At 39.8% G+C, this 72089-nt stretch overlaps 1 protein-coding gene across 1 annotated transcript; it reads right to left on the bottom strand.

Annotated features, from left to right (window-relative positions):
- Positions 1–20561: 20561 nt before the first annotated feature.
- LOC124256463 (organic cation transporter protein-like) lies at positions 20562–41024 on the bottom strand. The gene is made up of 10 exons (XM_046690453.1): positions 40806–41024; positions 39734–39968; positions 37136–37239; positions 36538–36692; positions 24138–24303; positions 23229–23444; positions 22696–22922; positions 22196–22377; positions 21806–21957; positions 20562–21104 (listed from the first exon to the last, which is right to left on the bottom strand). Exons 1-10 carry the CDS (start codon positions 40949–40951, stop codon positions 21014–21016), a joined length of 1674 nt encoding a protein of 557 aa, XP_046546409.1. The 5' UTR covers positions 40952–41024; the 3' UTR covers positions 20562–21013.
- Positions 41025–72089: the final 31065 nt, after the last annotated feature.

Here is a 72089-nt window from a genome sequence, read left to right as displayed (position 1 = left end):
GTTTTTAGAGTCTGATACCAATTTCCAGAGGAAGAGAAATGAACGCCAAGATATTTATTTGAGGAAACTATCTCTTAAGGGGTTCCATTATAAAAAAAAAAATCATAGTTCCTAAGTCTACCAGCTTTTCTAAAAACAATTATTTTAGTCTTATCAAGGTTTATTTTAAGTTTCCATTTGCTGCAATAAGTACTTAACTTATCAGTTCTCCTCTGCAGCCCTAGAACTGTACCATCAAATAGAACAATGTCGTCAGCAAACAACAGAATAAACAATTCAATACAATTTAAATCGATACATCTCTGACTATAAGCAGACACATATTATATACTAGGTCATTAGTTATAGTTAGTGAAAACAACAGACAGTGAAGTGACCATCAGGACAGCATTATATTTCATCCAACGTGGACATCTAATTTTACATTACCAATAGGTCAAACAGAGAAGAAACTGATACGGATAACACAACATATAATGCAGTACATGCCGCTGATTATACAGTTATTATTTAGTTGACTTTTCAAAGCGTTCATTATTGACTTCATTACAATTGCTAGTATTGTGCTATATAAATGACTTTGCATCTTCGCCATAGTCTTACATAGATAACTATGATGTCTGATGTGTTTTAGACAAAATATTATACCATTTCATATATTTGCATAACAAGTGGTGTTATAGAACGCGAAAATATTATTTCCCGCAATTTAAATGATATTTCCACAACGTTACCTTTGCGTCAGATTTGAAACCGAACCAGAGTTTCACGAACAAATGTACAAACAAATGGTAAAGGTATCTGCAGCAGCAAGTCAATGATTAAGTCGGCTTAATTCTGTGGATTATGGAATGTTGACAACCTTTGTCAAGCCAGAAAATGAGACAAAATCATTTAATAGAACAAGTAATATACTTCCACCTGAGAAAATATAAGATATGTTGCAAACTCTGGCACCTTATTTGGAACACTTACAACTACAACTGAATGTTATCATTTGGGACATCGGTCAACCAGTATCATTACACCAAGCAATTTGAAAATGGATTTGAAAAAGATGAAAGGTCACTTACCAGCTCGTTTCTGGTTATCAGGTAATCATTTAATCTTAGTGATTCCGGTTATCAGGTAATCATTTAACTCTAAAAACGCATCTCAGTTCACGATATACTCAGCATGATTCCATGTTTAAAGTTTTGATTTCTTGAAACTGGTCAGTATAAATGGGGAACGACTCTAACAACATTGTAAACTTGCATTGAAACTAGACTATGTCAAGTGTCAAACAGAGGTATACTGGAATACGTATTCAGAGGAAGGAGGTGACGGAAACTATTCATGGTAACTATCTCACCACTTTAGGGAAAGTTGAATTGAATATCGCATGTGCGGCCTCTGCTGATCATCTTACTCTGCTACCTTACCATCAAGAATGTTGCGTGAAGCATGTAATCATTTTTGCCAAATCATACCTCAAATAAATGTGGTCGCCGTTCCAAAGAAACTGAAAAATATTGACCAACTTTGAAGGGATCAGTTGATTAATCAGGACCGAAAAGCCAACGTTGAGGACGGCACCTCCAGAGATAGAGTACCCCTGCACACCTCGTGATGAACCCTGGTCCACAGGCAGTGCAGACACTGGAAAACGCAAACACATCATCTTTAGCCATCCGACGCATATACACGACTCCCCTTGAACGCCAAGGTTAGGTGATAAAACTGGAAAACGCAAACACATCATCTTTAGCCATCCGACGCATATACACGACTCCCCTTGAACGCCAAGGCTAGGTGATAAAACCTAACTTAGTCTTGGATGGACGAAAACGAACCACACGAAATGAAGTGAGGATTGATTATATGTTGTGGTTCCCATCCTGCGCCTGACCTTAAAAAAGACCAATGCTCCACTGAAGCATATTAGAAAAGCAAGATTTATGGATGTTAACTTGGATTGCAACTGATGAAGGAGAAGGCATACACTCCGAAACGTGGTGTTATTAACAATAAAGAAGTTGACCTCCATAATCTTGTTTTTCTTATGCGTACCACTTCTAAATACCCTTCACAGATTTGAGGCAGTTTAATACACCGTGGGGTGTGAAGGAGAAAGTGTATTCTTGGGAACACAAATGTGACTGTGTCACAGTGACGTTAACGTTGGACGTGGATATGTGATTGTCTGTGTAACACATAGTGCTATTTACTGTTGTGATGGACAGTATCGTCGTGAACTATTACTGCTGTATACCATATATGCTTAAACCAGCGATTCAGAAAACAATATTTAGATATTATTAGGTTGGGTGCATTAGGTTGCCTTATGTCATTAAATGTTTTCTCTGTACCTCGGAAGACGCTTCGCACATTTTCCCCTGCTCACCTAATATGCCTTTATAAATTGTTACTTTAAATATTTTGTTAAGCTCACACGTTTCAGACTCGTGAAGATCCGGGTCGGAATTAGTCTTCAGCAACCCATGCTTATCGTACGAGGCCGCTAACGGGATCGGATGGTCACACTTGCTGACTTGGTTGACGCACCTCATCGTATCGATGCATATGATGTTGATCACTGGATTATCTGGTCCAGACTTGATTATTTACATACAACTGGAATATTGCTGAGCGCGGCGTTAAACAAAAAAAAAGGTCCGTTTCTAGTCACCTTGTCAATCTCCTAAAGTACTTACCTCATCCCTAACGACACCGGGCCTCTGTGGTGTTATTGACACATCATATTCCAGCTCAACCGCCAATGTGCCCACGATACTTGTGGTCCGATGTTGCCGTTAATATCCATTTTTCTTGCACTGAGTCTTTTAGAATCCAACATAAGCAGTGCACATGACATCAAGTGCATCTATCATATTTGTATCCAGATTTGAATCTCAAGAGACGATCTTGAGTGGGTTAAAATTTACCGCAAAATGTATCAGCAATATTTCAGCTATATACGATGAGACCATATTCACACATATTCACAGGTCCATTGTAAATACAAAGTAAGTACATACAAAGTAAGATCTGAAAGCATTTTTATATACACATTCTAACATTTGAATACTATGTACATTATAACACACAGAAAAACAGGCTTTAAACAAAAATGAAATATTTGAAATAAAATATTAGTTCGATCACAGAGACAAATTACTCCAAGTAATTTATTATGGGATGCCAGCTCACACGGGTAAACAAGTCAGGGTTACCGCTTGATCGTAAGAAACCATGGCAAACGTAAAGTCCTAGTTATCAAGCGAATTATGTTAGAGAGTGGAGCATTCATCACAAGATATGGTGAGTAATGGTTACACAAATTTTGCCATTTTTGTTGACATTGTTCTACTTAATAAAACATGACCATCTTTGAGATCTATTGCCCATAATATATTGAATCATGTTCCAAACCTTGCACTTGGAACTTGGCGGTGCGACAACAATTAAGTTTGGATATATATATGCCTTGCCCTGACGCTTACCAGTTTAATAGTTTTCATGTAGGATTTCTGAGGAAATAGTTCTCTGCTGTCTTCCTATTTTTCCAGCATGTTTACAATCATTATTAAAACACAGTTTTCGTGTGTGCGGGATTGATAATGATTTAGGAATGGTTTACTCTACAATCAAATTTAAGACTTCGGATCATAAATGTTTAGGGACAGGAATATTCCTGAACTTGTCAGGATTTAGTTTTTCAGGAGTGAAGTGGTTGCTCCCACGAAGATCATCATGGACAAGCTTTCAAAGACATTCAGCATATTAGAATCTATAAGTGAAAAACAAGAGCAGGTTATGTTGCACTGGCAGGGTGTAGAAATGTACCAAGATCCATTCTTGAAGATACAAAAAGCAATGTTGGACATAAAATCGTCAATGATTTTTCCCTTATCATTTGTATCAGTACTACAACGTCATGATATACAAGCAATGCATTCCCCACTGCTTCCCATACATGGCTCATACAAAGCATCACGGTTAACTCATCAGATGACACCAATATAACATTGTTCTATAACACATTAAAAACATTATTGTTAAGGTTGTGCAAATGTTTGGTACAAAATCATTTGAAAACATTTTAAACTTCCCCAGCTAGGTTTCCATGTAGAACTCCTTTTCACGCTTTATCTTTGCATCATATTTGTAATGTACCTCGTATATGCATCCTGCTGGTGACGGAACATTTAATGCCTCATCTTTTAAACTTGGTTCATAATTCAATTTGATACTAAGAAATCCGTGTACCTTAGCACAAAAAGAACAGTGAAATTTCATTGCTTTGTACTGAAACACATTTTGTATCCCAGTTACATTAACCCTAAAAGCTGATTGTGATATGAGGATGTTATGTCATAGCAGTTACACTGGACGTTTATCGTTTTGTACAGTTTAATGGAAGAGTAGCCAGGATATGTCACGATAACGTCTGTCTATACTCAACTCATGTACAAAAGACAGTCGGTATGAAACCATATCCGTAACCGGTGTCCTAAACGGTAATACCAAAATTTAATAGTAAACGGTTTTCACGAACAGTATATGGTCTAATTTATAATCCGATTCACACACTACACACATGTCTCTTGTGTGATTGCAATGACATCAGTATTTCTGCAGATAATGCTGTTATTTCTTATGTATCCACGAGATCAACATGTACATCTAAGTGATCAAGCTGCAGGACATATTATGCTTTGGTCTAAAACGGACCACCAGTATGTTGGCGGGGATCTGGGCATGTCCTAATGCGTGATTTTGACAGAAACTCTACATTTTGCGTAGGAACAGTTACACAATTCACTTGATCTATATGCACATACACTAAGCATATGATCAGGCAGACATGTTCACACGAAAACCATTCTAAATTCAAGCCCATACTTATGAATTCGGATTGATCAATATGCGTCAAGTTACTCTATCGCAATATGCTTCTGCAATATACACCCAACCTGTTGCACATTTTCCAAGTTGATACATTATTATGTTTTACAGATTAAAACTAGTATGCAGCAGAGAGCGTTCGGGTGATCCTAGTCAGGATGGTAAGCCTGATCATCAGCTCAGTGCCTTGCCCCTTCTACATGTAGTCCAGACAGCAAATGGGACTTCTCCCAGGTAACGCTACCAGGTCGACCCCATCAAAAACTTTCGGGAGACTCCTCAATGCTGCAACCTTCTGCATTACCCAGATTGTCAGAAGGGCTGTGCTCCCGGTGGAGAACCCAGGAACTCTCCTGATATGCACCAAGTGATCAGAGATGCCAAACCAAGGGCACCGAGCACAGTGGAGAGACTGACGAAAGTGTTTGGGATGCAAGCGAAACATTTCAAAGGTGAGGTCCGCATATTTAGCATTCTTTTCCTGAATGTTGCCAATCACGTTGCTGTCAAAATGGACAGAAAATTCAATGATATAAATATATTCATTGGCTTTACAAAAAAGAACACGATCAGGTTTGTTGGCTGGAATTCTTCTGATTCTGGGCCTATTCCACAGAAATTTGAAACAAGCTTTTTCCATGAAGCCCTGGACATGTTCAGGGTCGTACAATGGATGGACCTCAGAGTCAAAGCCACAGGCATGGCGGAGACGGTAGTAAAAGCAACCAGCCATGTCATCATGTCGTTTAAAATATGTTGTTTGTGCCAACTAAGGGCATTCACTGACAAGGTGTTGGACAGTCTCTGTAAATTCATTGCAATGAATCACATTTTGGCGATTTCGAGTGGGAAGTGACTGGTCCTGAGCAGCAAAAAGAAAGTCCCCAGTTTGACTGTAAAGACAAACCGACTTCATCCAGACGAAGGATTCGGTTGGATTGTTATTCTGTTCCACACACTGGGCAGACTTGGTGAACGACTTCACCTGATTTACTCCCATAGTTGTACCGTCCAGCAGGTACATCGACATCAACAAAATCAGCCTAAAATTTCAGATTCTGTCCAACAACCTTGGCACGCTTAAAATAGCTGTGGAAGTCCTTGCTTTCATCTCAGCACAGTGCATTACATAATTACATTACATCTACAGTCTCTCCAAGAATCACATTTTCGTTTTCGCAGTTGCGAGTGGGAAGTGACTGGTCCTGAGTACAAAAAGAATTAACTCTTCAATTTTACGATCAGCAGACTTCATCCAGGCAAAGGATTCGCTCAGATAGCATTTGGACGTTGGCCCAAAGTTGGCAATGTTGGCAAAACCATTGCCAGCGTTGGGCCAACGTCTGAATGCTAGCTATCTGGGCGGTTGGATTGATATTCTATTCAAATACTGCTTTATTTATATTCATTTTGTATTGCTTGTATCCTCTTCTTGTTATTTTTAACTACTGACATATCATCTCTGTAATCACACATACGACGTTTTCGACCAAAAGAAACAAATCTCCGATTAGAAAGTGAAAATAGCTGACTTACCCTTGGGAATGAAACTGTGTGGTCACTTGCTATCAGACAACGCATTGGTTGTATTACCAACTGACGCGTCAAAGTGAATGTTCAACGAATATGCATATTGCGCACACGCGCAATGAGTCTTATTGCGAAAAAAGAGAGCAGTTTAGCAGCAGCTGTTTTCTCCATCTCTTACATTTACACTTATTACTTTCCATAAATATAACACAAAACGGTAGCGTTATGAATATCATCGTCAACTGTAGGAACAGTATGCAATTGGGACAGGTCTCACTTGAAGCTTTAATGGCTTATCACCAAACAATAGTTCTTTTAATGAATGTAAAATATGACTATTATATGAGCTTCCACATAATTAGTGTTGCTTAATGACTAGTCATGAATATATAGAAAATACTCCATGAAACACATACAGCATCCAGTGTTCATAATGATCATAATAAATTAAATATTGTACAAACATATCTTTCAGTCAGGAAGAAAAGAGTAAGTGGGTGAGTTCAGTTTAACGCTGATTTTAGCAATATACCAGGAATATGACTTCGGAAGAAGCAATATCACTTCACACAATGCACCCATGTAGGGAATCGAACCCAGGTGTTGCACAACCTGACTTAAATAGAGGTATGGTTAGTGCAGAGTTCCAGGCATCTGGAAATATTCCAGACTCTAATACTGAGTTAAATAGTGGTTTGAGGAAAGCAAGTAACGTCGATTGTCCAATCTTAAAAAATTCTGGGAGGAATTCCATCTTCGCCAGGGGATTTACCAGTTTTCAGTTTCCTAATAGCCTCAGTGATTTCAAGTTCAGAAATATTATCAGACAACAATTGATCTATACCTGAGGAGTTCACACACTCATCACAATAATGGTTAGTTATAAAATCAGAAACATGTTGATCAAAGTCGTCATCTGTTTGAAGTTTAGATGGGTTTAAGAGATCCTTAAAATATAACTGTAGAGTATCTGGTGTTATTGGACATCCTTTGTTTTTATTCCGTAGAGAGCTTTTTAAACTGTTCCAAAATGTTTTACAGTCACCATACTTAGCAGCTCGACACAGATCGTCTGCTAAACGTTTTTCCAAATTGTCCTTTTTCATAGCACATATTTTTCTAAATTGAGCCTTATATTCCACATACTTATCTAGGTTTTTCTTACACTCACATCTTCGGAATAAATTCAAGCTTCTGTATTTCTCTTTTTTTAAGTTCTGCACATTCACTATCAAACCATAATGGTTGTTTTCTAGTATTCTTCATTTCTGACACACAAAACCCCCCGGCTGCACATGCACATGTAATAAGAAAATCATTCAGTTTTACTACAGCAAGATTTATATCAGTCTGTAACATAGCAAGAAAGTCGTCCAGTGCACTAGGTGATCGCAGAAGTTCTTTGTAAGTAGATGAAGCTGTTTCTGGTAACCTATATCTGGGAACAATAGTTAGATTTATACTACTTTTGGGTGCTGAAACGTCATTGAATACTGTCGACAGAGTACACAATACCGGCATATGGTCAGATTCAACACGGTCACATATTTTTAGATCCACAACCTTATGAAATAATTGACTAGAGACTAGGAAATAATCTACTATGCTTGTTCCCATATGAGAAATAAAAGTGAGTTTACTGGGTGTGTCAGACTCAGTACGTCCATTTACAATATGTACATTAAATAATTTACATAGGTCCAATAACTGTGTTCCGTATACGTTTATATCGGAATCATAGGATTCTCTGGGTACACTAAAAGAGTCAGTTTTATAATCATCTGGTAGAGGTAGGTATTCTGGGTTGTCATCAGTAATGAAGTCGTCCATATTACTTGTCCGAGCGTTGAAGTCGCCACTAAGTATAAATAGAGAAGCGTCACTAAAATCGTTATAAATTCTGGTGAGTTTTTTCTCAACGAAGTCAATACCGTTTTCCTCTGCACCATTATAGAATGGTGATTTGTCAGGGTGTACATATACAAATCCAAGGAAAGTATGTTCAACAGTAGAATCATTGAGAACTTTTAGGAACACACAGTTTTGCCACTTGTCATAGACTCTTATACATGATGATGCGAACTGTTTTTTAACACACACAACAATGAATGTCTACCATAATTTGATAGGTTAATAGGATCACAGATAAAACATTTATAATCAGTAAACAGTGCATGTATATCAATAGCATCAATACACCAAGTCTCGATGAGACAAAATATGTCAAATTATTTACAAAAGGTTTGAAAGTCTGGGAATGTTAGCTTTGAAAGTAAACCATGAACGTTCCATGTACAAATTTGTGTAAATGTGTTCTGTCTGCACGATCCATCATGTTTTACAGAGTAGTTGGGGCCTTGGCCATAATCCTATGTTGGAGATTCTGCAGAGTTGTTAGCTGACGTTTTTCGGTTCTCCCAATGTTTACGCTGTCCAATTTGTTTAATGTCGTTCTTGTTTTCTTCGTATACATATACTGCACCATCTATTATAAGTTTATCATAGTTCATATATGCAATACAGCCATCTTCTCTTGCAGTTTTCATGAACGGGAACAGTTTGGAGCGTATATTCCTCACCCTCTCCGTGAAATCCTCCGACACCCTAAATAGAGCATTACCTTTCAGGGTCTTCTTGGCGGTCTCGAGGATTTTACTCCTCTCCTTGAACAGAGTGAATCTCACAATCAACGGTCGCTTCCCAGTCTTCGAGTGAAGCCTGTGGGCTCGTTCTATTCCAACGGTATCAGCTGATTTATATGAAAGCTCATCTTGAAAAAATTGTCGAACTTTAACTTCTGTTTCATCCCAAGTTTCACCTCTTTTGTCGTCTAGTCCATGTATTAATAAATTGTTGCGTCTTGACTGTGCCTCCATGTTGTCCACCTTTTTGTCCATAGCCTGTATCTGTGTCTTGAGATTTGCGTTCTCATCTTCGAGCGACGACAGTTTGTTATTGTAGTCAATTGTAAACAACTCCAGCTTCCGGTCAAGGGAGGTAAGTTGCGCCTGGATAGCCGACAGCGTTTTAGCGAGGTCGCCGAGTGTTAGTGCATCATCAGTTACCACCTCTCCTGGTATATTTTTCGTCGACAGCAGTGTTTGGATCTGAGTAGAGTCTGTGGCCTTTTTAGGCGGACCTGGATTTGTTTCATCATCTCCTGCTATCGCCAGCAACGTAAAAGACAGAATAGCGAGTCTCAGGCAAAGACGTATACCACCCGGCGTCCTTATAACGCGATTTAACAGGGTGCCCCGTCTCACTCGGGGAGAAAATGTTCCAATTCTCGCTCTCCATGTTTCAATGGATATAGACATGGTGCTCCCAAGGAAGTACACTACCTTATGCACAACAGGGATTTGGTTTTCGAATAGAGTGCTACTTAGTTCACCTCGTTTTCAGCATTTAATCCGAGAGCGATTTCATGCGTGCCGCCATCATTGTCCTGCCGCCATCATTGTCCTAAATGTTTCAGGGAAAATATTTACATCAATACTAGATAAACGCCTCCGTCTGTGGATAGACTTGAATGATATTTTAACAGAAGCACAAGCTGGTTTCAGGCCCGGATATGCTACTACAGATAATATATTTACCCTTCAGACTTTATGTTCCAAATATCTTTCTAAGCCTAAGGGGCGATTCTTCTGTGCTTTTATAGATTTTAAAAAGGCCTTCGACTATGTTGATAGAGCCAAACTTCTATATTTGTTGCTTAAGTCAGGTTGCCATGGTAAATTATACAATCTACTTCATAATATGTATTCATCTGTAAAATCTTGTGTAAAGACTGGTAATTGTAAAACTGATATGTTCTCAACAAGTTCTGGAGTACGTCAAGGTTGCATTTTAAGCCCAGTTCTTTTCATCTTTTTTATAAATGAACTTGTTGCAGAAATATATAAATCCTGTAAACATCGTGTGTTTATATCTCAAGACATTGATGATATTATGATGTTACTTTTTGCTGATGATGTAAATATGTTTTCCCTTACAGTTAATGGTTTACAGCAACAACTTAATGTTTTGCATAAATGTTGTATTACTTGGGGTTTGAGTGTTAATATTGAGAAAACTAATATTATTGTGTTTAGAAATGGAGGTGTGCTAAAAAAGGATGAGGTATGGTATTATGGTAATACAAGGCTGAAATGTGTTTCGTATTATAAATATTTGGGTTTAATATTCTCATCCAGACTAAATTGGTCAACAGCCTGTAAACATTTATCTGTTCAAGCATCAAAGGCTATGCAATCTGTATATCAGTTATTCAAAAATAATTCTTTTATTTCTTTCAAAACGGCCTGTACCATCTTTGATTGTAAGATTTTACCGATTCTTTTATATGGGTCCGAAATCTGGGGAACTAAATACTTTCATTGTATAGAAAAGGTTCATGCATCATATTTTAAATGCTTCCTAAATTTGGGAAAGTATGCTTCAAATAAGGCTGTATTAGGGGAAACTGGGCGTTGCAATATATTTGTACTCACCAGATTACGAGTAATAAAATTTTGGTTGAAATTATTAAAAATGGATTCTTATAGGTACCCAAGGCAAAGTTATATGTTCCTAAAGCTACAAGATGATATTGGCAAGCTTAATTGGGCATCAGAGGTTAGACAGCTACTTTTTTCGACTGGATTTTCTCATGTGTGGATTTCACAAATGGTTGGAAATGAATGTAATTTTTTATATGTTTTTAAGCAACGTCTTCAGGACATTTTCTTCCAAGAATGGTCTATGTCTATAAATAATTCAAGTTTCATAGAACACTATTCTTCTCATAAATCTCTGTTAGAACCGGAGTTTTATATTATGAACCTACAAGACAAATCGTTAATACGGGCGTTGTGTAAATTTAGAATTGGCTTTCATGATTTTAGAATTCACTATTTACGCAAACCCAATAGAGCTTTTAGTGATGTAAATGAATCCATCTGTAAAAATTGTAATACAGGTAATATTGAAAGTGAATTTCATGTATTATTTGTGTGTACCAAATATTTAGATTTAAGAAGTAGGTATTTATCATTTGTACAAACACCTGTAAGAGATGAACAAACATTGTCCAGTCTGTTAAATTCTAAAAATATTGATATTATCAAATCTATTGCAATTTATTTAAAACATGTCTTTAATGCAAGAAATGCCACCACAACCAACACGTGCATATAATTGTAGCAAGTGTATTTGTACTATAGGCCTTTAGGCCCGAAAAACTGAATAAAAATGAATCTGAATCTGAATCTGAACCCAGGTGTTTGGTGTGACGAGTGATCGCTTTAACCACTATGCTACACCACCGCCCCAGGAAGAAAAGAAAAAGCACGAAAAGGTAAACTGTTGTGTCTTTATTGCGTTTTTATACAGGTATTCATACAGTATTAGTTTCCTCGTCATCAATACAAATCTTTTATAGTCACGACATGTCTGAAATGAAGGCTTTAAATTTTTACTCACTCACTCACTCACAAGCTTACTCAAACTTACTTACGGTATCTCCTGTGGATAGGATTGTTGTATTTACGACATTGATTAATAATGATGGCACTAGTTACTCACTCCATGCATCAAAGCATTCGTCCATCCCGGGTGAAGGGAAAAGAATCATATTACGTCGTATCTTCCAGCTTCTGGAAAGGTCGTTTATATTCAAAACAAATCAATCAAAACTTATGACACTGTCCAGTTTCTTTAAAAAAGCATATAGTGAAATTATTATATAACATATATTGATGAAACTTTGCACTTGTCCCCATGGTTCCTAGTATGGTGATCTACCTTCAGTTGTTGGCGATCTACAGCCCGTGTTTTATATTGTATTGTCTTCTGTAATTAAAATCTTTTTAGTTTGACAGGTTTTACTCTCCAAAATGTTTTCATTTTTTATTGTATAAATTGTTTTCATCACGATATGGCTGAGATATTGCCAATGTGACGTTAAATATTAACTCACTCACTCACTCACTTTGCACTTGTGATTGAAAAATGAACATATTCAGGAGGGACATTCTTGCTTGACTGTGATTCTTTAATCACAAGGGATAAAAATATCATCACCAAATATTCATGATAATATCTGCAATTGCCAATACGACATAATGACGGACAGGTAGTTAGTGAATGAGTTACGTTATAGGCCGCACTCAGCAATATTCCAGTAACATGGTAGAGTTCTGTAAGTAATGGAGTCTGGACCAGACAATCCAGTGATCAACAGCATGAACATCGATCTACGTAATTGGGATACGATGACAAGTGTCAACCAAGTCAGCAAGCCTGACCACCCTATCCCGTTAGTCGCCTGTTACAAGCATAGGTTACTGAAAATCAATTCTATCCCGGATCTTCACGGGTTTAAGAGAAGTAGGTATAACCGATGATTTAAAGTGATGTAATACATGTTTTACCTTCTTGAGTTGTCTACTTCATTTGCATTAGATCAGATGCATTAGAATGTAAGATGCAATATCACAAGCTTATAATGAAGTTATGAGAACAGAAGTGGTATAACAGATTTGTTGAATGCTGCTTTCGTCTCTACCCCTGCGTTGCTAGTGATTCAAACAGTGGAGAACAAAGGACGATGTCGTACTGCAGTGACTGAGTGAGAGAGTGAGTTTAGTTTTACGCCGCACTCAGCAATATTCCAGCTATATGACGGTGGTCTATAAATAATCGAGTCTTGACCAGACAATCCAGTCATCAACAGCATGAACATCGATCTAGGGGATACGATGACATGTTTCAACCCAGTCAGCGAGCCTGTCCACCCGATCCCGTTAGTCGAGTCTTACGACAAGCATGGGTTACTGAAGGTCACGTCTAACCCGGATCTTCACGAGTCATGTCGTACTGCAAGTTCATCATGCAATTCAAGAATTGCAGTTATTACCTGGATGTTCACATGAGATGTCTTTGATAGTTTGAAGGCATGAGAGAGAATAAAAAAATATTATATATTATTTGAATTCAGTGTCTATTGAAATATTGCAAAGGTGTTAAGAAAACAGTCTCTTCTTTGTGACCCCCTGATCCCAATGATGATCAAATAGGGTAGATCAAATTCATTTTAATCCTTTGAATGCAATCATTCTTATAACAAAATCTATGCTTTACAGTTGTACTATTAGGAAAATCAAACCAAAATTCAAACCTTTACATCAAGAAATATAAAGATACTACCAAGCAACAAAATTTACAGCATTCTTAAACTGTAAACAAGCAAGCTTACATGCCTTTTGGTCGTCTCTACACATGCTTTTCAGCAACCCAGTGTAATGTCTTAATATGACAGTTAAATGATCACAGCCCCGTGTACAACTATGACGCCTTTGGTCGTCTCTACATATGCATTCAGCAACCCTGTGTAATGTCTTTAATATGACATTGAAATGAATTACAGTCCTGTGTACATCTATGACGCCTTTGGTCGTCTCTACACGTGTTTTCCTTCACATATGCTTTTCAGCAATCCTGTGTAATGTCTTAGATATGACATTTAAATGAACCACAATCCTGTGTACATCGATGACACCTTTGATCGATTCTACATATGTTTTTCAGCAATCCAGTGTAATGTCTTAGATATGACATTTAAACGAGCCACAATCCTGTGTACATCTATATGCACATATATATGTACGTGTATGTATTGTTGTTATAAAATGGATGGAAATGTAACCAAAAAGAGGAAATAACAAAAATATAAAAATAATTCATTTTAATAGTATGCAGTATGCAGTTTTACCACGGCAATAAACACTAATGCAATCCACCAAAAGTGATCAATTAATCGAATCATTTAAAATTTTAAGTACACTATGCATCTTGGTACTATATAATGTGACAGACAAACGACTGGCATGTTTGACAACATGACCCCGGTGACATATAGAACTGCTGGATGTGCAATTGTGTGATATTTGAAAACTTGGAGATATACTGGGGCAATTGTCTTCGCTTTCCGAAGTCGTGTTTATCTTAAACAAGTATTTCAAGGTCATATGCTTTTTCAAGTGAGTGAGTGAGTGAGTGAGTTTAGGTTTACGCCGCACTCAACAATATTCCAGCTATATGGCGGCGGTCTTTTTTAAGAGGAACCCACTGCATGTTATTTAGGTACTGGAACTATATCTTCAGGTCATTCGAGTGGAAATCATCCAAGCTATCCAACAGTGTTTATAAACATGATTCGTTAATTCGTTTAAGAGTTGATAATGAATAAATGTCATTCTATACACGAATCAGAAGCTTGTCCGAGGACGATATGAAGCTTATGGATTGGAAAATAATCCTTCATATTGTCTGAATTGAAAATTGAAAATTTTAGTTTTGTCTTTTTTTACTGACAGTGTTCATTTTGCTGCTTTCTATAATTTTGGAGTTACATAAATTAGAGGAGGAAAAATCCCCGTCATTTTTGATTATATTCACAACCTTGCGGGAATTGTTTGTGGATATATAATTTTGTCAATACCGACATTTACTTTGTTTAAATGTACACAGTGGTTTAGCATTTACACTGCTTAATGTGAGGTGAGGTGAGGTGAAATTGGGTTTAACGGGTTTAACTTCATACCAAAAGACGTTAAAATATGGTACTTGTTGGTCCCTGCCTGGCGCTCGGCATTAATGGGTAAAACAAGGACTGGTCGGCTCGGAGTCAGTATAATGTGTCTGAGTGGGATATTCATGCTTCACTGCGGCATGGTATCTCAGTGGGCTAGCACTATAAAACCAGCTAGTACACACATACACATACACAAGCATGCATGTCGTCATATGAACGAAATATTCTCAAGCACGACGTTAAACCCAATTTCACCTCACCTCATAATTCAATTTAATACTGTGAAATCCAGCTATCTTAGGAGAAAAACAACTGTGAAATTTCATTGATTTGTACTGAAACACGTTTTGTATCCTAGTTACATTAACCCTAATGGCTGTCTTTGATATTAGGATTTTAGGTCATAGCAGTTACACTGGACGCTTATCGTAATATACAGTTTAATGGAAGAAGAACCAGAACATGTCAAGATAACTTATGAGTAGAAAAGGTAGTCGGTATGAAATCATATCCTTAACAGGTGCCCTAAACATTAATAAAAAGAAGTGTGCTGCTATGGCAGCACTCAACAAATCTGTGACACAACTTCTGATCGCATACTCTGATTAGAAAGCTGTTATTAGATCTTATATCCGTGATGTAATGCAAAAGAAGTGTTACACTCGAGTAGGCATCAATATATTAAACCAAGTATCGGTTACACCTATTTGGGTTGTCAGTCCCGATTTGAAGAGGTCATTCGAAAACGAAGCCGTATTGGCCATACCAGATACCCTTATATACCTATTATACAGTTCTGGAGAATTCCAGTAGAAACCACGCCTCAACACAATCATTTAGAATTTGCTGGAATCCCCTCATAGGTTACAACACCCTTCCTTGGCTAGTCAATCTACGTGAAAAATGACCTAACCCCAAACTAATTGCAACAGAAATTGTTTATGTGTTTTTGTCACTATTGGGGTGTCCTTTATGTCATACAAAAAATCGGACGCAGGGAAAATTCTGGAAATGTCATTTTCAAGGTCAAAGGTCGAGATATCAGTCACACAACGATTTGCACGTCACAAACCTAGGAACACAAAGACAGGGGTGACATTTGATGTTTTATTTGCACATAATGCAAATTGGAAAAGTTCAAATGATCACTATGTTTGACAATTAGGAAACCTAACTGTCTATATTTTGAAAAATAACATAACATAACGCTTTTTTGGGACAATTTTATCTTTTCTTAAAGCAACATTCACTTTGTTTCAGATCGTTTCCACATAGGCAGCGAACATAGCTTGTCACAAAGAAATATTGTCTGTGCTACATCTTGGCATTACAATAAATTCAAAATATGTAATGTATGTTTTCAAACAAATGAAAGGTGAGTATCAGACAGCACTGCCTCGTGTTCAGCACTACGTCATGAGAAATTGTGATTGAAACTTTAGCACATAACGATTAACTACACTACGCATACAACTGAACACGTCAAGCTCTCCTTCCCACCTGGCTGTGATGCAGTATGGAAATTATATCATAGATGTTTTTGTTCATTAGGATGCTTCCTAATGCTTGTAATTGTTTTGGAACTGTTAGTTCAATTTGTGGATACTAATACTGATCACTACTTAATTTGAATAAGTGGCTTGACATGAGTTGGAGCAACTGGTTCCTTTGCATTCACTGCACACAATGGAACAATCTAAACCATGTTTTCGACAAGTGCACTTTGTGGTATCACATTTTGTTTTGCACTTGCATCGTATGATCTTCATCAGTGTTTCCGGAGCAGGAGCAATGTCAGTTTTAATTGGCAGAAGTCTGCCATGTGACAGCACCCAACCCCAACTACATGGGTCTAATTTGGTATCACTTTTTGTGGTCCACGCCTGAACTTGCAGATATGTTCTCAAGCTATGGAACTTGGTGGCAGCGGATGTTGGAGGCAAGGTGTGTACTTGGAGAAAGGTTTTACACATCAAAACACAGCTTGAGAACTTTTCTGATCTTAATGTGTTCAGTTTCGTTTGATCATTTCCACCATACAAGGCTGAAACAAGATGTTCCCAGCCTTGATGACATCTTCTGTGGTGCTTGTTTCGCGAAGAAAGACTTTGGCTGAAGATATTAGGTGGTCGCATCTGGAGATCTTTTTCATTGCCGCTCCTTTCCCAATTCCAAACAAGAAGACAAAGTCATCAATATCCCCCGCAACGGCAAAATACTCTTTATGAATATGTCTACTAATTATGATTATGTCAATGTTTTGGAGTGTATACAGCAAAGTGGAAGGAGAGTATTGAAAGGTTTAAGATCTGCTCAAGAAAGGAGCAATACCACCAAATTCAGTTGAAGCCTAACTTGTTGCCATGGAAAATGCAACAAGATGACATCTTCATAGTCACAGCCTAAGTCATGTTTCCATGAAAACCACAAAAAATACAATTCATATCTGGATCTAAACCCCAAAAGGCACGTCTAGAGATCATGCTTGATATGTGTACCAAGTTTGATGAATCTTGTATCTATAATTCAGGAGATCTGCTCCAGACAAGATGACACCCTCATAGCCACAGCCTAAGTCACGTGTCCATTGAAACCACGAAAAATACAATTCATATCTGGGTCTAACCCCTAAAGGGCACATCTAGCGATTATGCTTGATATGTGTACCAAGTCTGATGAAGCTAGCATGTATAGGTAAGGAGATCTGCTCTGGACAAGATGACATCCTCATAGTCACAGCCTAAGTCATGTTTCCATGGAAACCGCAAAAATTTAAAATTCCCATATGGGTGTTACCCCCACAATACACATCTCGGGATAATGGTTGATATGCGTACCAAGTTTGGTTAAGATATCAACAATAGTTTAGGAGATATGCTTCGGACAAAGTGTGACGGACGGACGGAACTCGTTTCTATATGCCCCTCAACTTCGTTGTTGCGGGGGATAACAAATGAGACGTCGTGTCGCAGCCACTGATTGCATGGATGACAGGCAAGACATTGCAGGTATCTGTACCTAATACACTCTGGGTTTAATATGTTGTTCATTCCCACATTACCAATGAATCTTTCCCTGAGGTGGACATCGACCAGCTAAACGTCGACGTGTTACAGGAGTGAACACTCAGATTTACCAGCTTGGACTTGAATATATGATGTGCAAGAGGGACATCGCTTCCAATTTGTTAGCTTGTGGATCATTGCTCAGTTGAAAATGTGTGACTTGTGATATGACTTGTGATATGACTTAATATGCATATGTAAAGCCATGGATATGAATAATGTAAATGTATCGTAAAATACTCTTTCGTTTGCGGTTCTTTTCCATCATGGTATTCAGAGCTCCGTCAAAGCATCATGCCTCCGTAATTAGTCCAACACTGTTGGTAATTAAGCTGATTGGATTAACAGAGGCCAGTGAGGGAACACTTGAGTGTTCAGGAGCCACTCTGGGAAGGGTCGTTAAGAAGGCGTGATAACTCAGGGGCCACTGTGGGAAGGGCCACTCGGTTCACTCCCAAAAGACAGACCTCCCAAAAGACAGACCACCCATAAGACAGACTCAATGTGTCGTTGAGAACGAGAATTGTACTGGGTGTTTATCAAGAGCCCTCCGGTTACGACATCGTCTAAATCTCCTAGTTTATTACCACCGCGGACTTACACTCGTCCCGGTGTCGTTAGACTGAACACGATCGATTCGAACGTACGTGTGGGCGCTGCTGGGCGCGCAGTGGCAAACGCGTTCCGGCATCGTGGGTCAAGGGATGGCCCACGATGCGCAGAAACAGTTCGTGTCGAACGTTGAGGACGCCATCGCCAGACCGGTGGATTTACCGAGTGCCATCCGGCGTTACCAGGACACGTTGGAATACGCCTGGTCGAAAGTCGACTACGTGTTCGGCGTGGTACTGTACATGGCTCCGAGCGACTTGCGACTAAGGATCCACAAAGTGGTGGGCTACAACAACGAAATCGTCATCGCGACCGCCGATCAGACACTGGGCGTCAATCCCGATGTCAACGTGAGTCGAGTCCCACCACCCACGCATACCGGCGAAACGGGGATCGTGATGCCACCCCAGAGCCGCCCCGCGTTCGACCACCACCACCACCACGCCCCATATCGGCGGTCGAACATCAGCAACACCTCGATCGTAAAACGGCGCTCGTGGTTGGTGGAATCGCGGTCGGGGTGTGCCTCATTTGGTTAAAACTTCTCAATGAGTACACTAATAAGTTGAGCAATACAGTCTACCCCTATTTAATTAATGAGCTGTCCCAGAGTCACTACAGGGTATAGTAAGTAAGTAACAACACACTCCTATCACCTGTGCCCTTCTCAAAACATAATTATTATTATCATTAATCCTCATATTTAACAGAACAGAATAGAATCGAAATTTTATTCTAAAAAATCACATATAGTGACACAGAGAACATACAGCATATTGATACATATTAAAACATTGAACAAAGCCCAGTTTTGATAAATTTGGCAACTTTAGATTTAAGTGGTGAATAATCACATTTCAATAGATAAACCATTTTTTCAATAGTAGGATGTTTACAAAAATATTGGGGAAGAAATTGATTTCTGAGGGCATTTAGTGCTGGACAGTATAATAAAAAGTGAAGTTTTATCACAGACATCTATCACACTATAACATAATTCACACTATGTTTCCATTCTTTACAATACTAGTCAAACACATTCAAAGGTTTTTGCAATCCATCACTTGTCTCAGCTAATATGACAGTGTCGTCAGCGTAAAGTCATATCAACAATTTAGTAAATATACCAAGATGGTCCTCAAAAAGCTTATTTACATGTTCGAGGTCAGTTACATCATGTTCATAAAGAAAACCCTCAAGATCACACAAGTAGAAATAACTGGAGAATATTTTTTTTTTTATAATATTCACAAGTAAATGTGATCTGGCAAATATATGTTAATGTACATATATGTTGATGCAATATGTCTTAATTTAAAAATCATAATTCCTTACATGAATTGATAACACTATAGTTAATACCTAACCTTGTCTTTATTTATCTGGGCACATATCATTATTATCAAGGGTACAGCTTAATTAAGCATTATGCAACCAACCATAAAATGTGTTGTTTTAAGCGGTCTGTCTTTTGGGAGGTCTATCTTATGGGAAGATACCGGCCACTCAGGGCATACATGTAAATCCTCTGAATATGGCTTGAGTATGTAAATTAAAGGATTCTCTGCACGGACGACTAATAAGATGAAAGACAAAATTAACGTTATAGATTTCACACCATCAGGTCGTTATCATTTTATGGAAACCGATCCCGCGCAATATAAATGAAAAATTATCACTGATGGAAACCGATCCCCTGAAAAACACACATTTAACTATAAACATTCGCTGCATACAACAGTTTTGCACATATCGTGCATACCGTGCAATATATCAACCTGAATATCTAAAAAGAAATCGAAAAGACATTGACAAAAATTGCGACGACGTAATCAAGCTAAAGACTCTCAATCAACAAATGATTACAATTTAATCCTGACTGTAGGTAATATATTTACACGAAGTCGACACAGTCACCTGAACTATTTTGTATGGGCAAATAACATGCCATGTTCGTATTTAGGGCAAATTGACAGGCGCCATTTTCATATGGACAGTTGTCTTTACACATAGCACAGGTCACAGGTCCCGTCAACGTGAACCATGGAAACAGAATATACTGCAATTACAACAAATGTGTAAGGGAGAATAGTCCACACTACACCTGGCTGTCATCCACGCCAATGGTGGACACACACGGTATAAAGCGTTACCACTTCAGATAATGACATAAATGGACCATACACAAAATGAAAGTCCAATTTAAGTGTAAGACCCTTGGTATAAACCATGCTTTTCAACCAATAACAAGCTTCATGGCAACAGGAAAATAATTAACCTAATGTATGTATGTCCTGTGTGAAACATTACGTTGTGAAAATAAATGAAATGGTATTGGACGTCAAGCGTTTTCACTGGTTCTACTGCCACATTCCCTGTCAAGGCGAAGTAGTTCTTGTGCCGGAGAAGGTATGGCGTCATCAGTGACATTTCTGTTGGATAATAAAACTCCATGTGATGGTTATATATTCAATGACACATAAGAAATCTATTGCATATTGCCGACTAGATCATACGCATGTGTTTCAGAAGTACAATAAAATAACGATAGCCCATAACCAAACTCATGAAGATCGCATACCTGTGACAGATCGACTGAAGATTTACCAGACACACAATGTTTGAGTTTATATAAGAATTATTATGTGATCATATAAGATGATGTAACATTCTAATTCTGCTACACGCGAGCAATATTTTCTCAAAATCAAAAGCATTATCATACTTCGGAAAGGAAAGTCAATTTGAGGTGTAGCATTTTCCTTCCATATCCATAAACGCAGATCTGTTCGCGCACAACTAGACAGATCATCCCATAAATATGAATATCACAATGAAATGGCCAACGATCTATAAAGGGATATGATCATACCTGTTGCAGCCTTTGAATATGACATCAACTCAACAAAATAGCACGGCAAATTTCAAGTATCTTATCCTAGTTTCTTCTTACATGTATTATTCAATCACATATGTAATGCTAAAACTGTCAGTATGGAAGCCAATAGTTAAAGCCAAGGACAATCTTGGCACTTCTTTCCAAACCCGAACGTATGTTCCCAATAGATACATTAGTGTGAATTAATACACAATGCCGAAGATGACTTACTGACAAATACAAAAATCCACTCACGTCCCTATTTTCTCTGCGTCCTTAATTGTTTCTGGAAGCTTTACGTTCAGGGTTTCCGGCAACAGAAGTACGAGAAGTCCAGCAATGAAGGAAACGCCCCCAAAAATCAACATAGGTAGAATCTGGCTGTATCTGCTGGTTATGTGCATTGTCTGAAAGAATCGAGGTATTGAATCTACTGATATGTTATTAAAGCAAGATACGACACTGGATAACACTAATCATATCAATAACAAAAAAATAACACAGGATGACAGTGGAAAACAGTATTGAACGTAACATGATCAACGAAATTGCACAATGATGACAAAATAGATTCGATGTAGGTATACGTAAGACTGTAGCATGCTGTTTATATTATATTTATACACATTACATAGGATTACTAACCAGATCATTAATATAAGGTGACGATATACTGCCAATTCTACAAAACAAAGAAGAGATGCCCATGCCAAAGTTTCGAGAAGTTGTGGGCAGCAGCTCTGCAGTGAAGACATAAACGGCGGCAAATCCTGCTGATACACACGTATTGCCCAGACACGCCAAAATGTTGATGATCCACTTGTTAGCTACGGGAAGAAACAGTCCACTAAAATATAACATAGATTCATAGTACCTTTTCCGATCATTTTGGGAACGAATGCGTATTCATCATGACAGGAGCGATCGGGTTATCTAGTGGTTAATGCGTTCGTTTTCGATTGCCCACATGGTTGCAATGTTTAGAGCCCATTTCCGGTGTCCCCCACCGTGATATTGCTGGAATATTGCTAAATGTGGCGAAAACATAAACTCACTCATTCATCATGTTAACTCACAGGTTTTTTTCTCCAGTTTGGAGAACGGATTCGTATTCTCTAATGTATATTTGCATCATGTAAACTCACGGGTTTCTGTGACAAAGAACGGGACGAACGACAGAGCACATGCTATTCCTGCCATCAGCATTGCAGTGCACAACATCTTCTTCCGCCCAATGCGGTCCATCAGGAGAAGACATATGACATACGCACATGCCTCGACCAGAACAAACAGTAAGAAGTTTAGGTAGACGTTGCCAGAGAGGTTTGTGACGTTCATGCTGAGACCAAAAAACCCCATACCGATTGCAAGCCTATCAACAGAAAACCAAAACACAAAGAATAGATATATGTACAAGTGTTTGTCATTTCGATAGAAATATTGGTATGTAGAGTACGTTGTAAGTCAAGCACATTGTCCATATTGGAACCTAGAATACACTTGAGTTCATATATGGAATTATTTCATTTTAATCAGAGAAAATACTCGAATGTCTTTTGTATCTTTACATTAATACTTTCGTTATTGATACTGGTGAAAACATCTTTTGTCTAAACTGGGTTTGAAATAGTCCCAGTTTGTTTTCTGAAGTACAATTGTCGTTATTAAATGCATTTACCAGGTGTATAAGATAATAAGGATCCTCTTCAACATGACAGGGGACTTCAGCAATTCCCAGAACTGTTCTTGATGATTATCCAGTGTGCATGTCACGTCATAAAGCATATCTTGAGTGAGCCTAACCTTGTTTCCTTTGGCAAGTTTCATCACAGTTTTGTTCGCCTCTGCAGTTTTCCCTCTACTATACTGCCATCTTGGGGAATCGGGCAGGAAACTGGAATATAATAGAAGCACTACGTCGGAAGAAAATACACACGTACTGTGTGTGAAAATAGCAAATGATGCCCCATTCCAGCCATTGCTTTTGTGAAAGGGTTGAAACATGACAAATAAAAGTACTCAGCGAGCTGTTTCACTTTCGCTTGGGAAACTTTTCGCAGGGGAAATGAAAAATATGTCTACGATAAGTGCAGTTGACAGTCTATTTCCCTATATTGACGATATAGCTGTTAACATTGCATCTCACTCCTGCATCAACACTGTGGAATTCATGTTTTGTTAATGTCTTACTGGAAAGGTTTGGGAAAGTCTACGTCAAACTAAATCAAGTCTTCAAGAGTAGGGGAGGAAAATATGATCTAAAAGAAAGTTATTGTGACAATAGAGCTGTAGAGATCTCACAGATAAGTTAAGCGTCAGATGTTCAGCAATGTGACGTTTGCACATCGATGTAGTACGATAAGAAATAGACTGTCACATTGAAGAATGCTGAGCCATGCTGAGCTAATTTTGTTTACTGCATGTTGTTTAGGTGTATTTGTTTGTTAACAAACATTCATTCCCATATCTTGTCTTTATGAATGAAATACAACAGAATACATTTTATATAAACAGCCCGCAATCTTCAAAATATAATATACAATCTTATTGAATCATTATAGCATTAGATATACGGAACACTACTTACTAGAGATAAGCAAAGAGAATCCCTGGAACGCTAATTGCAAGCTGCCTGGTTTTCCAGTCTCGCATCAGGAAGACCATCAAAGCAACAATGATGTTTCCCGCACTCCAGAAGAGATTCATGGCCACTCCAACCAACATTCGTTTAGAGGGACCGACGCATTCCATGCCTGTAGAAAAAGAATATGGATCAACAAAATCTTTAAAATGCCTTGTCAATTTTGAAATATTTCGTCTTTGTTTACAAATACATGAACACTTACAGAGGTCCAGTATTTACAACTTGATAAAATATTATTCACAGATTTCTATTGCTGAGTGTAGCGTTAGACGATAAATAAAAATAACATTCGAGACATAACAGTTCAATAAGGCAATAACCAAAATCTCTCATTTTGTACAACTTCATTTAAAACAAAATTCTTTTGTTTTGCGTTAATGAAGATACATTTGGTGTCATTGATACTTTTATTAACAATTAATCCAACAGGAAACAAGTAGGTATTGGCCCAACCATGCACAATGTTGACTGTCATATGTCACACATGTTCACAGTATTAGTATTATTTATGGGTTTATGGCACAATGCCCCACACGGATACACTTTGTTGATCACAATACTAGTGCGACATTGCTGGGCTGTTCAAGACTTTTCACTATACTTACTCACTCCCTCTTAATGATTTAGATGCTGGTATAAAAGAAGGTCAGAAGGATTTAGATACAGGTATAAAAGAAACTATGGAGAATCCTTTACAAAAGGATATCCAGATATGGTCCTGAAGTTATAGATCAGGAAGACGCTTAGGAATTCCTGAACGCTGAAAACCCTACATTTTGGTTTGGTTTTCCTTTTGCCAAATGGGCAGTTTCAAATAACGAGGCAAGCACAGTCATGAAACAAGCATTCAAGCTGTTGTTACATAGTCCGATTAGTTAACAATTCTACAACTAGTATTATATGAAACACCACTTCCCTCAATTCCCTGAAGTGAGAACTGTGTCATATCAACGAAAGATTTGTTCAGCCGATTACAATCTGTTTCAACTCAACGGAGGGACATCTCAACGGCCGACACACACATACACGTACGCACGCACGCACACACACGCACGCACACGCACCGCTCAAGCAAAACCAGGAGTTGAAACTTTTGTTCATCATATCTATCCAGTTTCACAGATGTTCGTATGGTTGGTGTGTTACGCCACAATCAGCTACGTTTGTAGATGACTGTAAAGGCAGTCCCTAACATTCGAGCTTGGAACATACATACCAGTTATAGATATGTTGACTAACAAGCAGCTCCATAGCTGCACGATAACAATCGATCAGCCAAGTCACACATTCTAATTCCAATTTAGTCATTTCCTATAAGCAGGATAAATTATTGTTACATATACTTCCCATCAAAAGTTTAGATTCACTAGTGTAAATATAGCCACTTACTTCAGGAAACTGTTCTATACTAAATCTTGCAAACAATTTTCCATACTGTTTAAAGGTACTGGGTAAACATGAACTGATGTATTGTAATAGAAAATCGTAACGTTGAAAAGATTATTGTCATGAGTCCAGTAGTATACACAATGGGGTTACGGGTCCACGTACCTCCCAAGGGCTCAATTTGTAAAAGTCCATAATCCCGTAGTCCCATTGTGTATACTACTACTTAGGTGCATGTAAATTTTGATGAAAATCGGTAGAATAGTTTCTGAAATATTGACCTTTAAGTGAGCATGGGGTCGGTCGGGAAAAGGCAAAATGTCCAACTTTTTGTCGTAATTAAGTCTCAATTAATCTAATGAAGTCACCGAGAGTGTTCCCAATGCCGTTTTGGTATAGTGTAACCATCTGCCGAGATGCATGCAAAATTTCACGAAAATCGATCAAATGGTTTTGGAAATAATCACTTTTTAGTGAGCATGGGGTCGATCTGGCGAAAGGCTAACAATCCAACGTATTGTCGTACTTGTTATATAGTATGACCAGAAATTATTGAGAATTTTAGGAATATGTTTAATTTGATTTCTAGTATAAACAACCTTGACCAGCTATCAAGTGCTTGGTTTCATTCAAAAGAGTCAACTCCGTTAATCCTTTTTCATTAGTTAAGAGTTATGTGAAGAGTTATTCCCCTTTGTTTACTCGCTAGCAGACGGCAGTTTCAGATGATTTAGAGAAGAGGAAATTGACTTTAGAGTATTATAACAAGGACATCAGATCACCTAAGTGATTTCAAGTAGAACAGGCATCCCTTTGTCCACTGTTTATCGTGTTTTGAAAAATATTGCAAATGGATATGGCATTGAGCACCAGGTAGGAGCAGGTAGGCCAAGAAAACTGACTGTCAGTGACAGGAGGTGGCTTGGTATTATTGTTTCTAAAGACGAACGAAGGAGTTTAGAAAACTTAAGGCTGGATATGATTGATTGAGGAACTGTGGCTGTCTGTAAGGAGACAATTAGAACTGAGCTGCATGCAATGGGTTGGCAGAAAAGTCGGGGAATTCCATCACCGATCATGAAACCTGAACAAAAGGAGCGAAGGTTGAACTGGTGCTTACAGCATAGAAATTTTAACTGGGCCAATGTGATTTTCTCAGATGAAAGTTCTGTGTGGCTGTTTCCTAATACACTTAAATTCTGGACCAAACAAACTAAAAAACCTTTGTATCAGCGCCTAAAGTACAGTCCGAAATTTAATGTGTGGGGTGGCATATCTGAGTTAGGGGCAACGCCCCTCTGTGTATTTGAAGGGAATATGAACTGTGAACAGTACACAGATATTCTCGAGGGACATTTACCTTCATCTGCTCCCGTGTTCTATGGAAATGTTTGGATTTTCCAGCAGGACAACGACCCAAAACATCGTTCAAAGCATTCACAGGCCTGGTTTCGGACCCAAAATATGACATTATTAGATTGGCCAAGCTATAGCCCTGACCTAAATCCAATAGAAAATGTTTGGGGACTTATGAAGGAAAGTGTCAATAAGAAAAATCTGACAAATATTGCTGAAATGAAAGAAGAGGCGGTCCGATATTGGGACAGCGTAGACCACGACTTTCTAACGTCTTTGATCAGTAGTATGCCCCGCCGCATTGAAGCCTGCATTGCTGCCCATGGTGACTTGACAAAGTACTAACTGTTCACCTGTCTTTCAATCTGGAGTTATGTTCTGATAATATTCACATTAATACTTGAGTAATGAGTGAATTTTTTTTTATAAATTACAATCTTTAAATTCTCAATAATTTCTGGTTGTACTGTATATTAACGAGGCGAGAGGTGTTTTAGCTGAATGAAAGTCGGAAGTCATCAACTCGCTACCGTCTCGGTGGTTGCTTTGAACGAGCACTGTGGACGAGTATAAGTGTGTGTGTCTCTCGGCTCGGCTATGATGCTGCTCGGCTGGCTGACTAGCGAGGCTACAGAAATCTGAAAGTGAATGAAACTCATCTTTCGGCATTTTCCTCCCGGGGTCGTCGTCTCAGTATCACCGAGCTAGCGCTGTGGGTGTGTGTGTCTCGGCTCAGCTATTTTTCACCATGTGCAGCTCACTGTAGAGCTGGCTGGCCACATAGCATACCACAACCTAATAGTACACACAAATAATCATTAGAATTATCATACAGTGGGTGATCTAAAAGGGACTGTGTCGTGAGGTACGATCATCAACTCCTCTTTGACGAATGCTCTCGGCGGTCCGTCTTTTAAGTAATACAAGTTCGGTTCGCCGTCTTTGATGTCGACAAGGTCTACGTTGTACGTTTTAATGGACCATATCGGATTGGTGGCGCGTTTTCTGCTGTCTCGCTCGTATTCTCCCGGCTGGTACAAGTACCTAACGCTGACCTGGTCCGGTAATGTTTTCTCTGTTTTATCATGACGTGCTGCTCCCAACGACGATTCGACAGATTTCACTTTGATGGCTTCGACGGGTCTCTTGCCCACGAGTCTGGTGACTTTGTTGTTGATAGCATCCACCACTCACGGTAAGCGTACGATCCATTCCGTGTTTCTGTTTTTGGGATCCATTAAATTCTGCGACTACTGATGTGAGAACAGACGTTCGGCTAAGGTGCGATTGAATCGCTTGATTATGGCTTGGCTTTGGTGAGCTCCCGCCACACCTCGTCTCACCTGGACGTCATGCTTGGCCAGCAGTAGTGACACGGCTCCCATGAACTCGCGTACGGGGTCGATTTGCAATACAGTGACGTTGACGACTGTCAGGGCGTACTTGTAGGTTTTACGCCTCACCCTGTCGTGAGGGAGAATCAGGAGGTAAGATTGGTGGACGCGATTCGGTGTGAAATGTTGAATTTTCTTCTCGGGATGTATCGAGGCGCCGACAGGTAGACTTGTCAGATGGCTTGTTTGTTAAGCCAAGTTTTGGCGACGTCTTCCGAGACTCTTTGGCTTTGGTGAGTTTTGGGATGGCGTCCATGCCTTTCCGGTACCCGCGTGGGCTGTAATAAATTTTCTCCATGATGTATGTATTGCGTGCGTTTTAATTATTTAATATGTGCATGTGCCCGTACTCGTAAGTGGTGACTCCGTCGATGACGATCCATCGTATGTGTCCATGGGGGACAGTGACTTCTCAGTCCGTATATCCTGTGTCCGTCACTTTTCAGCATGTTCATCTTGTGTTTGAACGTTTTATTCTTTAACAGGGCTTCCTTGAATCTGGCGTGCTTGATGTGTTTTTCACCACATGTTTTTTCACGCCTTTTGCCTATGTGATTTCATCGTTGTCTGCTTTCTTGGTGAAATACGTCTTAGGTCTCAAGTTGACATATTCCGCGACCGGCGTGGCAGCGCATTCGTCCTTCATCATGCCGAGTACTGTTTTGTTGACTTGGCTGTGCATAGGGTGATCTTTAGGGTAATCGCTGGTGTCGTACAGGCGCATGTGTTTCTTCATGTCCTCGTATACGTCCTTGGTGTGCATTTCCATCAGCAGGGAATCCGTGTCTGTGTACAGCACTTCGCACTTGTCGCCGTACTGTTTCTTCAGTTTGTTGTAGTAGAAATCGTACATCAAGTGTTTGGATAAGTTGAGGATGCTCATCCCTACATAAACAGGCCGGTTGAATTTGATGTGGCTTTTGTTCATGTGCAGCACTGCCAAGTCGTCGTTGAATATCTTGCTTCGGTTGAACGCCGGGCTGGCTATAAGTTTCCAGAGGTTTTCTTCCTCGCTGGATCTGACTAATTTCACGTTAATGCGTTTTCTCAAATTCTCCATCGTTTTGCCGAACACCGAGTTGTTCATGAGCTTGTACAAGTTTTTCTCAAAATTGCTGGTGGCTAGCTTCCGTAAACCCGTGTTCATTCTAATGTAGGGCTCCATCCACGGACTTTGATCGAACTGGAGCGCATTGTGTATTTTTGTGAGTTTCATTCCCAGCGACAAGTACAGCTGCAGATTGAGATAGTGAACGACGTATTTTGACTTGTTCATCAACTTAGGCATGAGTTTTTCGATGTTAGCTGGTTGATTGTCTCCCAGTAAATTTCGTTGATATTCAGACATCCAGTCCGTGTTCACCGTCAATCGTTTGGGAGCTAGGGGATAGCTATTGTGTGATTCGTGTAGTTCGGCGGGATAGTCCAAGTCCACTTGAGCACGTAGCCTTTGTTCGAATCTGGCTCGATGCTTTTCATGTCAATCATCTCGGGCGAGGAGACACATTCGAATCCCCCGGTTGGGAGATACTGACTCATGGCCCAGCCGTACAGGTTGTTGGTGTCGAGATAGAGTATGTGTTTGGTCGGTTTGCCGGGGTTGTGACCGGGAACGTTCTTGTTGTTGGCTTTGGCGTATCATTTGGACCAATCGTCCATGTACTCGTAGGTGTAGACGCCCTTCCTCAGCAGCAGGGGTCGAGTCTTGGCGTTGATGTATCGATTGGTGATGTCGAAGTCGTCCGGGTTGTTGGCATTCACCAGACTGTCTAGAGACGACAGCAGGAACTGTACGCTATCCATAATCTCAGACCGCCTAACGAGAACGAGATGTATTTTTCCATGTTGTTGGGAATGCACGTAATGTTGCCGTGATGAGGTGAGAATCGTAGCCGCGAAGAGTGTGAAACAGGACGGGGATTTTGATGGTCTTGGGATCATTTTGAGCTTCAAGTTGCACGCATTGTGAGCGGCATCTCTGTACTTGCCGGTGATGTGGCAGTGATCTCTCACGACATCCCCATTCAGGGGTTCATCGCACACGTGGAAATTCTTAACTTTCGTATCAGTTCCCAAGTTGTCTTGGGTCATGCGCATGAGGACGATGGTGTACAACTGTTTCCTGATGATTTTCTCTTCGTTTTGCAAACACGTGAGAAATCGTTCGGCTGCGGTGGGACCTCAGTAGACCACGGGAGCATCCGTTTCCTCGTCAAATTGAACGACCACGTAACCAAACCAGCAGGCTTTGTGCTCTTGTGTTTTATGCGTGAAACTTTTTTCCCGGACAACGACGCGACAGTGACGACGGTTTTGATGAGGTCGAAGTCGGTGTAGATGACGTTCGGCACGGGCATTTGATGTTTGCCTCGGCAATCTTCCCGGTGGGATTCCAGCAGGTCGGCTCACGTGAAGCCTTGCAGGCACCTTTCGAAGTGTTTCTCTTCCTTTTGCTTCGATTGATCGTACAACAGTCTGTTGAAATATTTCATCCACGTGTAGTGATACTTGTCGCCTTGCTGGAACATAAATATATTGATCGTGTTGCGGTGTTCGTTTGTGAGGGAGCTGATCCTGTGCACGATCGTTTTATTCCCTTCGTGTCCGAAGATATTAATGGCTATGTCGTCGTTCTGTTTTTCAATTTTGGTGACCTGGGAGATGGGTGTGTTTTCGTCTGTGCCGTCCCAGTTGATCCCATCGTCTTCAGGATAGCTCGAAAGTCTGTCTGAATGTGCTTTGGCCAGAAATTTCCTACAATTCTCATGTAGGATAAATTCAGGTCTTTGACGACGTCGCTGATTTCCAGCGAGTGTCGCTTGATGGTATTTTTCTTATCTCGTTCCACTGCTGGTAAGCTCGAATGCCTTGGCTGAACAGCTGGTTGGGAACGAACTCGACGGTCACTTCCACTTTCGTGATCTCGGGATTCCAAGTGAGTTCGCTGTCTCTTCGAAACGGCTCGTATTCCGCCATGTGTCTCTCTTGTCCTTGACGATCGTCCGGGATTGTACAGGATGGACAGCTTTCCCGTGTACTGGGTGCGTATCTGCTATGACCATGTCGTATTCCAGAGAGATGTTGTTGACGATGAAGCTGGCCTCAGTGCCGTCCGGCGTGTATATAACTTTGCCGTATATAACCAGTTGACCAGCGCGGTCTGGTAAAACGGCATGTACCAATCGAGCAGCTCGAAGTCGAGCGGTATGCAAAACCGGTTCTGCGATGGCTTTGTCCCCTGCCGCTATCCCATCGAGCTTGTCTTGCATGAAAGCTCTTCCCACACGCATGTCGTTCGCACGGCTGTTAGCCCAACAAATTCCTTGATACAACATGTCAGCGCTTTCATTCTCGTCACTGTCGTCAATCCTCAGCACCTCATTCCCGCTTATTTTGATGGTGATTTTCTTGATGATGGCACGACCCAGTTTGCGCACGATCGTGAGTTTGTCGTTCGTGGACTCCAAAGTGATGTGAAAAGCCAGTCGAGCCGTGCCGGGGTTGATGATGTTGTTTGCGCCCAGGTTGGGGAATCGAACCAGCAGCGTTTGGTTTTGAACGATCGTGCTCGGATTGTTGGTGATGCTCACCGACTGATGAACGGCTTTAACACCAAGGGGTTCTCTCGATCTTCGGAAAGGATCTAGCTTTCGTCCGTATTGCAACATTGTTTATATTGAAACTATGTATATTATAAGTTTAATATATAAAAAAATGGCTGACGATATTCCCATGGACCATTTCGACGTACACCAGCTGAATGATGATGATGCAGCAGCCATGCACCGTGGGCAACAAGCTTTTAAAGCAGGCTGTGGACGAGTATCACGATGCTTTAAAGCTCGATAAACATTATGTCTAACCATTGGGTCGTGACTATCCAAAGTTCAAAATCGACAACGAAGGGACGCTGCGATTGAAAGCTCATCCGGAGGTCAATCTCATGAACAAACACACAAAAAAACACTCGCCCTGTCGACGCTAGCCAGTCGCTGTGGCTGTAGTCAACTGATCCGCGACGAACTAAACCTGCGAGATTAAGGCGTGGCACAACCCAAACAACTGTCCGAGATCTGCAAAACGTAAGGACTGAACTCTATGGTGCCGTCGCTGCCGATCCGCGAGAAATGCCTCAGCGCGCCAAAGAAGCGTCTGACGAAATATTGGTCATGTACTCGAACGAACCCTTGCCCAGTTTTGAATTTCCTCTTAGGGAACTTCAGGGTCTAGACAAAGCCTTGAAAAACGTGTGCGGAGAACTCGTGAACAACATGGGTAAACTGAACTAAATCGACAAGCACATCGCTCGCGATAAAAGAAACCTCAGAAAACGACCACGAAGCCATGAAAAACATCATCGAGAAAAGATTGCGAGACCTGGAAGATGAGAGACGGACCAGATTGGAAGCTTCTGCCTCCAACTGGGAAGCCCTCCGATCACAAATCAGTCGCGTGCGCAAAACCATCAACCGAGTCTTGAATGAGGACACCACGTTGGCCGACAGGATCCGAATTCTGTTCCGGGAACAAGGAATCACCATCACCAGCATTCTCACGGCTTTGGGCTTCATCATATCGAAACTGGTCATATCGCTGACGGGCGGTAGTGGTACACCACCAACACCAACAAGCCCATCATCAGGCGACGACGTCAGACACTAAAAAAACATTTGAAATCTCTCGGCGAAGCCCTGGCTAAACTGGCCGGCACAGCTGCCGAAGCGCTGCCTGGTATCTTGTGCAGCATCGTTTCCTGGTTGTTAGGCTTCTTGTCAAAACCATCATGTGGCTCAATCAAAACCTGTGGGCTTTCATCGTCGCTGTGGCGGGCCTGGTGTACGTCGCAGCTAAGAAGTTTTTAACCAAATGAGGCACAGACCGACCCGATCCCCCAGACCACCAACGCCATTTTGTGACTGACGTGCTGCTGATTGTGTGCCTGCACGTGCAGGGGCAGCTGCTGCTGTTGTTGGCGTGGTGCTGCTACTTCTACTTCCGGTGTCAGTGCCACGATATATAGTATACATATCTACTTTTTCAATATGTACGTGAAGCTTTCTGGGAATCACGAGCGACGAGTCCATTCAACTGCTGCACACGATCGATAACACGTCCAGTCACGCTATGCGACATCACCTACTACCCAGGATGGACCAACATCAATGGTAGAAACAAAAGGCTGTTCGTCAATAACGCCAAATAAAGGATGGCTACTACAGCGTGTGCTCGCTCAACGAAGAAATCTTCAAATCTATGGGAGCTGAACTCAAAATGAACGACTCGAATGGCATGGTCATGCTAGCCAACAACGGAAAAAATACTTTGAGACTCAGTCGGCAGTTGAATAAAACGCTCGATTTGACATCGAACGACATACCACCGAAAACCAACGTGACCGGCACAAAATTACCCGATCTCGTTCCGTATTGCAAACTGTGCATTCATCTCGATCAGCTGAACACGACCGACAACGTTCAAGGTGAACGACCTTCCACACTGCTGAGAGCCGTCCTGGTGAAAATGGAAAAGAACAACGACGGTGGAACTGAATCGTTTTTGTCGCGGCATTACAAGAAATTAATCCGAGGCAACATAACAGAATTGAAAATATCGGTTTTAGACATTAAACACTATCCCGTAGGTATAAGATATCTAACATGTCACATGCATGTGCAAAATTTGAAAGAATTCGATTGAAAAGTTTAGAAGATATTGTTGTCCTAAACTTCAAGATCGAATTTATCAAAAATAGGTTTTTTGTGACTTAGTACACTCTGGTTTTCAGGCGACAAAAGATCACTACCTGACAAAAGTCATGAACAACGGAACGCTGCTCGTGGCTTACGTCCGTACACAAACACGCACTGTTATCGTCGTTGAGGCAAAGAATAGCCCACATGCTGTCGAGCAAACCCGGGATGCAAAACATGGGATTGCAGATGGTGTCGGAATTCGACAGTGTGGTAAACGTCCTGGAAAATCTGCCGGCAAAATCCACGCTGTACATCCAAGTCTACCTCGGCGAACCGCCGTCGGCGTGTAACGTCGTCGAAATCGTGAAAGGGATCAAACTCCGCTGGGCCAAACAGTAACAATACCAAGTTTGCTCCGTTTATGTGCAGGTGAACGTTAACACCTACACCAGTCTGCAGGGAGTCACTGTGACAAAATTTTCTTCTACTCGACAACATACGTCTCATGGGTTTGAAGTGCACGTCCGGGAAATTATCCGATAACAAATTGAAAACCATTTCGTAATACATTATATATAATGAGATGAACCATCATCATTTCAGCGTCACGCTAGCTGAGCTCGGGGACACGCGGGGATTCGATCTACCCGGCGAGGAAAACGCCTTGTACGCCATGCGCTTCCAAGATAACGTGTACAAACGACGAGAAGTCATCATCGAATCTCAGTTGAACTGGATTATTTACCCGGTCCTGACCTACCCCTATCTTATCATAGATAATAATGATGGTGTCGTCTAAAAAATAACAGGATACTGCTGGGGAGGTTTGATCCTGGAAAAAGAATGTGGATAAACGTAGCGCCATTACCAGATCAAACGGCTAACATCTTAGTTCCCAATGAGAAAAAAGCAGTGTTATTTTTAGTAAAATATACTGATGTGCCAGACTCGTGGCTCAGTATGATACAAGGTTCTACTCTTATTATCAAAGTATTTCTTGGAGATGCACCCGGAGTAGATATAAGCCTTCTGCATGGGTTAAAAATACGTTGGCATGATCACCATCAACAAAAACGTTGTCGTATTTGTATACAACCAGGAGAACCCCCACCGCAAATCTAGATATTATGATATTTCAAAAGGATTTTATTTAACTCTAGACCGTTTATATATACGAAAACTTGTACCTCATCAGCTTAAAGTATATTCATCAAACATTGACTGAGGACCAATTAAATACTATTTTATAAAAAGTCTATATATACAGAATGGGACTGTACCCGGTCGTGGATGAAGTGGAGAAAACACTGGAAACCATAGACGGGTTTCGTTTTGCGACAGATATGCGAGATCAAACAACAACTAGAACGTGAACGCGATACGTGGTCGGCATTACAGAAAAAATATCACAGGGCCATCAATTCCGTGGACGGTGTTGACAGCGCTCTGGTTTCAGTCAGCATGGGATTAGGTGTAGCAGGTATCAGGTTACTATCCACCATCATGGCCGCACTCCTGGTGCTAGGTATCGAAATAACAGCCGGCGTGGCAGGGGTGATTGGATTGACCCTTAAGTTCGTGTCTCGCAGACTGCAACGTAAAGCATTGAAACACGCCAAAATTAGAATTCTCACCGAAGCGAAGTTAAACACGATAGGCGATCATATTTCCACCGCGCTCACCGACTCTAAAATCTCTGAAGAAGAGTTTCATTTGGTGCTATCAGAAATAGCAATATATCACAGAATGAAACAAGAGATTCGGGCCAAGTCTCATAAAAACGCCGTCATTTGCGAAGACGAGAAAAAACATTTCATAGAACAAGGGAAGCAACAGGCCCGACAAGTCTTCATTACGACAACCAAACAAATCATAGGAGATTCACAATAAACTTTTTCGCAATAAACTGTTATCGCCTAGATAATATATGACAAGTACGACAATGCGTTGGAGTGTTAGCCTTTCACCAGACCGACACCATGCTCACTAAAAAGTGATTATTTCCTAAATCAATTTAAAAATTGAGCCCTTGAGGGGGACCTGGTCCCGTAGCCCCATGGGGTTAGGGATTAGGGACTTCTCAAGGGCCCTAAATGATAGGAGATTCCCTGGAGAGGAGCTGCTCCCGTAGCCCCATTGTGTATACTACTAGTCCAATAAATGATAAAACTCACTGAAAATTGGCGAATTCATAACAACATTTTACACCCCAAAACGCATCTGTTCTGATGCACGATATTTGCACATGCTTTTCAGCAATTTGATGCATGATCCTCGTGCAATTCATCTGCATACGGTTTGCACTTGGCTTCCCCAAGTTAGTGGAGAAATCAGTCTTCCATGTAACCATATATATACACACCCACAAACACACACACACACACACACACACACACACACACACATAACATATAGTGAGTGTTTTCAGTCAGTCTAAACCTTTGAAGGGAAGTATATGTTTTCTCAAATGAAAGTAGAAACACACGTAAAGCAAAGTAAACAAGAAGAACCTACTGAACACGAAACACGATAGGTACTGCACGTTGTTGCTCGCTGAGATGACTAATACTACAGTGATGAGCAGGTAGTAGTCCGTGATCCAGGTGAGACAGATGCTCAGGAGAACCGAAACAAACACGCAAGCCAAGATGACTCTCCGCCGTCCAAACCTGCAACACGGTACGCAGCAACATTCGTCCATACAAATTGAAATTGGTGGTGTCTATTTGCAGATGTCTACCTAAACTACTTACAAAGAGACCCGTTAAGATCCCGTTTAGAATTTGTCTTCAGCAACCTATGGTGTATGATGTTGATCACTGGTTTGTCTGGTGCAGACTTGATTATGTTCAGACCGACGCCATATAGCTGGAATAATGCGGCGTTGAAGAACCAACCAACCAACCAACTTACAAACAGAACGTATGTTTTTTTGTTTTTTTTATATTATTCCTTACACAAGGGACAGAGAAGTAGAATATCAAACATAGTCAATGCTGTAGTGGCGGGAGAGTACTGAAATCAACTTAAAAAGATTGTGATGATGAAGGATTCGCTGAGGTACTCTAATCGAACTTTAGGCTCCCACAGCAACAAATATGGAGGTACTTACATGTCGGACATGGGTCCACCAATGAGAACTCCAACGAGTTGCCCAACCATGGCCATCATCTTAGCGTGACTCACATACAGCTTCCGGTCACACACAAGGTCCATCTGAAAATAAAAATGTTTGTTTTTTGCTTAACGCTGCATTCAGCAATATTCTTCGGATATGACGGCGGTCTGTAAATAATCAAGTCTGGACCAGACAGCCCAGGATGTACGTCTATCTACCCAATTTGGATACGATCATGGGTAGATGAAGAGAAAGTCTAAGGCTTAATGCAATATAAGTTGCGTGCAGTTCACCACTTGGGAAGTACGCACATGGCTTCAACAGCACAGGGGGTGGTGGGGGAGCCTAGTGGTTAAAGCGATCGCTCGTCTCGCCGAAGACCCCGGTTCGATTCCCCACATTAGTGCAAAGTGTGAGGCCCATTTCTGTGTCCCCGTGATATTGATGGAATAATGCTAATTTTAAGTGGCGTAAAACTAAACTCACTCACTCACTCATCCACCAGCACAGAGACGTTTAATTTTCTTTGTTGTTGTTCGCTGCTTCTTTACGAAGCCCCTGACCCTATCATTTGGAGACGAATCTTGAGGATCGAACATATAATATATAGTTACTTTCATTGTTAACACCTAATGTAATCTTTTTCAGGAGATTATCGAGGCTGAATAAAGTCCCTCGAAACTCAGCGCGCCTTCTGGACAGCGAACACCACGCGCCAACTGCGCACCAGTTGTTGGAACAGTAACAAATGTACACACTTCGAGCCTTTTCCATGATGTTAGAAACAGTATAATTAGGAGATAAACCTACGGTGTGGGAAAATCAGAGGTATATAACGAAACTATAATAGCTCTAAATTGTTCATTTAAACAAACAATTTAGAGCTATTATAATTTCGTTATATACCTCTGATTTTCCTCACAATAGGTTTATCTCCATTCTATGACTATTTTATAAACAATTTCAGGTGGAACTCTTTCTTTGGTTATAGGTCAATACGTGAAGCGGCCTCGCATTCCAATCTCAGGTGGCATCGCCCAAAATGTGGTGATTGGTGGTAGACGTCAATAACTAACAAATTCCAGATTCAGTAATAACAAATCACGTTTGTTTTTCCATGCATTAATCATCGATCATTAACTGATAAGTTGGAAAACATATATCAAATAAGGAAAAGCTTGGTTCAAATTTGAAAATTCCACCGTAGACCCTTTCCCCACCAGAATAATGGCAGCAACCTCGCATGGCCTTGACCTATTCTCGGAAGTCAATTGTTTACATTTACGTTGAATATTGCAAATTTGGAAAGATGCGACAGGAGAACCTCTGACAGTTTGCGCAAAGTTAACCTGATTGTATGACTGAGATAGTCTTTGATATCGAATTTTGGTACTGGTTCAAAATTTAAGAGAAGAAGCGCTTTTGCTGTAACGAGAAGTCCGTCTTGTACCGAATTTAGATACTGTTGAATTTTGCGCCCTGTCAACTTGACGATTTCACTCACCTCTACTGGCTCTACGTCTGCGTGCGATAGCTGTGGTGATGTCCTTACACGCTCATGTGTGTACTTTTGTGCTCAAATTCGATTCTACGGATATTATTTTTTTACATTTTGGAAAGTGTTTTGTTACCTAGTGGCTTCAAAGTGTAGTGAATTCAAAATGAATCGGATTCGCTGGCATGTTCGCGAGGCAGTTGACAAAGAGCGAGATTTGTGGTGATATTTCCGAAAGGATAGAACAGGACATGAGAGTGTACCTCTGGCATAAATACGGTAAGGTAATTAATTATACTTTAATAGACTACTTTAGATCAAGCAGTGTAATGGATAAGAGGGATAAATAAATAAATAAGCTAAATAACTTTTTCAGCGATATTATACTTTTAGAAAAATATATGTTGGGCTAAACAGAACGGTTTGCAGATTCTGTAATTACTACCGCTAAATTCGAAACAGTAAAAATTTCAAAATATCATTTTGTTTGAACTGATAACCCAACTGTTTATTTATGTGGACGGAAGGGATTCAAATTTCTTCTGCGTTCGATGTTAATGCATCCTCCGTTACCGGATCAAGATCAGTGGCGATATCGTTGACGAAAGCTGATAATAAATTTAACACGGAAATTTTGTAGCAGTCTATTGCTGGATGTATTCTGACATAACATAGAATTAACGTAAACATATTTGTTCTTGCTGATTTTTTATTCGGAAAGTAGAGGATGTTTTGATCTTGTTTGACTGAATATTTGTTTCCATGCTTTCGAAGTACTTTTGTATGTATCAACACCTATTGCTGTGAGTTACGCAAGTAGTGAGTCGAGCCCGTCATCGCTAAATCCATCTTTAAAGACATATGTGTAATTTCCGACAGTAAAATCGCCGTAATTTATCGATGCATCGGTAGGTTGTTTGGTGTCCGCCATGTTGGTGGGCAGACAAAAATAGTGCATTACCGTACACCATGTATAATTGCGCACGGAAAATCAGAGACCAGTAAAACGTGATTATATACCTCTGAATGACTTTAATTAACCAATCACAATCCAGTGTTTAGTGAAGTCATGGTAGAATTCAAGTTGAATTACTTACTGTTTGGGCAACAGTCGACTGATACACGCTTTTATCATATGTCCACTTGTGACATGGCTCAGTGACGGTATTCATATCGCGGGATGATGCATTTTCAGACGTTGAATAAATGAAGCATGATGAACGAGGTAGGTCGCCGTTATCATTATCAAGCGGCATTGTCCTGTTGATGAGGTCAGCATGAGCCTCGCTTTGAATCTGGAAGGTATCGTTTTTCATCCCGGGAATAGCACACCTGAAATGCAAAATACAAGGGTTTTCGTCTGGTTTATTGAGGGTGGTCAGGTGTGAACAGATAAGTTAGATCAACCCAAAGGATGTATAAAAAATGCATGTGTGAGTGAGTGAGAACACTGACTTTGTGTGCTGTGCCTCACACTGACAGTTTTTGTGTGAATCCCGCATGGCACTCATCTCCCCCACCACCCCTTCCCCTACCAGAATGTTTCCAATCCTAAATATAACTGGTTAAATCCTATAGATGTTTTGTTTGAATGTTGTTTAAATATAACTGGTTAAATCCTAAAAATGTTTTGTTTGATTGTTGTTTAGCGCAATATGCCAGCAATAATGACGCGGTTCTATTAATAATCGATTCTGGACCAGACAATCCAGTGATCCACAGCATGAGTATGATCTACAAAATCATGACTCGATCTATCCCTGAAAAAGTGAAGTAAACCACAGCCATGGCACACCTTTTTACGCAAACCATGTGAAATTATGGACCAAATTTCAGGGTTATTTATTTCAGGTACAATTTTGAAAGAGCCTTCATGTTAGTCTATGTAGTTGGTCGCCAATACATTTAGCTCTGTGCACTGTGGACAAACACTGAAGAAGTCACTTAAATTTGTCCATTCCGGAGTCCTGAAGAGTTGATTTCTCTGTGGATTTCTTATGAGTAACAGCGTCTCCATAATGTTGCCTAATGGCTTCAAGGTGCATCAGTTAATCGTTTTTGTGATAAACTTACAATATGGTCTCAACATACCCACCTCGGTATCCACTGCATGAAGAACAGTTCACTTCACCATAATAGTTTGGAGGGCATTTCTTCTGCTGAACTTACCTGTGTTCAGGGACAGCAAAGAGAAACACAAAGATGACCATGCCGATGACAGCATTATAAACGGCGGGGAGGCTGAGCAGTATATACAGACGTCTTTGGGAAGGACCAAATTCGCCCACTGTCTCCAGAATGTTGTCAAACTTCATTTTGTTTCCACACAACTCTCACTTGCAATGCCTCATCTGTTAGTACAATGCTATTTTATGCTGCTGCGTCTCGGCACCCCTTTAATAGAAAGAGTCGGAAATGTAGTTGTCAACGAAAGTCTTTACATACATGTACAGATGGTAGACTATCACCATTCAAGGATCCTGTACTGAATGACATACCAGTAATCATTTTAGAAATAGTGAAAAGAAACCTGTTAAGACTTGTTCCTTGAACTCATTTATCCGGACCTAGTTTGCAGACATCGGAGATGGTATCTGTTTGTAGAACCTGAAGGGGCGACTAACAGTAGTCCACGCTAGGAGTTACTTATACTGGACAAACAGCTTTTTCGTCTCCATATCTAATATTACGCAGATGAAAACATTAACATTCACAGTTCTTGTAAGCACTGAATATCAAGCATTTCGGCTTTGGTGATCACCTGTCTGTTTTCAGTAACCGTGCAGCCTGATATATCCACGGTCAGCTTAAGACATACATTTGCAAATGTCTTTAATAAATGACTCTGTCGGATGTCTTTGGATGTTTCTTTATCAATAATAATTTCACTTGTCGCTTATAGTTGCAATGTGCATGGCTGCACTGACACATGGAGGTGTAATGCTACCTGTTCTGAGTGTATGTTACCAGAACACTCATTCATCTGCAGGACATGATTTATTACAAAATGATGTTACCTCCATCCACTTCCGCATACATATATGCAGGGTAATCGCTTATCTAAAATTCTATTCGTACACGATATACGTGCAATAATGCAAAGTGCCACACGTGTCGGTCTACAGAAGAGAGTCGGATGCATGTATAAATTTGACAGTTACATGATCTTGCTCAAGCATAGATTTTATGTGCTGAAATGCATTGGTATCCCGATAGAATAGTGCCAAGAACATCTGCAACTGATACTTCAGCATAACTTTGGATTTTGCAATAAATAAATCCTTCGTTTTAAATGTTTGTCAATACACAAATGTACCTCATGAAGGAATACGAATATACTCGGAGTCCAAAACGTCATGTTTTTCATATTACAGAAGTTGACATCCACAAAACGGGTTACTTATAGTTGCAATTCAACTACTTTATATAGACGACCGTCATTATGTTTTGGACGAGAAATCCGACGTCGTTAGGATTAGATTTGAATCAGTGATATGGGTACATAGTTAACTCTAAGTACGAACTTCCAACTGCATCGTAATAGCCTGCAGACAAACAAGAGCTTTCAACCATTTAGCTTCCAGATTCTTAACAGGCAGAATAAAGTCATAGTTCCCTCAATTTTATTACACAACGTTTTTGTCTTGTAATGTCATTGGCATGTTTAAACACTTAGTCCCACTGACTTTCTCGTATGTTTTGCAAACATGTACGTGATTTTGTTGTGGAGAATGTAGACATCCTCCTGTGGTGATGATTGTCACTGGTGCGTGTACACTATTCAATGTTAACGTTGCGTTGCAAGGAGGATATAGCCAAGTTATATTCATGTGTAATGCTTGTCTGTTGTCCAACGTTAAGGGTGAGTAAATTCACCCTGGGACATGAAAGTTGACAGGCCATGACACCTGGACAGTTTGCAAGGTATCTTGTCAACCGCCCAGCTGCAAACTTACATTCTTCACTCAACATGGCGATGTTGTTTCTACAATGGCTTCTTGTCGTATAGCGATAATGTTTACACGGTGAAATATAACTTCGCTGTGTGTTGGTAGATTCTACACTAATCGAAATATCTCCTCCCTGAACTACATGTAGGCTAAGACTTTGACCTTCATAAGGCAGTGTGTATCGGACGGCGTATGGGCCTCAAAGGGTGTGCAGGCCTAGGATATAGCCGGCATAGGTGTGATGAGATGTTGGCCTATTTTCTCACATGAGAATGGCTTTCCGAACGTCTTTATATCTGTAATATCTTTATATCTGTAATAGCTGCAACTCTGAAAGGCATAGTCGTTCATGTGAAAACGTTCCCCGATGTTCTGGTCTCGTGGTCACGGTGTCACGTGAGTTTCATTTTGGTGCCCTGAACCGGATCCCCACATGGATAAAAAGGAGCGCAGAAATCTTTTTGATCAGTCAGATTGAATCAGATTGACCCTTGCTAGGTTTTCAACCCTTTTCTTATAATGGCTGGAATGACCTCTTTGGTCGACGAGACAGGTTATTTTCCTGTCAATAGTCGCTGATGTTCAACGTTAATCCGGTTTGAAGATGTAAGGAGATCCAGCAAAGTGTTAGCCGCGGGTAAATCGGGTGTCGGTTTATATCAAGATAAAATGAAAATAGCTGTGAAGGACACTGATGTACACGTTAAATGAGACGAAAACTGAAAGGATTTAGGGCAACGGGAGGATACTGCTCATATGTACAAGAAGGAAACGAAAGGGAATTTTTTAAATGCAACGACATATATGTACAGGCCCGGCCAAATGTATTCAGTGACTGGAAACTGGCAGACATATTTCACAGAAATTATATGAACAGAATACAATCTCGTTATGATGTGTCAATGAAATAAAAATGTACAAAAAACATATAGTTGGAGGATTATTATTTGCAGGTACCCTTAAAGGCAAGCCCAAAGGTTGTAAAAATGCTTATGGCCAGCGGGTGAAAAGAAGGTCAAACATTACCCAAGATACGACTATTAGGGGTCCAGTTATTCATCATCAGTATTTGTTCCTTTGTAGCAACAAGTAGACAGGGATGTTCAAGTAGGGACAACAGTTAAACAATAATGTTCCCTTGGAAAGGATAGCCAGTGGATAGTGCAGGTTTCAGAAGAAAAAGGTAATGTTCTATTTACGGAGTTATAATGAAAACAACCGACAAAGAAGTGAACGTCAGGACAGCATGATATGTTATCCAACATGGACATCTGATTTTGACATTACCAATAGGCCGAACAGAGAAGAAACTGATACACAGACTATACGGATTATACAGATTTCACTAGGAGCTTTAGTCGGCTTTTCAAGGAGTTCATTGATCTTTAATGCACACAAATGACTTAAGCTATGGTTCATTAAAATTGCTATTTTTGTGCTATATAAATGACTGTGGCATCTTCGCCATAATCCTATATAGATAAGTATGATGTCTGATGTAACCAGGAGACTACCATTTCTTATATTTGTATAACCAGCGGTCTTATAGTGCCCGAAACTATTGTGTTCCGTAAATTGAATGAATGAGTAAATTAATAAGTCGGATTAATTACGTCGATTATGAAATGTTGACAACGTTTGTCAAGTCGGAGAATGAGACAACAGCGTTTAATAGAACAAGTAATATACTTCGCAGAATACTGGACATTTCAATGAAAAACACTTCGACTTGAAAAAACATGAGATATGTTGCAAACTCTGACATCTTACTTGGAACACTCTGACATCTTATTTGGAACGCTTACAACTACAACTAAATGTTATCATTGGGACATCAGTCACCCAGCACAATAACACCAAGTCATTTGAAAATGCATTTACAAAGGATTAAAGGTCACTTACCAGCTCGTTTCAGTTTGTCAGGTAACCTACTTTCTTATCTTTTATTGGTCATTGACCTGCATCACAATCTTAGATAATGCTAAGATCGTAGTGGTAACTCAGATCCCCTGTAAACTAGAAACTGTTAAATGGGGAACACACGGGTTGCGTCCTGATGTAAGCGACTGAACTATTAGAAAGTACGCTCGACTGTAGTTCCGTCTACCCCATCAACGCGAGCGACCTACATTGAATGTGTAACAGCTCTTTTTGTGAAGGATGAAGCTAGACTATGTCAAGTGTCAAGGACAGAGGTATACTGGAATACGTATTCAGCGGTCAGTGGGTTGTGACGACTAACAAAAAAACTTGCATTCTCAGTAATTTGTAAAGAGGAAGGAGGGCGATTGTATCTATCTTACCACTTTAGGAAAGTTAAATTGAATATCTCATGTTCAGCCTCAGATGATCATCTCACTCTGCTACCTTACCATCTTAATGAAAATATTAAGCCTGTGACGTTTTCTTGAAGTGAGGAAATAACTGCGTTTCAAGAATGTTGTGTGAAAAATGGAAACTTTTTTTGCCAAATCATACCTCAAATAAATAGTCGCCGTTCAGAAACTGAAACATATTGATCACAGTTGAAGGCAGTTAAAATTTAACGCTGCGTCAGCAATATTTCAGCTATGTACGACGAAACCGTGTCCCCACACATACACAATTCCATTGTAATTGTAAAGTAATATTTGAAAGCATTTATATATACACATACTATCATTGCAATATCAATTACATTTTACATTTAATACACGGGCTTTAGACAAAATATTTCATTTTTAAACACAGGCGTTTAGCACAGATTTAAAAGTCAGCAAAAAACTATTAGTTTGATGACAAATACCGATTACTTCAAGAAATTTATTTGGGGATGCCAGTTCACACGGGTAAACAGATCAGGTTTACGGCCAAGTTATCAAGCGAATTATGATAGAGAGTGGAGCATTCATCACAGGAGATTGTGAGCAATGGTTACATTGACAAAGTTTCGGCATTTGTGTTGACAGTGTTCTACCTAATAAGACATGACCATCTTTGAGATCCATTGCCTTATGTATTCTTCAAGGAAGGACGCTTTTTTAATAAAAGGGTAGTTTTTAGGTAGGATTTCTGAGGAAATAGTTCTCTGCTGTCTTCCTATTTTCCCAGCATGTTTACATCATTATTGAAACACGGTTTTCCTGTGTGCGTGATTGCTGATGATTTAGGAATGCTTTACTCTCCAATAGACTTCTGAACGTAAATGTATAGGGAAGGAACATTCCTGAAATTGTTAGGTTTTAGTTTTTCAGGACGCAGAGTTTGGACTATTGGCCTTGTTGAAGGTGGAATATGAGCAGTCAGTATTGTTGTGAAGTGGTTGCTCCCACGAAGATCATCATGGACAACCTTTCAAAGTCATTCAACATATAATTAGAATCCATAAGTTAATAAACGTCAAGAGCAGGGTATGTTGCACTGGCAAGATGTAGACAAGTAGCACGGTTCATTCTTCAAGATACAAAACGTTTTGTTGGACATAAAATCGTCAATGACTTTTCCGTTGTATCAGTACTATCCAAAAGGAGGATATTTGCGATCCTGAATTAGCCAAAGAAAGTATTGTGTCATGATATTCAAGCAAGTGATTCCCCACTGCTTCACATTCAGAGCTTACATGGCTCATACAAAGTGAGTGAATGAGTTTAGTATTACGCCGCACCCAGCTATATTCCAGCTATATGGCGGCGGTCTGTAACTAATCGAGTCTGGACCTGACAATCCAGTGATTAACATCATGAACATCGATCTGCGCAACTGGGAACCGATGACATGTGTCAACCAAGTCAGCGAGCCTGACCACCCGATCCCGTTAGTCGCCTCTTACAACAAGCATAGTCGCCTTTCGTGGCAAGCATGGGTTGCTGAAGACCTATTCTACCCCGAATCTTCACGGGTCGGCTCATACAAAGCATCCCGTTTTACTCATCAGATGACGCCAATATAGCGTTGGTCTATAACACAATAAAACATTTATTAAAACTATAAAAAAATACACTTGTATGATTTTTCCTCCACAATTATTAGGAACTTCACTATCATATTACCTGCTATTATTAAAATATTCAAACTCAATTACACAGCCCCAAACATAAACAAACAATATCTAACATATAAATCTGAAAGCCTTGTAAAAATACATCCCTATCTATACAAAATGTGCAGCAAAACGTTAGTAAACATTTACCTACCTGGTAAATGGTGTATTTGTTTCCGCTTAGAATGGAAAATTCGCAAGATAACGGTCACACGAAACATTTATACCACTCATACTCCATCATGTCCCGTTGCATCGTTCAGAAAATACATGCCAAATATTGAACCACCAGAATTCTGCTCTCTGCCAGTTTCCCCGCAAGGCTGTCACTGCTGGTGGTCTATGTTCGTACACTTTGATGAAAACAATGTTCCAAGGAATCCCAAGTTAGTTGCATGTACACAAAGCAGCACTGTCACTCTTTCGTCGCATGCCGGGGTGAAAGCACGTACGTGAAATCATGATCGAAATTCGCCGGTAAAAAAAGTCAACAGTCTTTGATGAGTTACAACACTGATTCCTTGGTCGATCAGAAAAGGATCGATTGTTCAATTCTGAAGGGTTCAGATTCGACAGTCAGTCAAGTATTTTCCACTGTCACTTCAAATTTCAACCTTTCGCAAAATGGAAACACTGGTTCGTCCGCCATTTCAAACTGTTACGTAACTGTCTACTTCCAAGAAAATAAATAGGTCAGACGATTTTATTATAGTGTTGCCAGGGGGGGGGCAGTAAAAGGCACACAAAACAATAGGCTGGTTTCCGTCGTGTGGAGATGGGGTTATAAAAACCAAGCTCTTAGGTATTACATTATGCACTGAATAAACAGTAGTTTGTTTTCTTTGGACAGAATATTTTTTATGTTGCAATGTTGACAAAAATTCGAACGGCACTTACCACTCCCTTGCAATAATGCTGTTATTTCTTATACATTTAGATCTCGTTGATACATATCTAAGTGATCAGTTGCAGGACATAATACACTGTGCTCCACACGGTCCACATTTTGCGGGGCGATGGGATAGCCCAGTGGTTAAAGCGTCCGCTCGTCACGCCAAAGACCCGGGTATGACATGGGTATGTGTAAAGCCCATTTCTGGTTTCCCCCGCTATGGTATTGCTGGAATATTGCTAAAAGTGGAGTAAAACTATACTCACTCATTCACTCCATTTTGCGTAGGAGCAATCACACAATTCACGTGATATATATGTACATTTATATTTGCAAATGATCAGACCGACAGTTTCACACGAAAACCGTTCTAAATTCAAGCCTGTATTTATGAATTCGGATTGATCAATATGCGCCAAGCTCCTCTTTCGCAAAAAGCTTCTCCAATACGTGCAGAGTTACAACACCCTACCTGGTGCACATTGTCGACACATTATAATAATAGCATGCTTGTTTTCCATGTACAACATGCTCAAAGCACAAGACATAGATGTACATACAACCAGACTATAGGATAGAATAAAAGATTAGAGAGATACATGGAAACAATGCAATGATTTATCGTTTACACTCATAAGCTAATCTGAAAAAAGTCTTTAGTAAAGATTTAAAATTAGAAAGTTCTGTACAGTCACGTAGATATTGAGGTAGTTGATTCCAGGCTGTAGAGGCTGCATACGAAAAGGACCTTTCACCATACGTAGAAGTCCTCACAGTGGGGATAACGAGGAAACGTTTATCCTGTGAACGGAGAGAGCGACATGGGCGGTGCTGTGTGAGGGACTTGGCCAGATACGAAGGGGCAGATCCAGACAGACAGCGGAAAGTGGGGCACAGAAGCTTGAATTGAATCCTATAGTGAATGGGCAGCCAGTGTAAAGAATGTAGGAGTTTTTAGAGCGTCATCAGATTTACGTGACTGGGTCACTATACGTGCAGCAGCGTTTTGCACACGCTGAAGTTTCCTTATCTGTGTCTTAGTGGCACCAGCGAGAAGAGAGTTACAGTAATCAATCCTGCTCATAACTAGAGACAGGACAAGAGTGGTGGCAGATTCGGTGGTGAGATATGGTCGGATATGTCCAATAGTACGCAACTGAGCAAAGCAGCTCTGGACTAGATGGGAAACGTGATCATCCCGTGACACATCTGAGTCGATAATCACACCAAGGTCTTTGACCTTGTCAGCGATTTTGATGTTTGTATTATCAAACCTAAAACATGTAAGACCACACTGTGATCTATTTTTCTGTGGCCCTAGGACAATGCATTCCGTCTAGTCACTATTCAGTTTTAGTTTGTTGTAATGCATCCACGCCTTGATATCTTCACAACAAGTGCTCAATTCACTCAAAGCCCTGTGCGCCTGAAGTGGCCTTGACTCCATGGATCTGTAGACTGATGTTTTACAGATTAAACCTAGCATGCAGCAGTGGAGTTCGGGTGATCCTGGCACAGTCAGGCTGGAAAGCTTCATCATCAGCTCAGGGCCCTCGTCCCCTCTACACGCAGCCCAGACAGCGAATGGAAGGAACTACTCCAGGAACCTCTGCCTTGTCGAACCCACCAAGGACTTTCCGGAGAATATGTAGACTCCCCCACGCTGCAGCCTTCTGCATTACCCAGATTGTCAGAAGGGCTTTGCTCCCGGTGGAGAACCCTGGAACTCTCCTGATCTGCGTCGAGATATCAGAGGTACCAAACCAAGAGCGCCGAGAACAATGGGGAGATTGACGAAAGTGTACTTGGGATGCAAGCAAAACATTTTAAAGGTGAGATCCGCATATTTAGCATTCTTTTCCTGAATTTTGTCAATCGCGTTGCTGTCAAAAGTGTGCGAAAATTCAATGATATCAATACATTCATTGGCTTTATGAAAAAAAAGGACAAGATCAGGCTTGTTGGCTGGAATTCTTCTGAGGCTGTATATGGACCTATTCCAAAGAAGTTTAAAAGTATCATTTTCCATGACACCCTAGACATGTTCAAGGTCGTACAACGGATGGACCTCGGAGTCAAAGCCACAGGCATGGCGAAGACGATAGTAGAAACAGTGAGCCATGCCATCATGTCGTTTAAAGTATGACGTTTGTGCCAAGGAATGGCATACACTGACAAGGTATTGGACGGTCTCTGTAAATTCATTGCAACGTCGACATTTCATATTGATATTGAGTCATATTTTGGCGATTGCTAGTGGGAAGTGATTAGTCCCGAGCAGCAAAAAGAAAGTCTCCAGTTTCACATTTAAGACCAGCCGACTTCACCTAGACGAAGGAGTCGGTTGGATTGCTATTGTTCCACACACTGTATGTACACACGATGCAATGGTTTCGCAGAGAGTTTCTCCACAAATGACCGACTCTGAGCAGACTTGGGGAACGACTTCACCTTATTTACGCCCACAGCCGTACCGTCCAGCAGTACATCGCCATCAACAAAATCATCATCAACAAAATCATCCACAAATTTCAGATTCTGTCCACCAACTTTGGCATGCTTAAAATAGCTGTGGAAGTCCTTGCTTTCATCTCAGCACATGCATTACATAATCAGCATTTTATATATACTGTCTCTCAAAGCATCACAGTTCCGCAGTTGCGAATGGAAAGTGACTGGTCCTGAGTAAAAAGAAAGAAATAACTCTTCAATTTTACGACCAGCTGAGTTCATCCAGGCAAAGGATTCGTTTAGATTGCTATTCAGTTCACATCCTGCATAATTTTTATTCATAGTATGATGCCTTTTGTATTGCTTCTATCCTCTTCTTGTTATTTACAAATATTGAAATCATATCATCTCTGTAATTACTGCAAAAGACGTTTTCTACCAAAAAAACAAATCTCCGAAAAGAAAGTAAAACGAGCTGACTTACCATTGGGAACGAAACTGTGTGGTCGCTTGGTATCAGGCAACGCATTGATGGTATTACCAACTTACGCGTGAATGTTCAACGAATATGCATATTGCACATACACACTTGTTTTATTGCGAAAAAAGGGAGCAGTTCGGCAGCAGCTGTTGTCTCCATCTATTACATTTTTCACTTATTACTTTCCATAATACAACACAAATCAGTAGAGTTATGAATATCATCGTCAACTGTAGGAGCAGTCAGCAGTTTCGACAAGTCTCACTTGAAGCTTTAATGGCTTATCACCAAACAACATTTTTTTAATGAATGTAAAATATGACTATTATATGAGCCACCACATAACTAGTGTTGTTTAATGACGTGTCATGACTATATAGAAAATGTTCCATGAAACACATACAGTATCTAGTGTTCATAATGATCATAATAATTTAAATATTTCATAAGAATATCTTTCAGTCAGAAAGAAAAGAGTGAGTGAGAGTTTAGTTTTAGCAGTATACCTTCGGAAGAAGCAATATCTCTTCACACAATGCACCCATGTAGGGAATCGAACCCGGGTCTTTGGCGTGACGAGTGATCCCTTTAACCACTAGGCTACCCCACCTCCCCAGGAAGAAAAGAAAAAAACACGAGAATGTAAACTGTTGTGTCTTTATTGCGTTTTTATACAGGTATTCATATAGTATATTTTCTTCGTCTTTTATAATCACGATATGTCTGAAATGCCAACTTTAAATTTTAACTCACTCACTCACTCAAAATTACTTACGGTATCTCGTGTCGATAGGATTGTTGTTTTTACGGCATTGATTAATAGTGTTGGCACTAGTTACCCACTCCATGCATTAAAGCATTTGTCCATCCCGGGTGAAGGGAATAAATCCTATAACGTTGTATCTTCAGCTTCTGTAAAGGTCATTATACTGAAACAAATCAATCCAAACTCATGACACGGTTCAATTTCTTTTAAAAATTCTATAAGGAAATTATAACATATATTGATGAAACTTTGCAATAATCATCACTTGTGACTGAACAATAAACACATTCGAGAAGGACATGCCTTTTTTATCACAGGGGATATAAAGGGATGATACTCAACAAATATACATGATAATATCTGCAATAGCCAATACGAGGTAATGACCTCTTCAAATCTGGACTGACAAGTAGTAGGTGAGTGAGTTTAGTTTTACGCCGCAATCAGCAATATTTCAGCTATATAGCGGCGGTCTGTAAATAATCAAATCTGGACCAGAAAATCCAGTGATCAACAGCATGAGCATCTATCTACGCAATTGGGAAGTGTCAACCAAGTCAGCGGGCCTGTCCACCCGATCCAGTTAGTCGCCTCTTACGACAAGCATAGGTTACTTAAGAACAATTCTATCCCGGATCTTCACGGGTCTGACAAGCAGGTGTAACGGATTATTTACAGTAATGTAATACATGTTAAACCTCCTTCAAGTTTCTACTTCTCTTCCATTAGATCAGAGCATTTGAATGTCAGAGGCAATCACAGGCTTATAATGAATTTATGAGACCTGAAATCACAAGGGGTAAGCCCTGTCCATGCTCAACCGGAAGTTGGTCGTCATCAACTACCATTTCTCTGATAGACATTCGACCCCGGTAGATAGTGAGTCCCAAACTTTGTAAGATTTGTCGAAAGTGGTCGATTTCTCGGCTTTATCGATTCACGCTGAAAGACGTGTAAAGAAACACTTCAAATGTAAGTAAAATATAATGCGTAATGACCAAATGATATAGGGGTCATAATCCATGACCAAGCAGCTTATACAATTGACAAATCAATTTCATATTAAACATTTACTACTCGGAAATATCAAAATCTTACAAAGTTTGGGACTCACTCTCTACCGAGATCGACTGTCTATCGGGGAAATGGTAGTTGATGAGGACCAACCAAATGGTATCACAGATTTGTTGAATGCTGCTTTTACAGCAGCCTCTAAATCTGCGTTGCCAGTGATTCAAACAGTAAAGAACTAAAGACGATGTCGTACTGCAAGATCATCATGCAATTCCAGAACTGTAATTATTGAATGGATGTCCACATGATATGTTGTTGATAGTTTGAAGGCATGAGAGAAAATAAGAAAATATCATATATTATTTGTTGTTGTTGTTTTCTTTTCTTCTTGCTGCTTTTATAAATAATGTTTTTTTATAAATCGTTAGTGAATAATTGGTCCCCGTCTTTGAGATAGTGAATCTTAGATATTATGGTTTTACGCCGCTTGTAGCCATATTCCAGCAATATCACGGCGGGGGACACCAGGAATGGGCTTCACACATCCCTTTCAGTACCTCACGGGAATTGTTTGTGGATATATCATATTGTACTGGCATAATACTGACATTTATTTTGTTTAAAGGTACACAGTGCTTTAGCATTTACACTGCTGAATGTAAACAGATTGTGGGCTATAGGGTGGCGATAAAAATAATGGTCAGCCGCATTTCACCTTGGTAGCTTGTTAGTAGTCATCGTTTAACTATCATAGGTATATTATGACTTTCCAATTTGGGGTATTGTAGAGGACAATTGAATACACCCATTAACTATATCGTTTGAAATAAGTTTATCAGAAACACGTTTTATAGGATCAGCAATACCAGCAACTTGAGTTTTGTTTTGCACACATGGTTTCACGTAAAGGCAAGGTAGAATTTCTAAATGTTAATCCTCATGTCATCACAACAGCACATGTTCAAGACAGTAGTCAGCCAGACCAAAACATTTGGTGATAGGTCTTTTCAGTTTATCGGCCCAAACTTGTGGAACAAATTACTCCTCTCTACTCGATCAGTAGAGACGTTTAGCACATACAAATCCAGATTAAAGACTCATTTATTCAGAATTGCATGCGCAGTTCAGCAGCGCTATTGAGCAGTCTTCTTAAGACTGGATATTAGCGCTATATAAATGTAAATAAATGTACATGTAAACGCTTTATCTTTGCATCACATTTGTAAGTTGCCTCGTATATGCATCCTGTTGGCGAAGGAACATTTAATACCCAATTTAATTTACTGCATGACTTGGTTCATAATTCAATTTAATACTGTAATATCCAGATACCTTAGCTGAAAACCAACTGTGACATTTCAATGATTTGTAGTGAAACACGTTTTGTATCCCAGTTACATTAACCCTAAAAGCTGACTGTGATATGAGGAAGTTGTGTCATAGTAGTTACACTGGACGCTTATCGTAATGTATAGTTTAATGCAAGAATAACCAGAATAAGTCATGATAACCTCTGTGTATATTATTTGTATGTACAAAAGATAGTCGGTATGAAACCATATCCTTAACAGGTGCATCCTAATACGGTGATGTTGCTTGAAAATGTACATGTTGCGTAAGAGCCATTACACGATTCACGTAATCTATATGTACATACACTTAGCATATGATCAGACCGTCAGCCGTTCTAAATTCATGCCTGTACCTATGAATTCAGATTTATCAATATGCGTCAAGCTCCTCTTTCTCCAATACATATCGATTTACAATTACAAAACCTTACCTGTTGTACATTTTCCAAGTCGATACATTGTTATTATTCTTAGTAGCTATATATTAAGAAGAAATGCAACAAAAAAAGATCGGGTGATCCTAGGACAGTCAAGCTGGTAAGGTTCATCGTCAGCTTAGGAACGTTTGTTCCTTCTTCAAGCAGCCCCGACTTCTCCCATTGAGCACTTGCTAATCGAACCCACCAAGACCTTTCTGGATATATGGAGACTCCTCAACACTGCAGTCTTTAGCATTACCCAGGTAAGAAAAAGGGCACCCTTCTTATTTGCGCCAAGAGATCAAGAGGTCTCTTTAAGAAATCAAGTTGTACCATGACCAAGGGCACCGAGTCTGGCGACAGTGTACATAGCATGCCGTTCAAAGGCGACGTCCGTATATTTTTTCTGTTTTTCCTGATTCTTGTCCATTGCATTGCTTTCAAATATAATAGAAACTTCAATGATATGAATATTTCCATTGACTTTATCAAAAAGGACGTGGTCAGATTTATAAACAGGAATTTGTCTTAGGATGTAAATGGACCGATTCCACAAACGTTTAAGAGGATCATCTTCCAAGACGCCCTGGACATATTCATGGTCGTACCATTGATGGACAAGCATCAGGCATGGCGAGAACGATAACAAAAGCAAAGAATATAGTTACAAGCAACGATAAGGGCTCCTTGGCTTTAGTTCCATCTAGCCTATTGTGTCTGTCACATATCTGATGAAAGTAGTAATAGTTTTAGCTAATATGAATCATATCACTGCTAGTCGAATGCCCTTCGACTGGAAGTACTGGGCGGTCTATATGTTTCGATAAATTCATCACAAAACCTTTTTTCTTAGATTAACAAATATCACTTGGGTATCATGAATCTCAAAACAGAAGAACCCTTTGTTCAAACAGCTATCTTAATTACCTCTAACAATCATGTACCAAACGGTGATACTTTTCACATGCACCGTAGAACAGAAACTGATCAGCTAACGTTTGAGATACATACGGCTAACTTTCATTGTGTTCTCTAGAGAACCGATGAATGTAGCAACTAAAGTGGGGAAAATATAATTTCACTTGTCCCTCTGTTGTCTTTGGAGATACATTAGTGCAATCGGTAGTTATAATCGACAGTAATAGCCCACTTATACAGGTACATTTTGGTCGAAATCGGACGGTTGGTTTCAGAGTTACGGGTGTTTGAATTGTATTTGAGGGTTAGAAATCGTCCGAAACAGTTTTTGAGAGCCGGGATCGCGGGGGTCATGTACCTTTTAAGACGTTCTGGAGGAGAAATAGTTCCCTCTTTAAAAGGCTGTATCTCAGTTGTTCTTGGGTCTACAGTCAAAACAATTAGTGTTCTGGAATCACCAAGACTTCATCTATCATACCGTCCAGAATTTGCACAATGGTTACTGGACATCAGTTATGGAAAGTTTGGAATGTCTAGAGCTGATGGTTCGAGCTCAGCATATTTTGGGAGCAAACTACTGAGGGCAAGGAGCCCTAATGACATCATGTCTAATAAGATATGTTGTTCGTATCAAGGAAGGCCTCAGCATGTGCAGTACATAATCGGCATTTAATATCTATGTACAGTCTCTCCACACTGCTTCAGGACCCGATAAGATCCATTATCAGCTCCTCAAACATCTACGTGAATACTAGAAACACTACTGAATATCGTTGACAATGTATGCATTTCCAGGAATTTCCCATCATCATGGCAACATGCCATTATCATGAACCTGGCTGGGATCGTGCAGATCCATCTAATTACAGACCAATATCAAAATGGAACTTATGGTTAATTAAATCTTTTAGTTTGGTACCTGGAAACCAACAATCTAATCACTGACATTCAATGTGGTTTCCGAAAAAAAGTCGAAGCACCATCGATCATTTAGTACGCTTAGAATCTTTCATAAAGAATTCCATGATAATGAAACAACATGCTGTGTCATTTTTTTCTATACGATACGCTACGACATGGAAGTATGGCATTTTGAAAGATCTCCATGATTTTGGTTCGAGGGCTCGTCTACCCTAATTTATATCTCAGTTTTTAGAAGACAGGCAATTTCAAGTCCGTGTGGGTTCTACCCTGTCTGACCATTACAATAAGGATCAGGGTGTGCCACAAGGATGTATTTTGTCTGTCGTATTGTTTAGTGTTAAAATCAACAGTTTATCAAAAGTGTAAATGATTCAAATGCTGGATCTCTTTTTGTGGATGATTGTTATATTTCTTTTCGCGGTAAAACATACATACTGTTGAAAGACAACTTCAATTGTGTTTGAATAGGATTAACAAATGGTGTCTTGAAAATGGTTTTAAATTTTCAAAGCCAAGACGAACTGCATTCATGTTTGCAGAAAATACAATCCAAATAAGGACCCAGATTTAATCTTAGATGGAACTCCCATCAAAGTTGTAACAGAGGCCAAATTTCTTGGGATTTGTTTTGATCATCACTTGACCTTTCTACCGCACATGAATAATACAGGGACAAATTCCCGAAGGCACTGGATTTATTAAAAGTAGGTTCACATTCCAAATGGGGAGGGGGTCAGAGAACTCTCCTTCAACTGTACAGAGCACCCATTCGATCAAAAATTAATTACGGCCACATCATTTACGGTGCAGCATGTAAAGGCCACTTCAAAAAACATATTCAATCCATCATCAAGGCCCGAGGCTCTGGCTAGGAACATTTAGAACTTCTCCGATTGGTAGTTTATATGTGGAGGCTGATGAGCCTCCTTCAAATAACGTCGAATTAAGCTAGCTTTACAATATATTATTGTAAACTACGATCTTTAAAATCCAATCTAGCCTACGATTGTGTTTTAATCCTCTCTACGAAGAACGATACAATAAGCGAAAACATCTTTTACTCCACCCCTAGGTGTACAAATAACATCCGACATTTCTGACGCTAAAATTGATGTTCAAAGTATAGCTTCCATTCAACTAGTGTCCTCACCGCCATGGCAAGTTGTACAGCCAACAACAATGTAATCAATTAAGAAATACTTAATATAATATTTACAAAGCTATATTTACAGATGGATCCAAGGACGGTGACGCCGTAGCATGTGCCAATGTCACTTGATCCAGAACTATATCATAAAGGTTACCGGATGACTGCTCCATGTTTACGGCCGAATCAAAAGTCATATTAACAACACTAAACTACATCAGTAAACTATCCTCAAATAAGCAATTTATTATATTTTCCCATTCTTTGTTTTGCCTTCAGGCTATCAAAAGCACGTGCTTTATTGCATATTGAAGTATTAAATGCTCTTGCTACTGACCAGTGTGGCATCGTAATGGTTGGTTACCAAGCCACGTTGGAATTACTGGTAATACAATGGCTGATGCTGCTGCAACGGCGGCGCTCAACAAATCTGTGATACCACTTCTTAGCCAATACAGCTATTATAAACCTGTAATCAGATGCTGCATCAGAGACCTAATGCAAAAGAAGTGGGACACCTAAGTAGGTATCAATAAATTACACGACATAAAATCAACCATCGGTTACACCTACTTGGGTTGTCTGTGCGGAGGTCGTCTTAAGCTGATGCCGCATTGGCCTTTCTCGTTATACGCATGGATAGTTATCAAAAGGTGAAGATCCTCCATTTGGTGTCCCTTGTGAAGAAAGGATAACAGTAAAGCATGTCCTGCTTGATTGTGTGGATTTTTCCATCACAAAAGATATAAAACTATTTCAAAGTTTCTAACAAATAAAGGTATTTTAGCATAAATTCTCGTTTAATTAATGTATTTTTTTAAAGAAATTGAGTTGCTGCATGAATTTTGATCAATATGTTCTGTACATAATAAATGCTTTTTAATGTTTGGTGAAAATATATATTATGGTAGCTGGGATTGTTTGTGGTAGAACCCATCACAGTGGCTTGAAGTAGCGTAACATTTTTGTCACCCTAAAAGGGTACGTAAGACCTCATCTTTCAAAGTACATTTATCCGTACCATGCTTTTGATAGTTGGATATGTGTTCATTTAATTCATGCCTAAATTCGTCAAAATCACTAACATCTGAAGGGATGGTGTAAGTACAGCTAGAGTCCATGTAGGTAGCAAAGGTACAGTAAGTCCCCATGGTCTCTAGTATGGTCATCTACCTTCAGTTGTTGGCGACCAGTAGCCCATTTTTATTGTATTTTTGAAGATAGACATAGTGTTTGATGATTTGCGATGCCGATGTGACTTTAAATTTTAACTCACTCATCACAGTCTCCACAAAAATCACATTTTCGCACTAGCAAGTGGGAAGTCACTGGTCCTGAGCGTAATTATTCAATTTTACGATCTCCGGACTTCATCCAGGCTTAGGAGTCGGTTGTATTGGTATTCTATTCCACATACTCCATATATTCATAGTATGGTGCCTTCTGTATGGCTAACATCCTTTTCCTCTAATGTATAACTATTGAAATTATATCATCTCTGTAATTAGGCATAAGACGTTTTCTTCCAAAAGAAAACGAATCTCAGAAAAGAAAGACATTTGAGTGAAAATGTCTGACTTACTTTTACAATGACTGAAAACGAAACGGTGTTGTCGCTTGTTATCAGAGAACACATTGTCGGTATTACCAACTTCCGCATTAAAGGGCCACTGATGCAGTGTAGGCATTTTCAGATTTACAAATGTTTGGATGGTATAGTGACTGATCCAGTTTGATCCTATTTCTGTGTTTTTACCTCGATATTTAATCATGTAAAAATATGATGTCTATTACGTATGCTATGATACCAAAACCACATTTGATATATTCGAATCCATAAACTAAACAACCCCACTTTGCCATTGCTAAAACAAATCTGAAATAGTACGTAGGTACATAGGTATATACAGTTTCTAAATAAGAACACAGCAAATGTTTATATATATTTCTTATATAACAATGAAGTTTGATCCGTTCGTATCGTCAAAACAGTGTCGGCCCATAAGGGTTTTTTCAGACTATCAAACTTGCATACAATACAGCGATTACTACTCTCTTGATGTAACCCTTGTTTGGTGGTAAATCTACACATGGCCATTTGTCATCATTCACTTGATGGTCAGTTAATGAATTTATAACAGGTATAATTAGTGATAACACCACTCAGATTACCCAACAAAGGTTCCCATTTGGCATTTCTTGTGTCAGAAGTAAATACTCATCATTATAAATTTAGGTCTGATGTGGCAAATGTATTACATCTTATGTAATATGCGCATGGACGTGCAGCAAGAGGAATTATCAGCTGAGTTTCAAAACAAACATCGATCAAAGGATTAACCGATAACACGCTGATTGATTAATTGCTTTTATCCTGCACAGCGGATTTGTCAAAAGGTAGCGTTTATGTATGTAGATTCACTGATCTATACTGAATACACCCTGTCGTAAAGTTTCTTTGTAAAAACAACGTCCTTCCTTCAAAGGATTAACCGCCAAACCTTGATTGGTAGCTCATTATTGGCTAACTAATGGCGGACATCATGCAAGTACTTGCAAGGTGTGCTATCTTGGGTGACCAATGGTATACACCAATGTGAAAAACCTGAAACGATAGATCACTTTTACGCATATTAGACCGTTAAAAGACACGTGACATGGAACAGGATTCTTTGTCAGCTGCAGATGAATGGCATCTAATTACTTTATGTGGATATTGATGGATACATTCCTCTAACAAGGTAATAGCCTGATATCGTTGCTATAACTTTAGTCTGTTTTAATTTTAATATTTGCATTTTGTTTTAATCTATTTGTTATGGCATTCAACAGAATCATTTTTTTAGCCGTGAAAGGTAATGAGACAGACAACATACACTAGATCGCAGTTTGTGCGTGTGTGTGAAATATGATACACGTCTAGATATTACAGTCGTGTTATAAATTCACCAAGTATAAGCAGATCGTGTGCATTTTATTAAGTTTCAAAATGCATACAAATATGATAATAAACTAATTAGGATTATAAGACAAAATATAAAGACCTACATTGACTTCGTTATTTCAGTCCTAACATTTTGTTCCACTGTAAACTTAAAATGTTTTCATTTGGTATCAAAATAATGCCATTTAATACAACATTAAGATTGACTAGCAGTGAAACCAAGCTTACTACTCTCCCCATGACACCCCATGTACTTCGTTACTCTTACTTTCAAACAATGATATTATATCAGGCTTCTCACCAAATTCAAGGTCAAACTATTTCTTAACTCAAATTCTACATCCATTTACGTTAACATTTTTATAAAGTCAACATTACTATGAAATCATAATTTACATCAAAATCAGCATTTTTATCAAAGTGAATTTTTATTTTAGAAGAAACCAAATTATTCATCACAGTCTACATAATTTTACAACAACATCAAGATTATCGAGGAAAAAGATTTCATCTTTGTTGATCAGTCTATACGTTTTCTATCACATTGCGCATGGTGGTGGCGCGGCAGAGGTAACGAACCAGTCATGACTTCTGGGATATCATCCGGGTACTCACGGGAGAAAAACAATAACAAAAGCAACAACCAGTCCACGGAAATTGCTCTGCATCAGTGGCCCTTTAAATGTTCAACGAATATGCATCCTGCTCATGCGCTGACAGGCAGTGTGTTTTATTGTGAAAAAAGAAAGCAGTTTGGCAGCACCTGTTGTCCCCAACTACTATATTTATCCATGTATAAAAACGCAATAGAGACACAACAGTTCTTTCTCGTGCTTTTTGCCGCCTCCATGGTGTAGTGGTAAGAGCGTCCGCCCGGAGAGCGGAAGGTCGCGGGTTCGATCCCCGGCCGCGTCATAAAATTATGGCATTTTTGTATCCTGTATGGCGTTCGGCATTAATAAGTACAACAGAGACTGGCCATCTCGGAGTCAATATAATGTGTCTGAGTGGGGTATATAGAGAATACTACACGAGGTCTCATTACATACGAATTTTACGAAACGAGTGTCCTTCCTATGGTATCTGACCGAGCGAGTTTCGTATAATTCGTATGTTATGAGACCGAGTGTAGTATTTTATTTATTAGCCACGTCTTACATGCATTAAATTGACAAAATAGGGAATGTTTGTTATTTTGTATGATTTCAAACCGAAACCGGTTTCATAAGAGGTTGCGGAAGAATCTTGTTCTGTAGTCACTTTTGCATGACGTCACACTGTATTGACGTCACTACGGAATTCTCGTCTGTCCCCTTGGTAACCGACGTCACGATGCATGTCAGTTGTCATCGCCTCGTACAGCCTCCTACAGTAAACTACTCCGTAGCACCCCTTTTCTTGGTTTGCAAATGCTTTACTCGGCTAACATCACTGGTGGAAACATTGCGTTTATGTTTTTCGACGGATATAATGTTTCAGTTCGACTCACAGCGATACGGCAACGTTCACAATGTGTTCCCACAATGCATATAAGTTGTAGAATGAATTCACGTGTGTGTCATGAATGAACAAGTAGTTCACAACGTCACCTAACTGAGAGGTCATTGGTTATCCAATCAAATCTTTAGAATCTCAAGTCATGTCGTGACGACACAGGTCAACGCGATACGACACGCGTGTGACGTACGAGATTAGTATGCAACTACCCATACGTTGACCACGTGGGTAATAATCATGCTTAACTGCGGCATGGAATCTCAGTGAGCTAGCACTATAAAACCAGCTCGGCTAGTACACGCCACAATAACAAACTCATTCACGTCGTCATCTGAGCGAAATATCCTCAAGGACGGCGTTAAGCCCCATTTGACATCACCTCTAGTGCTTGTTTATATTCCAAACATTACCAAGCCATGGAATCTGTATTCTACGTGGGATAAACCGGCACGAGAGGCTCCATACAATTATCGCGATGTCAAGTTTAACTCGAGGCTCAGAAAACATTAAATACACAACAGCTGGTACCTGGAAAAATTCGATCTACCTTATATTGCCTGTATAGTCATAACTTTTGATTGTATTTGGCTTTTAAGTATCTGTATATAAGTATATATTCCCACAAGCAACCAGTTGACCATCAGAGTAAGATATTAAGATATATATATATATATATACTGTCCGTGAGTTTGCTAGTTACATCCTCACACCTAGCAATATCCATACTTTGGGCATCAAATAAGACTATACACACCACATCAATCGGTGCATTAGAAAGCAGTTCTGACACGAACTACTGGAACAGGCTGTTCGGCTGTCATTGTCGTAGAAGTTGGTCGTGGTCGTAAAGTTAATAGTATATGTTGTTTTGAAAGAGCTACAAATGCATAGAATACATCACACGTGCATCCCGCAAAACGCACAGATACGTGTAGTTCAAAGAGGCTACACATTAGTTAGTTTCAAAATATTTTGCAGAAAAAAATCCTCTGTGAAAAAAGTAGGGATGTGTTTTTGATTCAGAGAATACAGGTGTAACTCTGGACACTTGACTCATATTCATGAACAGTTAATCGAACGTTCTCTTAAACACAGTGGATAAAGTACTGCAAAATCATTGTCTTCCAGAGAGTAAGTCCCAAAACAACCAAAGTCAATTTAATCTATCTACTCTTTTCTATCGTAGAATATGTGTGCTTTTAATATGTGGCTAGATTTGTCTGAAACAGCTGACGGGATTGTGTAACTCCAGCCTGGGTCCATGCTGGAAGCAAATGTACTGTCCCCATGGTCCCTTGAATGGTGATCTACTATCAGTTGTTGGCGATCTATAGCCTGTTTTTATATTATGTTGCCCTCTGTAGTTAAATGTTTTAGATTTAATTACTGGTTTTACGTTTCTATCTGTGATAATCTGGTTATTTTACTGTCCTTCCTCGACAGGGTTTTGTAATTCAATTCCATTTATTATCAACTTATAATTTTTTATGTCACCATATGGCTAAAGTATTGCCGATAAACATAGTGTACTGCATGCGTCGAATACCGTATACATGCGTTCATATTGCAGCTTCCATGTGTAATCATATATGGATCTTACTTTCTAACGATAAATAAAATAAACCACATTACCTGTCACAATGGAAAGATCACCAGTGTCTGATGCTCACACAGGGAACACACGAAGAAGAATGTTTGTCGTGTAACTGTTTGTTCTGAACTATTGGAATGCAGCGCAGTTCCCGTATATGCCTGCGCACGCACAAGTCACCACGGAACTCATTTGCGACATACGCATTGTATATGTGGCAAGTGGACACATGAAGTTAGCTCCCCATGCAAAGCTTAACCAACGAGTCTGGTAGTCCTCCTTGCTGTGTTGAGAATGCACAGAGTCATTATCTTACGAAGGTTCGGGCAATAAATATACGTGCGGCACTTCGTTCTACCAACTGTTGCAATATTTCCTGTCAGTCAAACCAACCACGGAAATTTACATGATATATGTAGGTTACTTCTGATGAAGGAGACAAACCTTCTCCGATATGACAATATAACACGCCAGTGCTGGTCCCTCGGTGAAACAAGCTCCATATCTATGAGAATATAGATTCTAATATCATAGACATGAAAATATGATACTTATTTAAATAATTGGCATGAAACCTAGCTCATTAATACAGGTAATTAAGATGTATTAATTGACAAATTGTACCATGACTATGAAATTAATACATGTATCTCTAAGGTAGAAATTCAGTAGTTTGGGGAGAAATGTTCGGAGGCATGCATGAAGGTGGGTTGGTACAGTTAGTGTACCTGGGAGCCCCCATCCAGGAGGGGTGATTCTAGATCTGTGCCAAGTGGATGTGGGTAGAAAAAAAACATATTTGTGTAGCGACCGGGACAGGTTGTTGACATGCAGTAAAAGAGAAATGGTGAGAAGGATGAGTAGTGGCATAAAGACATATATTGTCATGGGGAAGGTGAGACTAGAGTTCCTGGAATTCACTGATCAGTGTTACGGATAATGTGTTAACTATATAGGGGTAAGGGTTAGGAAAGGAATAGTGTTACCGACCAATGGAAAAACGGGAATGTTGATGCCTGTGACAGGAACCTGGCTCTTAAGGTAGAGCAAAGCTCACCATAGTACTCTGGTGCGCGCCCCGTCACTCCATTTCTGGTATCAGGTGCGTGCCCGCTCTCGTCCATCTGTCACTAACTTTCGTACGAAGAGACAAACTCATGGCACCAGCATTTCGACTGAGACTGAAGCATTGCGACCGAAGTCTCCTAATTAAGTGACACATAGAGCGGTTTGGTCCAGCAACACCAAGAGTGAGTATACAGCTGAATATCCTCTTGTGATTGCTGAGGAACTGCAAGGTCCCTCGGGTGCTGACATAGTACCTCTCGCACATCCCAAATCGTCAGAGGTGAGGTGAAACCCCATTCAGACACATACTGACTCCGAGCCAACCTGTCCTTGTTGTACCAATCAATGTCGAGGGCCAGCCAGGGGCCATATTTTGACATCTTTTGGTATGACGTGGCCGGGGATCAAACCAGCGACCTTCTGCTCTCCATGCAGATGCTCTAACCACTACCCCACAGAGGCGGACCAAATTGACAGAAACCGAAGTACGAGGGCATATTGCAGTTCTGGAGAAGGTATGTCCATCCAGGTGTTAAAGAACATAGACGACACTAATTGGCACCAAGCGCTATCTGATCATTTAGTATCTTCTAATCAACATTGGCAAGTCGTCATAACCATCTATAAATACCTTAGATACTGACACGAGGCGCGTGGAAAAACGGTTTTTGGAACGTATAACGAAACACGGGTTCAAATACCATAATATACTTTATGCTTTATATCTACATTTTTAAACTTTTTAATTTTTAAAATTATATTAATTAAACCATTATTTAAGATTGTTTATTTATTCAACAGTTTTTACATGCACACATTTATCCTGTCTGATGATGTGTTATAGCATGCCCAATAAGTGGCATAGAGATTTGCAATAATTACTCAAGATAAAACACATATTCTTGACAAGCTCAAAATACCTGTTGCAAATACGCAGTTCTTCAAAAACCGTCTAAATATGCCATTTCATCGCAGCTTGTTACATTTACAATTGCGTTGATTCACCTGAACTGTTTCCTGAAAATCAGAAGTTTATCTTGCATTGTAGCTCTCAAATATTGTTAAACAGAATCAAGAAAACGCTGACTATATCTATTTATCCAAAGAGCCATTCTGTTACATGTTACTCTTTAACATGTAGTTACCACCAACAGTATATTATACAACTAGTTACAACTATGTTCTCTGAATCCAAAACACATCCCTACTTTTTTATTCACAGATAATTCCTTTTTTTCTTGATAATATTTGAAACTAAACCAGAGCATTGTTAGATTCTTTGAGCTGTTTTGTACGTTGTGCGTGATGCATGTGTGGTTCTGTGCATCTTTAGCACGTTCACCATTTTTTGGTCGGTAAATCGTTATGATGCGTGTTACAAGTCATTTACAATTCAATAGTGTTTTATCCATTGATTGTCCGTTTTGAAAATATATACTATTAACTTTACTATCCTTACTTTGAGTTTGAAACAAGCATTTGAATACATATAAATTGTAAATTCAAAACCGTTCTGGCACATGTGGCAGGTTTATAAATGAGTGAGTCATGTCCAGCTATAGGGCGGCGGTCTGCAAATAATCGAGTCTGGACCAAACAATCCAGTGATCAACAGCATGAGCATCGATCTGCGCAATTGGGAACCGATGACATGTGTCAACCAAGTCAGCGAGCCTGACCACCCGATCCCGTTAGTCGCCTGTTACGACAAGCATGGGTTACTGAAGGTTCATTCCAACCCGGACCTTCACGGGTGGTTAATAAATGAATGAATGATCATTTCTTTACGCCCCATAAGCAACATTACAACTATTCGCAGCGGGAATTACTTATTAAAGGAGGATACACAAGGAGGCACATGGAGGATATTAAAAGGTTGATATCACAGAAAATAGTGAGAAAACCCAGAAATAATGCACATGGGAAGCATTTTTATTGTCTGTGTGTCTTATCGCCTGACAGAACCTTCCAATTTTATTGCCCCTCCACCTTCTTTCCCCCCAAACAATAAAAAAACAAAACAAATCAAAACAGAACAAAACAAAACCAACTTTATTTTTCATTCCAACACCAACGACTCGAACCCAAAACGTACCGCCTCGTCATACAAAATGTTTATCTTATAATCAGTCGCTGCCCCAAGTCCAAAGAACAGAGGAAATTATATTAAGAATTACAATTAAAGAGAATCAAGAACATTATTCAGATATTTTTGTATTTATTATTTTTTTTATTTGTTTTACTGCAACCGACCGACCTATGTTCATAATTTGATGACTACGTGTACCATATAAAAAGAATTATGCCCCATTGTTTTTCGTGGCAGGTTAATAAAATCATAAGATGCGTGTTCGAACCCCGCTGGTAATGGGTATTGAAATATTAAATTATTGGCGAGAATGTCAAAAGAAAAAATGCAAAAAGAAAACATATATCCATTTCAAGTTGTGCTTTATTAGAATTATATATATAAATCATGTGGGTATGAATTAAGGACACCCAAATGACCAACTGTGGAAACTAATGGATTGTTTGAGCCGACGAATGACCACATATGTGGTTTTAGGATTCGTAAACTATTGTCAACGGCCATACCTGCTTGGCAACGTTACAAAACTGTTGATTTTTATGACCGGCGCGTTTCGATCATGATTTCATCACATACGTGCCTCTGCCACGGCATGAGACGAAAGAGCGACAGTGCTGACTTAACGCAATAAATGCGACTAACTTGGGATTCCTTGGAGCATTGTTGTCATCATTTGGGACTGGATTGTGGCCAAGCTTTTTTCAAAGTGTGCGAACATAGATCACCAGCAGTGACAGCCTTGCGAGGAAGCTGGCAGAGCGCAGAATTCTGGTGGTTCAATTTTTGGCATGTATTTTTCTTAACGATGCAACGGGACATGATGGAGTATGAGTGGCATAAATTGGGTTCTTCGCCTGACCGATATCTTGCGAATTTCCCATTCTAAACAAAAAGAAATATACCTACCAGGTAGGTAGATGTTTACTAACGTTTTGCTGCACATTTTGTATAGATAGGGATGTACTTTTACAAGTATTTCTGATTTATATGTTAGATATTGTTTGTTTATGTTTGGGGCTGTGCATTGTGATTGAGTTTGAATATTTTTATAATAGATGGTAATATGATAGTGAGGTTCCCTCATAATTGTGGAGGAAAAATCATATAGTTATATTTTTTGAGTTTTAATAATGCTTTAGCAGCATTTCAATCACGTCTGTTGTGTTGATATTTGCCATGTTAATGGCAGTGTTGTTTACGTGGGCAGTGAAGCGGCCGTGAAATTAGACGCATTTTTAATCCAAAACTGATAGCGTCTAATTTTATTGATTGTCTAATCAAATTCGAGCATTCCACGTAGCCATGGTAAAATAATCATTTATACTGCAACAAGCTTTAATTCTACTAACATTTGACAAGAGGATGCGGTACCAGTCAGATAGTCGTAAGGTGGCCTTCGGGAACACATGAATCGGGATTGTCAGACTGGCAGACCATTACATGACATCGTCTCGGATTTCCTAGATTCATACTCACTATTACTCCAGCCATATATGTTCCCCGCCGTGATATTGCTGGAATATTGCTAAAAGCGGCGTAAAACTAAACTCACTCACTCACTCACTCCAACCATATAGCTGGAATGTTACTCAATGCGGCGTTTAACACTACGTGTACAAGCAAATTAAGTATTTACTGATCAAGAATCCTTTACATTTCTCTTGCTTCAAATTGAGTGAGTGAGTGAGTTGGGTTTTACGCCGCTTTTAGCAATATTCCAGCAATATCACGACGGGGAACACCAGAAATTGGCTTCACACACTGTACCCGTGAGAGAGAACAGAGAACTTCAGAGAACAGCACAGCGTATTGAAGCTACCTTGCGGTATGTATATCCAGCTCACAGTAGAGAAATGTAATGTGGTTGTGATAGTGTCAATGCCGTGCCATGATCGACTCGCAAGACTGAGTCGGTTACAAATGCATCTGCATACAGAACAAATACAAGTCCTGTATAAGTGAAGCGGCTAAGATCAATTTTTCATAAGAAATGTGCATTTGATGATAAAAGCAACAAAATCGGTCATCATATAAAAGAACATATCTGAAATACTTTCAGATATGGAGGCACCTAAACTTTTGTATTTTGTGCGCATGCGCAGTACATACACTTTGACATACTATTTTCAGCGTTTCCCCTTCGATCTTTAGTATTGCCATTCATTACACACTATAATTTTCATAAATAGTGATTTACAGGTTCATGAAAAGACAAGAAATATATAATTTTAGAATAATACAAAACATTTTGAAACAATTAACACTCCCTCTTTCCAAAATGGCGGCTAGCAGACAGCTCTTTGGACTATTGAACTCTTTGAGAAAATGTGTGCATGCTTGGGATTTATCTGATTACAATTGCCTGAAAATGAGCATAATAAGTGACAAAACAAATGCAGCACAATAAACATATATAGAATGAGTGAATGAGGTTTCAGAAATAACGTGATTACAAAATGTATCTATTAATAAAAACCTCAGATACAATACATACCTCTCAAGGAAAGCCAGTAAAGAGAGAGAGAGAATCAACAGTCGTCTCCTCGGTTCAATATTAGTCCTTTTGCATTTTTTTGAATTCTATTTGAAGCAAGTTTAATCATGTAAATTCCCAGTTTTAACATGCTTGATGTATGTATTTGTTTTTCTGAAGTTTATCATGAATATTACTCCGTTCTGAATGGATGGATCAGTAGATGATTGAATAATTTTACATTAATATATAATAGTGGATATTTGTAAAGCGCCAGTTTCCACCCACTCATGCATGCTCATGGCGCATTAAAACTATTTACAAAAGAAGGGAAAATGTGGTTACTCTCGTGTTGCATTGGAAATGATCGGGTTATTGGACAAAGCAATGATCAAATGATTAGATAAAGGCTTTAGCTCATTTTGCCAGAGACGTGATATCGACATTACTGAAAAAGCTAATACAATGATTGGTACATGAATGGCAGGCACAGTTAGAACAGATGATTACGGTTCAAAACATTCACCAGACCGTAGCCACTTTTTGTGATTAATATATTCTCTAGTGCACGATAATGCTATTCATCTTTTATTTCAACAGATCTGCATTAATTATGTCATTATACTTCATTTGATGTATTTGTAAGTGGAAATTAGGATTATAATATAAAAAATATACCCCCAAAATAGCATCTAAATATAGCTACACGGGATACTTTTGTTGGTAAATGTTCATATATGTCCTGATAAAAGAAAGTTCGTTTCATATTTATATCTATACAGCCATATTTAAGTCTACCGGCATGGATATATATGTCGCAAAGCGGATGACTTAAACTTTCCCCTTCATTCAAGAAGCAGTCCAATAGTTCTGGGTTTTGGGGTCCACATTATAATTCATCACGTTTTTCCAATAGAAAAAAGTGAGTGAGTGAATTATGATTTCACTCCGATCTAATTAACAAAATCACGGCAGTGTACATCAGAATGACATCGTGCACCCATGTGCGGAAACGGACCGCCTCCGTGGTGTAGTTGTTACAGCGTCCGCCCGGAGAGCGGAAGGACGCGGGTTCGATCCCCGGCCGCGTCATACCAAAAGACGTTAAAATATGGTACTTGTTGGTCCCTGCCTGGCGCTCGGCATTAATGGGTACAACAAGGACTGGTCGGCTCGGAGTCAGTATAATGTGTCTGAGTGGGGTATTCATGCTTCACTGCGGCATGGTATCTCAGTGGGCTAGCACTATAAAACCAGCTTAAGTCTGGGCTAGTACAAGCAGCCGCACATACACATACACACGCACGTACGTCGTCATATGAGCGAAATATTCTCAAGCACGCCGTTAAAACCCAATTCACCTCACCTCACCTCACCATGTGCGGAAACGAAACGTTGCATTGGACGTTAAACTCTTTAACCACTAGCTAGGCTATTCCAAAATAAATACGCTTTATGAATTATAGTTTGAATAAGAATTTCTGCACGTCAGTCAAGACTTTCTTCGGATAACCTGTTTAATCCAAGGGTGATATTGTATATAAGCAATTGAATCTTGTGAAGTGCATTGTAATTATTTTGAAGTTATTCGAATTGATTTCTATAAAATAATAAAGTTGTTTTTTGCATGAATATTGTCAAGATCACATATTAATTTGGTTTAACCGTATGTGCGAAATGTTGTTATGGTTGAACTGTGTATGGGGACTACGTAGTATAGAAGTGTGTGGAAAGCGCGCAAGTTATGCGAGACGTGTGAGAATGACGGATACACGCGTGAAGCGTGCGGATTGTCATATAAAGAAAAGGGTAACGAATACTCAGTGCAGTCATGAGCACAGGCCCTCGTGTCTTTGCGAGGATTAAAGATTCAAATATATATATATACTATATATATTTGAGATGACCCCCGACTCGAAATGCTTCGCAGTACAATTCATCATGATGTATTGTACTGTGAAGCGTTTAGAGTCGGGGGTCATCTCAAAAACAATACATTTTTAATCTTCAATCCTCGCAAAGACACGGCGGCCTGTGGTCATGAGAGGTTGCGTCAACGGAAGGTTGGTGTATGCAGAGGCTGGTCATATCATGGCGTGAGTAGTCTGTGAATTAGTTTATATTATTGGTAGGGTTGATATTATCCAAGGGTCGGTGTGGTACATGTAACGCAACTGTGCAGGTCTCAAGAATGAATCACAAGTAAAATGGTTTCATAGCTGGCAGTCAAATGTATGTTTGGCCACAGGCAAACTGTAGCGCAAACAGGGTTGCGCAACAAAGAGAAAATGACCACTCTATACGAAGAGTGGTCATTTTCTCTTTGTTGCGCAACCCTGTTTGCGCTACAGTTTGCCTGTGGTTTGGCAGTCAAGAGGGCAAGAGCTCCACCAGTAACCCCCGCTTGAAATGGCATGCAGCTGGGTGTTTTTGATCGTGAAAGAAAATATACAGGGTAAGTTATTTGTACAATAAGGAAACTAATGAAATTCAAATTTAAAAACAAACTGGAACGAAATGAGTAACGAGCCTGGGTTTGCCAGCAATGAAGCTTCTCAACAGCACTCTATAATGTACCCAGGCGATTTTCGCTGTGAGGAGCTACAAGCAAAATACATGATACTAATGGCACGACTAATTGTACTCTCCACTATAAAGGGTACTGTACTCTGATGGCATCTATCAAAGCCTCAAAGGCAGGTCGGTTCTTGACGCCATATGTATTCTGCTAAATGATGACCGAAATTTCTTCGGGTTGAATGCGTAGATGGAAGCTGACGTTTCACGCACCACCAGCGATTTTTCGATCAGATTGGTGCAGGATCCGCTCTCTGGATCTGGAACAAGTGAACGATGTTTTTTTAGGTATACAACGTTCAAAATGTCATAATTACTTACTCATTATGTAATTATATCATGAGAAAGGAAATATTTACCAACAATTTTTCGAGTGATTAACCGTCTCGTGAACATATCCGAGATCGCTAATTCCTCTGTACGGCGCCCACTCGTCAGATACGATTGTACTCCCCTTCTTAATGTGTGACTCAATCAGTGGGAGTAATGTCTGGGCATCCCGCCGCTCGACCGGCACTCAGAAAAATTATCTTTTCTCGCTACAAATCGCCCCAAATACCCAAGTACCCTCCACTAGACGTCCACGATGGTAATTTCGACGACCAAATTTGGCCTCGTCGATTTCCACTGTGCAGTTAGCACCCCCTATCTGAGTTACACCCGACGTCTCCGTAGTACCAGTGCAGACTTCTCGGCAATAGTTGTAATAGTCGCAAATTGTCTCGCTGCTAGTACCTAATCGTGGATCACAGTGGTGTAGTGGTTAACATGCTGGCCTCTCACGCCAAAGGCCCGGGTTCAAATCCCGGTGGAGACCCCAAACTTTGTGACCTGGGTCTCATACTGTGTTGTGCCCCTGGGCAAGGCACTTCGTCCACATTG

Source organism: Haliotis rubra, unplaced genomic scaffold (genome assembly GCF_003918875.1).
Source record: "Haliotis rubra isolate DU_JTF1 unplaced genomic scaffold, ASM391887v1 Scf629, whole genome shotgun sequence".
Lineage (NCBI taxonomy): Eukaryota > Metazoa > Mollusca > Gastropoda > Lepetellida > Haliotidae > Haliotis > Haliotis rubra.
The sequence above is the reverse complement of the archived record's forward strand: the minus strand, read 5'-3'. Positions and strand labels throughout refer to the sequence as shown.

Bases quoted from the DNA above. Each gene is read 5' to 3' on its own strand.
- LOC124256463 (XM_046690453.1), bottom strand. From the start codon at position 40,951: ATGAAGTTTGACAACATTCTGGAGACAGTGGGCGAATTTGGTCCTTCC. The intron at 36,693-37,135 runs GTAAGTACCTCC...ACCGTGTTGCAG, and splicing joins GGTGGACCCATGTCCGACAT to GTTTGGACGGCGGAGAGTCA. The intron at 21,958-22,195 runs GTTAGTAATCCT...CGATTCTTTCAG, and splicing joins CACCTTATATTAATGATCTG to ACAATGCACATAACCAGCAG.